General features: G+C 41.9%; 1 protein-coding gene across 2 annotated transcripts; it reads right to left on the bottom strand.

Moving 5' to 3' along the window:
* Nucleotides 1–22,739: 22,739 nt before the first annotated feature.
* On the bottom strand, nucleotides 22,740–67,676 carry UGT8 (UDP glycosyltransferase 8). 2 transcript variants are annotated; one of them, XM_065633934.1, is made up of 6 exons: nucleotides 67,249–67,676; nucleotides 48,709–49,532; nucleotides 31,034–31,176; nucleotides 28,455–28,531; nucleotides 26,653–26,872; nucleotides 22,740–25,001 (listed from the first exon to the last, which is right to left on the bottom strand). In XM_065633934.1, the coding sequence occupies exons 2-6, from the start codon at nucleotides 49,528–49,530 to the stop codon at nucleotides 24,638–24,640; spliced, it is 1,626 nt and encodes a 541-aa protein (XP_065490006.1). In that variant the 5' UTR covers nucleotides 49,531–49,532; nucleotides 67,249–67,676; the 3' UTR covers nucleotides 22,740–24,637. The 2 variants fall into 2 exon arrangements, with proteins under 2 accessions (XP_065490006.1, XP_065490005.1); XM_065633933.1 differs by having other exon boundaries at nucleotides 67,262–67,676.
* Between the last annotated feature and the right edge of the window lie 4,413 nt (nucleotides 67,677–72,089).

Below are 72,089 nucleotides of genomic sequence, written 5' to 3'. Positions count from 1 at the left end.
TTGACCTTCTTTCCAAGGAGAAGCGCATCATCCTTTGCCACCTTTGCTTTCATAGCTTTTGTTTTCCATTGCCATTAAGATGATTCGTAGCAAGGGATCAACTGGAACTGAACCAAGGCTACCTGTAGGCTCACCGAAGGCTTGAGAAAGCTGCGAAATCCCAAGGGAAGGAGAGTCATGTGCTCAGAGTTACAGGCTGGCAGATGTAACACGTTTTGCTCCTTCACTACGTTTATAGAGAAATTGCCTGCTGGCTGCTGCTGCGGTACGATACTCATGGCCTTGCCAGGTCCCCACCACCCTGAGGATGATACCCATGGCCTTGCCAGGTCCCCACCACCCTGAGGATCGTATGAGCTTCAGCCAGAAAAGAGTCCCCCAAGCAGAAAAACACGCTGCTCTGCTTCAGCCATTAGTACAGAGGCAATTTTGATCCTATTGTCTCTAAAAGATAAGACTTCTCCTGTGTCCGACTAAGCACACCTATTGTCTGTTGATGGTGAGTTCCCTGCAGACATTCACACATGCTGCTCACACCGCGCCATCGCTCCTCCCTGGCTCTGTAGTTTTCTAGGCAGCGATCCAAAGATTAACCAAACTAATGTAACTTCATAGTTACAGGGATAAGTTAAGTACTGTATAGCTACCGGTGCAATTTATTATATAGCCCTCTGTCATGACAATGTGCTTTGGACAACAAATAAAGTTATTAATTCTTTTCACCAGTAAAGTTAGACAATTTGTTCAAAATGTGTGGTTTCAAGCATATTCTGTAGCACAGATCTAAGCCTACTCAGTATTATTCTTCTTTGGGATTGTATTCAAATGTAAAGATTGATTCCAATTTAATCCTTATAGCACACAGGCAAAGTAAAGGGAAATAAAGTGACTTATGTTAAGCTCTTATTATATAGAGAACTTATTCAAATCTAGTGATATTTAATGAGCAACGAAAGAACATTTTAAGAAATTTTCGCATGTGCCACACTGGGAACAAACAGGAATTAATTTTACAAGTGTTTATACATTTTATTTTGCAATTACTATGTGTTTTGTAACTATTTGTAAATGAATAATTTCTCTAAACATTTATTTGTAGAGATAGTGATTTGGCTATCCATTAGGGGGAAAAAAAAAGTTACTTACTTTATTTGTGCAGCCACACTTATTAAAAAATAATTTTCTCTCTCTTCATCTCTCATCAGAGCTGGAATAGAGGCAGCTGCTTCCCCTTTTCTGTTGGTAGTCTTGGCCCACATGGTCAGACCATGTCCTATACGCTCAGGTCAACTGAGACAGCACCATCCAGTTGGTAATTTCATAGGTTCACCACACCGTTCCCACTTATCTCAAAAATATGCATGAAGAGAAAAGGCAACATTTGCTTTTCAGACCTATTTGTTTTCTTTCCTGTTAGCTCCAAGCAAGATGTCAAGAATTTGTACCATGAGCTTGTGGTGAGTGTCCCTAGACAGCTCAGATGGAAGACCCCTGGTTAATAAACATATCATAGAATCACTTAGGTTGGAAAAGACCTTTAAGATCATCAAGTCCAACCATTAACCTAACACTGCCATGTCCTTAAGTGCCACATCTACACCTCTTTTAAACACCTCCAGGGATGGTGACTCAACTGCTTCCTGGGCAGCCTGTTCCAATGCCTGACAACCCCTTCAGTGAATAATTTTTTTCTAATACCCAATATGAGCCCCCCCATTGTAACTTCAGGCAGTTTTCTCTCACCCTATCGCATATCTGTAAGTAAAGGAACATTTGCTTACTCTAAGTTATTGTCAAGGATTCCCTCCAGTAGACATGGTAGCCCTGTGGGTGCTTGGTATTTATCGAGCTGCTCTGATCACGTTTGCAGGTATTAGGCAGGATTTTACCATGTGAAGTGATTTTTGCAATTAGGGCAGCATTGCTTACATGTCCCCAGTTTATTACAGAACAACAATTTGACAGGGTTTCGTTACACCACCTGTGGGGCTCTTGACAAGTAAATATACTATGAAGTGGAAACAGTAGGACATGTCCTGCAGACTGTAGCTCTTGCTCATTTTGCGTTTTCATTTTCCTGGCATGCTGCATAGTGGTAGCCCTTTGCAATAACAAAGACTGTTGTCTTTCTATCACTATTCTTGATTCCCCAGAGGCAGCTGACAGAATCAGACAAAAAATACAGCTTTCAGTACCCAGTATTGGCATTGCCCTCCTTCCAGCTGACAGAAAATCCCCAGATCTTCCATATAGGTTTATTATCCACACCACAACTGTCTCCAATTTGCATGCAACGATTCAAGGAAGCAGGACTTTTGCAGTGGCACTCCAGAAGACAGCGGCAGGCTGGGGAATGAACCGTGAAGGGCAGGTCAATGCACTTAGCATGTTTATCCTCATTTAAATATAAATTTTGACTCATGGTTTTGTATATTTTATTTCCCTACATATAAGCCACTGACTGAACTCAGCCATCAGATGTCAATCCCTACTGTCAATCAGCTATACTGTTTAATTCCCAGCAGTGACCAACGCTACAGGCTTTTGAGAAAAAAATTAAGGACTAACATAGACCTTAGTCTTAAGGAAGCTTCTCCCTGCCCTGCCCTGCTTAAGTTTACTCTTCACCACCACATTCAACTCCCTGACTACTTCCATCCTGTCTTCCCTCACCCTTCAACCCCAAGGTGCCCAATAGGCCCACCAAAACACATAACTTTTGTGCTTTCCTCACGTTTTCCTCCAACCTAACTGAAGACGGGATTATTAAGGAGGTACCACTAGAGGAGAGCAAAATAGAGTTTCTATTAATTTTGTGACTGACTGAAAGCAAAAATACACCTTAAATGCCATCCAGCTGATCCCTTTCCAGAGTCCATCACCAAGAATGGGATTAACACTAACGTATATCTGGTGACCCTCACAACGGAAACATGCTGGGCATTTTCTCATCAACGGAACAGTTTAAATACACTAGGTTAGCTACAGTGGTACAGCTTCCTTAAATTAGGGCTTGATCCTACAAGAATTTCCTATTATAGGAAGAAGAAATACAAACATGAGCTCAGGCATGTAAATACTCCCCATAAAGGCTGTGGGACCACTAGTATGCTAAAGGGCGAGCATGCAATGGATTGATACTCCCTACTTTGGGAGGCTGAACAACTTCAGCTAAGGTTTTAAAAGCACAGAAGCCTGTGGTAGAGTTGAAAACACATTTTCTAGCCTCTTTTCTAACTGGTCCTGAGCTCTGTTATCCTTAGCTGGTGGTGCCAGGAATGTGGAGGAGGAGATGGTAGAGGAGAGCAATACGCGCCTTCCCATGTTTTTAATCAATCCTGACTAATAACATCAGGCAATAGCCAATCACCACCAGCACTTTGGCAGAGACCTTCAATGACCTCCGCTCACAAGTTTGAGCTTCGAGCCCCTGCTGGTCCCTCTCAGCTGGCCAGGGTGGCCAGTGAGACCTGTTCTCCCTGCTCTCCTGGGAATGGAAATAAAGGCTGGTGGTGGAGCCAAATGTCACTGCCACCCTCCATCAGGGTGCACGTTTAGACCTATAGCCAAGGGCTGTACAAAGCTCTTCTCCTGGCCAAGGCACAGCAAAAGGCCGTGCACTTGTAGCAGGGACAGCAATGCAACAACTCAGCTGACCGAGGCTCCAGGAGGAGCATTATCGAGACCTTCACACAGCCTGCAAGTGCCTGTTTCTAGCATTAAGTCTGTAAGAACCCACCTCCTTCAGCAAACTGCCCCAAACAGACTGTGAGGCCATCAGACCCCTGGCGCACACTCATGTTGCACACATACTCATGTAGAGGCTGTAGAATATACTAAAGCCCTGAGAAAATAGCTGCAATATGTGAAACTCAGGTCATCTTGGGAGACCTGCCAAATTGCTGAAGCTCAGATCTCCAAATTCATTCATTGAGAACACCTTGTCTACAAGGTAGCTTCTGTGTCTGATAAAATCTACCTGATGACATTTTATTTTAGAAAGTGTCATCCATCCAGAGTAAATGAACCTTCTCTTTATAATCTATTTGGTCCATGTCCAAGATGTGGCAGCACACTTCGTAAATGGGGATGTAACCAAAAACATCTTCCCTGTCAAAACTTTCATATTCCCTTGTGTGCCTCAGCTGCAAACACCATAGCCTCCCATTCCACAAGCAACATGACATCTCTGGTTTATATTTGGATTTAGTTATATGTCAGCTGTCTTCCTGGGTACTTCTTTTGAAAGAAAAGAGGGATTGAAATTACTACTGTAATTGAGAAGTGCAGTCTATTCTACTTCTTCGTCATAATCAGGAATTTAACAAAATCTTTTTCTCAAAGCCTTTGGCCAGTAAAATTATTTAAGCCATCAAGATTTCAGTCAAGCAGTGTAAGAAAGCCTATTTTCCTAGCTTAGAGTAATGACCAGAAAAGCCTCTATGCATTGCTGTTTATTATACACCTCATTTACTTCGATATAATGCTAATACTAAACCAAAGTTCAAAGCCTGTGAATGTCACATTTTCCTACACAGGGAAAGCACATTTTCCTCTGAAGCAGCTAAGAAGGTACAATATAACTCTGGAAGGGACAGACAGTGCCTGGACAAGCTTGAGGTGTTCCTCGCCCCAGGACAGCTTCTGTCCTCCCACATCTGCTTAGGTGCCCCCACAGACGTACTTGTGTCTCCTTCTGAGAATCATCCAAACAGGTATGGAGCTCTTGCAGAAAGTCCCAAAAAGCAGTACAGAGAACAAGAAAATGCAAAGAAAAAAAGTACCAGAAACATGATCATGTGGTTTCCATTCAAAGAGAGACACAGCAAAGCAGGACTCTGGTTCAGAAGAAAGAGCCCTGAGTTAACTCTTCAGTGGCCAGTCAAGCCTTCCACAGTTTGGAGAAGATGGCAAAGGAACAAATACCCGGCCATGACACAGGGATTGGCGGGGGAACGTGTGGAAAGAGACATTAGCAGGTTACAAATCACAGGGAGCATTTATCTGGAAAAAATATCAGTAGATGGGAGCACATACCACACAACTGTAAGGGGGACCACCAGCTGGCTGCAAATGCACTGGGGCATACACAGTTTGACATCTAGGAAGATGTAAAAGGACTGATTGATGGGCATGGCATGACCAGGATTATCTATAAAATTTCCAATACATTTTTCCAAATCTTTGGCTACAGACCACAGCTGCTAGGCAGAAATTTTGCCAGGCCCAGGTTTAGGTTTCCATGTGCACCAAGAGCATAGGAAAACAACAGTTACATTATTTTAGCATATGTGACCAATTTCTCCAAACTGTGATCTATCTTAATTATCCCTATCTTCATTCTGCCCAGGCTGTCCCCTTGCCTTCCTTCTTTTAAAACTTTGGGTCCTGATTTATCTGTTATCCAGCCTGTAGATGGTGAGCTCTCTAGAGAAGGACTATTTTTGTCTTAATTTGTAGAATAATTTTTAAAATAGAATAGATTATTTTAACATTAACATAATAAGATAATAATGAAAATACTTGAAACTCACCTGTGCAGAAGCGAGCTACAGACACACAGCCCCTCACAGACAAAAGCTCAGTGACATTATTTGATATTGGAATGCGCAATAGCCTCTAGCAGAAAACCCAAGAAAGCATAGTCCCTCCTCACCCTTAAAGAACTGGAGAAAAAGAGAAGTTTAATGAGAAGTCACTTAACCCATTCTTTAGCCCCAAATCAAGCTCAGGTGTACCTATAGCATTGCAGGAAGGTGCCTGGCTCACCTGTCTTGAATAATCAAAAACAATTACTGACACCAGAGCACCCCCTGCAAGCTCTCGCAAAGCCTCGCTGGCCTTGACATTACACGGCTTTCCTCACGCCTAGCCAGGACATTTCATGCTGCAAATTAAACCCGTTATTTCTTGTCTGACATCCACAGTTCTTCCTGGAGGGTACCCCCAATACAGCCCCCGTGGGGAGGGGCGAGGAGGACACCGGTGTGCCCGGGCAGGGAGGGCAGGTGGGCAAAGCCCAGGCCCCACGCATCCCCGCGGTGGGGCTGGAAAGCCAGAGGCTCCCTTAGACACAGCACGGCCATATTTCCAGCTCCTCCACCTTTCGCAGAGCGCCGTAAAGCCACCTGCTTCTTCTCCTGTGTGGAAAGTTTTGTCGGATCTTACCTCAGGCAAAAGCAAAAAGCTAAGGCCAGGAACAGAGACGAAGAGCTCCACCATGAGCCCAGAAACTGATCTTAAAGCTGAGCTACGAAAAAAACTTGGGAAAATGGGGCACGGCTCAATCTAACATAGCGCATGTAGGATTACGCTCAGCTATGAGATTTGACATGTGTTGAGGAATGTTTTCTGCCTTGTATTTAAGAGCAGGATATTTCATATATTTATCCTTCCTGAAGATGAAAAAGATGTAGAATTCTACATGTCATTTGGATAACATCTGGATTTCTCGAGGGCTCTTCTAAAGCCCTACCAGACTTCTGCACTCTTTAACCTCCTTCCTATAGCTTTTTCGTTTGTTTGTTTGTTTTTTGTTTTTGTCACAGGGGATTTCTTATCTCTTTGGGTGTCTTCATAAATTGGATACGTCTGCAGCAATGGAACTCCAGGAAGCAAAAGGCAAAATAACAAGGTTGCAAAACCGTATGCTTAATCTCACAGTCCAGTTCCTCAATGTGGAAGACAGAAATGTCTCTCTCCTGCATCCTCCAGCCTCACAGGCCTACATTATTCAGCAATTTATACTCATCAACCACTTGACACATTTTTTTATGGATTAAACTTGCAGCCCAGAGCCTATTAAAATACCAACTGACAACACAAAATTTATTACAAGTTTTAAAAAATTGTATCACCAATTACCTGCCCCCCTGCAGTTTCACTGCAGGTGACAAACACTTAGTAAACCAGGCTTAATACCCATAGATAGCACCTGCACCTAAAAATTTCTGAAGTTCGAATTAACTTCAGAAGGGCCAGGATTTCACTTTTTTTCACTCAGGAATACCTCCACCAAGGTCAGCAGAACAGCTCTGTGGCAGGAGAATTAGACCTTGTGTTTTGGCAAACCTTTCTACCCTCTCCTAAATGCAGCAGTGATCCTGCATCTTTGCAGCTTTTGTCTTTGCACTGCAGCTTTTCTAATACACCGATTTTTTTTTTTTTTTAGTAGAAGCTAACCCCTGGAACTTCAGGCTATACCCAACATGTATTTTAATCTTCTTTGCAATAATTTTTCCTATGTAAGCAGTCAAATAGCATGATCTGGTATGGGTAAATATCCCACTGTATTAATGAAGCTTGAAGCAAAAAGCATTGCTGGAACAAAACTACACATTAACAAAAAAAATCAGGAGGAAACATGTCCTGGAGGGAATCATATGTGCCACACGAATCATCTCACGATAAACGATATTGATATAGCAGTATGGTTTGTATACAGGTTAAATTGAAATAAGAAGCTGGAATTAAAACCCTTCACTTCTGTGATGGTCTGATTCATCTCTGCTGACAAAAGGCCTGAGGTGCTGCTTAAGCTGTAAAACCCGGAGTACTTCCCCTCTCTTTGCGGATTTAAATGCCTCTCGAATCTCAGAAGAACGGTCAATCACGGAAGATATTCCCCGTTCTGTCTCAAAAAGAAGATCTGACAAAACCCGTGTGTGGAGGCCCAGGCCTGGGGCGCAGGCCGCTGTGCCGCACTGCCTGAGGAGCGGCCGGCCCACCTCGTTCAGGATACGGCTTCTAGACAATGAGCAAACTCTGATTGTATTTTACCAGTTTAATTTGGTTTTACAATAAACTGACAGAACTATTGCGGGCGTTTTGTCTTGGTGTGAAATAATAGTTCTTGAAGAGCACATCTCTAAGAAACGAAACGTTCCCCGGTATTTTGAGCAAGATCCAGCCAAGCAGATTTCCTCTTGAGTCTTTAAAGTATTAACTCTTTTTTTCTTTTCTAAACTACTGCAGTTTGGGTGGAAGATGAATGTCACAGAAAAGCAATTCAACAATGCCACTGATGCTTTGAACAACCTTCAGAGTTGCCTTGAGAAAGTTACTGTGTTAATTTATCAGGAACAAAATATTATTTGCAATATACAGTGACTTCCACTCTGTGGCTCATTTGCATCTTTCCTGAGTAAGGACAGAGGGAAGGAATACACTAAAGTCTCCAAACGGCAACCATCCTTCAGTATTTAGTACCTGATTATGCTATGTACTCCATACAATCTACTCTATTTTTGCATCTGACAGCAAGGGAAAATACATTGAGAAAATGTGTTCATTCCTCATCAAAGAAGTTGGGGAAGTTGCCCAAATAAAGAGGGTGGCAATACAGTTTAAAAACATCTTTGAGACTGAGGACCCAGCATAATTAAGGGGTAAAACACAACCTTGCATATGTTAAAACTGACCTTGCCAAAGGAGACAGCACTGCACCTAGCCATGATTTCTTAAGGCTGACTTCCCTGGTAGATTAGAGAAACTGGTAACTTGTGTTTGCACTTGCATGCATGGACGTGGTTTCTCTGTCCAAAATAAATCCCTGTCTGCACATCCTGGCTATATTTCCATATCACATTTCTTCATCATCAGTAACCCCTTTCACAACTGCATTTTCCTCCAGATTTTATTTTCTTCAGATTTAAAACTGAAAATGGTGCAGAGCTGCAGCAGATTAGCAAAACAAGGCCCCATCCTTGGCATAACACAAGGCCTGCAATTTCATCCCTGAAATTCGGCTGCTCCACTTGAATTGTGCTTTTGTGTTTTACGGCATCAACAGAAACATCTCACTGAATCACTGCCTTGTATTCGGTTACAGACAGCACTCAGTATTATCCGGCTTTTTGCGAAATGGCATCTCTGAACATATCCCCAGTGCACTGGGAAGAAAAGCTTGGACAGGGCTGGAGGAGGGAGCAACGTTTCCTTTTTATTTTTGCGGAGCTGAGGTCAGGGTTATTTAGGCCCCAAACTTCCACTTCAGCAGTCACATCACTCATCAGAACCACAGTGGGGCAAATCGCAGGTCAGCGGTGCCTGTCACAAGGTGCTGTGGGCTGATGCAGACTCATTATTTAGGATGAAGCAGTCTAGAGACAGGAGCGATACTGTTGGTTTATGCTTCAGAAAGACGGTTGTGATCCATCCCTCTATCCTGGGAGTTCACCCTGAGCAGTGATTACTCAGGAGCGAGGCTCTGCCAGGATTTCTTCCAAGGGAAAAGGCTGGTTCTCACTCTTTGGAGACACGGCACCATCCCAGAAACAAGCGAGAGCTGGAAACGCCAGCTAGCATTTGCAAGGCAAATTTCTTGTAAAAAAGGGTCATTTCATATTATGCTGAGGGAAAACAAATATTACCCTTATCTTTCACTGGCCGTCAACTCCTAAGTCAGGCATATTAATGGTTATGACTTTTGCCTCATAGGAAAGGCCTAATCCTGCACTCAGGGACTTGCACGACCCAGTTGGTTTCAATATGTGAAATCTCCTGTATCACAGTGATCCTTTAGTAGGAAGATAATATGTGAACATGGAAGGCTCCACTGTACCAATTATAAGTATCTTTTACGTTATCCGTATTTAATTTTATGTAAATTTCACAAGCTTATCAACTATATAGAAAACATTACTGGCCCAAAGTAGGACAATGAAGCACTGCCCCTTATACTGGCCCCAGGGGCATTTCGTCTGCCAGCAGCAGAACCAAAGCAGACGGCTGTCTCTGTAACCACCAGACAGACCCCAAGTTTGGAGCCCCCTAACACTGCAGTGCAGGGGTCTGCATCAGGGGTGGCACCAGCAGGGGGGACACAGGGAGGCAGCTGGGATCACAGAATCACAGAATGTTAGGGATTGGAAGGGACCTCAAAAGCTCATCCAGTCCAATCCCCCCGCCGGAGCAGGAATACCCAGATGAGGTTACACAGGAAGGCGTCCAGGTGGGTTTGAATGTCTGCAGAGAAGGAGACTCCACAGCCTCCCTGGGCAGCCTGTTCCAGGCTCTGTCACCCTCACCGTGAAGAAGTTTCTTAAATTTAAATGGAACCTCCTGTGTTCCAGTTTATATCCATCGCCTCTATGGATCCCTATATGGATGTTTGCAAAGAGGCAAACAGCGGGGATAGGGAAAGGGACAGCACACTGCAGCAGGGCTCAAAGCCCAGCTGAATTATAATAATAATAGACAGTAAAGAATATATAATAACATCTAACAAAAACCTCCTCCAAATGAGAAAGCTCCAGCTTTTCCAGAGCTGCTAATAATTTCGGTCTGCTTCAATTTTTTGTGGGGTTTTTTAATTTGTTTGTTTGTTTGGGGTTTTTTTATTTTGGCGGGGGGTGTGGAGTTGGTTGGTTGGTTTTGGAGTTTCTGTTGGGGTTTTTTTGGAAGATACGGCCCCGAGAGGCAAAAGAAAAGCACTTTTTCCTACGGAGCGCCCGGCCGCCCGGTGCCGCCTCCGTCCCTCCCTCCCGCCGCCGCGTCGCCAGGTGGCAGCGCAGCCCCGGCCAAGGCCGGCGGCACCGGGCGGGGGCGGTTTGCAAAAGAGATGGGGGAAAGAGAGAAGGGAGGAAAAAAGCAGCAGGTTCGTAACAGGCTGCCTGCGAGGAATGCACCCGTCCGGCGCGAAAAGCGCCCGTGGGCTGCTGGTGTTTCCAGCACCTGAAAAGAGCAGCTCCAGTGCCCGCGCACACGGACGCATGGACACAGATGTATATACATTGCGGGGGGGGCGGGGAGGAAAGGAGCGTGTGTGTCCCTCCAATCAACGTGTTTGGTTTAGGTTTAGGCTTTTTAAAATACCTTTTCAAAGAAAAAATAGCATGCATTTCTAAGGGAAGCAATATGTTGAGACAGATAACTGAGAGAAGCAAAGGTCCTCAGAGGAAACACTGAAGTGGGCTGTTTTGGCACTGACAACTTTTTGCCACCTTATTTCCAAGCCCAGAAATGCCTAGAAATTGAGAAGGGGAAAGGCCCCCCCCGGCTTTTCCAATCCATCTGTGTGGCATGAGGGGCAGGTTGCACATTTATCAAGCTCCAGGGTGAAACCGAGAAGCGTTTCCCTCCCATAACTCTGTTTAAAAGACTGTTCTGGACCTGCATGCTAAAATCAGAAAGTTACCAACCTAAATATTCTCCTGGGCAACTTCTACCCATCTGGTTTTGCCTCAGGACCATTCTTTGGCTAAAACACTTTCCCAAGTTCTTTTTTTCTGTTGTGCTGCTGTACAATCAAAGCTCCTCCACACCTTTGTCTTTTAGCTAGGCTGAACGAGCCAAATGCTTTGTTTCATCCTGAGAATTAGCTTGTCCTTTCCTGAAATTGATACCTTCAGTGTCAACAAATTCACAATTTTCCATGCTCTGCAGCCCAGGCAGGGCAGGAGTGAGGGCCTCATGCTGTCCTTAGAAACAGGTCTCGGGGTCAGTGTGCTAAAGCCTTTTGGATGCAGACAGCTCACAGGGCAACCACAGGGCACTTTCCATACTGGAAAATGCCTAACCTCTACAGTGGTAATAAAGCAGCCGCACCACTAAGTCCCCAAAATCACGTGCTCCAAGGCCACTCGTTCCCAGGCAGCCCGTGCCACTGGGGTTAAGCTGGGAGGAGAATTGGGACGAGGGAGATGCCCCGATAGCGCAACTTCTCCTGTGGCTTATCCTGGCTGTGCCTGAGCTGTGCAGAGGGACAGGACAGATCCTCAGTCATCACTGCCCCCAGATCAGGAGTTTTGCCAGCACCCAGAGCAAAAAGCAGCATTCAAATGCCGTGCAGGTGACATGCAGCAGCTGCGTGAAACAAGGCAACCATGACCTCAAATGGCCAGTCAGGCTCAATCCGTCCAGCTTTAAGAGTGACTATCCTGCAGTCCATCAGATCTCTTCTGCAGCAGAGATTTCTTGAGACCTCAGCAACCTCAACTACCATAAACACCTTAGATATCACAACTCCCCAGCCATTGCCCCTGGGCCCTGTGCCCCCGTCCACCTTTGGTCGCTGAGGATTTCAGGGCTTGTTTTCTGATGTCTCCTACCTCCTGTGATTTCAGCAAATCTGATGATTTTATCTCATGTATCTCTGTTATGAGCTCTTCTTGCGGAGCTGGATATTTGCCAAGCACTTCCTCAGCTGCTGATCTGAAGTTTGTTAAGCAGAGCGCCAAGCATACACTGTAGCAATCTAACCACAAAACCCAAGCAGCACAAAAGGCATACCCATTATTCAACACTCATTTCACAACATAACAGATAAAGGCAGCACCCTGTCCTCCCTTTCCCACACGTGTAACCTGTGTGTTTTTTGGTTTTTTTTTTAAACATCAGCATTCCACAACATTGGTGCTGGGGAGGTAGAGAGAAACTCCTGCTTAGGACGGACTTTTCTGGGAGGTCATTGTTTCTCCAGATTTCTCATGGAGACCAGGGTGAGGCCAAGCATGAGCAGGAAAACACAAAGGCAATGAGGAGGAGATGGCAACAATGCTTCTGTATTTGTAGGAATATTGATATTCAGCTCAACTGAACTGAATAGGGTTGACACAGAAAAAAAAAAAAACATGATTAAGAAGCAAACTGGTTTGATTTGCATGACCGGTATCTTGAAATTGATGATAATCTCACTAACGCAACATGATGTGCCTGCTTGTGGTCCGGTATTTGGCAGGGACTGGACACAGTGTTCTGGCAGATCTCGCAGCCTGAGAACTACTTGTACTGTATCAAATTTCTGAACCGCACAAATATAGGAGGCTAAAAGACCTCTCTCTTTATACCCAGATCTCCACTGGACACTGAAGATGGACCTACAATTTTGCCTTCATTTTACAAAGATCATGGGGATCAAAGTAACTCGGTCCCGAATATAGTTCAAATTGACAGTTTACAGTCAGAGGGCTGAAGGCTTGGGAAATGAAACTGCAAAGAGAGTGGCAGAAGTGATACGTTGCTTAAATAAGTACTCTCCTGAAGCCCTTCAGCCTGAACAACGATATTTTCCTTTTAATTTGACCTGAACATCTGAGCAGTCTCTAATTATGCTCACACGCCATCCATGCTCACAAGTCCTTTATTCCCCACTCCTGTACTGCGAGGTCGCCAATGCTCCCAACCATCGCTATGAGACAAGGGGTGTCTCCTGCCACAGCACTGGGTTTTTGGCAGAGCTGGCCAAACCCCTCCAATTCCTCTCCGTGAAAAGGGCGGTAAGCAGCCCCACACAGCTCTGCAGGCACGGGCAGCACAGCCACCCCACAAGAAACAGGACATCTGCCTTCTCCTGCCTCACCATCGATGGAGACCTGGCTGCTAACGACACTTGGGGAAAGATGGAGAAACATGGTGGTAATCGTTAGTGTATTTCATTGTAACATAAGGAAATGAGTAAGCTAGTTCCTAGAAATGGTGTATCTGGCAAGACATTGCACAGAAAGATCATATTTTAATAGGGGTGGGACAGCAAGCTGGGAAGTTGCAGGTACATAAACAGATGTTGCACAGAATGGTACAGGTCTAAAACCTGCTAAATAGCTCAAGAACGGCAGTCAGGAACATCTGCGGCAATATTTGATCACAGCCAACAGCACAAGGGAGTGATGTGGGTGAGAGAGGGGAGGACATGAGGGGGTTCTATGATGACACCCTACACAGACCAGAACATTGCCGAAGATCAACCAGTGCGTGGTGGAAAAAGCCCCTTCTGCCCTGCAACAGAAGGGGAATAATTCTGCGCACTGCTGAAGATTGCATCCTGAAATAGCTTGGCCAGAGAAGGCCCTTTTTCAAGAGGACAAAGATCTGAAAAAGGGTTCAAGGGCATAGAGGGAACATGAGGCAGACAGTAGAAGACACCCAGTGCCATGGTGGGACAGGCCTAGAGTTGAAGTCCTGTGAGCTTTCATAAACATGCTCCTCACCATAAGATGGAAAAACAGAAAAAGGAGGCGGCCACATGCTTGCTCTTCGTCCCCCACCCCTCAAGAATAATCTCTGGTTTTCTCTTACAGCAACAGCAGCATTGCACATATACCAAGGTGTGCCCTCAGCCTGAGACGCCATGCAGCTGGACGTGTGTTGGCTTATATTACACAATTAGAAGCTTCACACTTTACTTCCACACCCAGGAACGCAGGACTGCCCAAAAGCTATCCATAAGAGCAGCCTTGCTGAGGTTGTTTGAGTCCATATCCAAAGGAGAGAGACTGGTTTCGCTCCAGAAGAAGATCTAGTAATAAGTCTCTGCCTCTCCCTTTACTCTTGAGAGGTCATATGCTTGCTCAGGAGCCTCACTTGACTCCTACCACCCACATGCCCCTGTGCCAGCTTCCCCACCTCTGAAACCCCTTCAAAGTAACTTGCAGGATAGAAAGTCCAGCCAAAAGAATTTCCTGATGGGCAAAGGTGGAGAGGTGGAACTATGATCAGGATCCAGGTGGATCATTCTCCCCCCTGAATTACAACCCTTGCATCCATTTCCAACATGACGGCCCTTTGGTCTCCAGGCTGACGAAGGAGCAGTATTTCTGAAGAGCTCTTAGCCAAGCCCACTGTGGTAGGACTGGACCGTCTCCCTGGAGCTGGTTTCCAGCAACTGTGGCTGATGTTACCAGCACAGGAATGGCCCTGGGTTGTCTGTTCTTACCCTTTGCCCCATAAAACAACAGCTGGAAGAAGCCAGAAAGAAGGTTGATCAACAATCTGAGAAAAACAAGTGCTCACTTGACCTACATACAAGATGCTGACATGTGGCCATCCTGGCCTGACTGGCCACTATGAAAGGCAAGCAGGAAAGCAGCACCAGACATGGCTAAATAGCTGCTTCTTGCCCTGGAGTCACCCAGAGGTCACCGGTGGGCTGTCAACTCTGCTAAAATGCACCCTGAAAAAGCAGAAGACACTGACTCCTTTGGTGTGATCTGAGCAGATGCCTGCAAGAGGCCAGGAGATCCCAAGGCCTGCCGGCATGTCCACCCAAAGGACCCCCAGCACGCAGTGAAAGAAGAGTAGTCTTGGCCTCCCATCTGCACAGGGACTTTAAAAATTTTGTCAGGACCCTATAAGCCAAGAATGAAATGTTTCTTTAGGATTAGGGAATTATGGAAGAAGTTGGTCACAGGTCTGAGAATTACCTGTCCTAAAGGAAGTTGCTTTTATACCATCTGATCAGTGATGACAATTTATGACAAAGAAAGTAGTCTTACCCATATTGTTACTTTAACCTTATTAACTAAAAGCTTTTTTTCTTCACGCACTTAAATTCCTACAGCAATCCCATCAGTGGTCCCACATATGGGCTGGAATGTTTCCCGTTGTGGTTTGACGTGGTCTTTATGTCCACTAAATACATACTTTAAAAAATCAAAGAAAAAAAATGAGGAAGCTGATGAGTCTGTCAGAAACCCTATGTGCCACACACAGGCTGTGGATTCATTTGCCTTTTCGGCAAAAGCATGGAGTCATATGGTCCCTGCCCCTCATTATATGTCCTTCCTCACCCATTGCTTTCTTCACTGCTCAATCTGTTGTGCTGATACAGCTTTTGTAAGGCTGCTCTGAAAAAGAAACAAACAAACAGCAAATGACCTAGGTTTTATTCCTGCAGGATTATTTTTAACCTGGATTTTTTCACTGTTTTTACGTGCAGCTCCACAAGAAAAAAATAGTGTCTGCACAAATGAGGATGCAGGGAGCTGCGTCATGGCAGAATCAGTGGCCAGCAGCAAGGAGTCCTTAAAAAGAACATAAAATGCTCTTTCACCTGAGTAATGAGTGTTGGGCTGCAGGTAAAAAAAAAGTGATGTCTTTGCTGTGCCCTGTGATCAATCACGTTATAAATACTATGAAATGCTATATGATTTTATCAAAAAAAAAAGAAAAAGAAATATCTGTTGTCGTGCGTTCTTCGGTGTCACCGAAAGACCCAACATCGCACCTTCTTCTGAACTGTAAGACAGAAGCTGCAGAGCCAGAAGAAACAGAAAGGAAAAGCAAGATAAGCATTCCTCCCGTGGGGAAGGTTACAGGCAAGGCTCACCGCATTGGAAGGAATTACCTGCAATGAAAGCAAACTCACAGTCTCAGATCTGAGCTTGGAAACATTCCCTGGAGCAACAGAGCCCAGCGAGGACATAAGGATCTACCTAGGCTTTTTATACAGGTAGAATTGGGATGGAGCTATTGGGACAGCTTCTGGTAGTTACTTTACCACGAGGAGTGTTAACCAGGAAAGCAGTTACCAGAAGGACTGGTAAACACCAAGGGGCTTTGGTAAAGTGGAAAATCAATGCCTAATATGCACAAAACCCATATACACTAAAACTCTTGTGAGAAAGGTAACTGCACTAAAAAGGTGATACACGTGGAAAAAGAGGCATAAAGGTTAAGACTAGAAAAGCACATCACAGAGAAGAATTGCTTGTAAATATAGGCAAATGCTTTAGTTCCTTTGAAGCTCTATTTTTTCCTAGATAAATTTGCTGTCTTTTATAAAAGAGTTTTCTCAGTGTCTTTTCCTTGCTGTAAATCTCACAGGAGTTAAAAGAAAGGAATTTATTCACAGCCAGTATCTGAGATTATCACGTATCTGCTGCTTAGTTTCAGTAAGTAAACAAGTTGGTTGTGTTTTGAGTTAGAACATTTTCTTCCTATGAAGCTGCAACAGGAATTCAGCGTATCTTTCCACAATGAGTTTTGAAAATTATCATACAAGCTTTAGCCACCCTATAAGTACAGATAACAGAAAAAAAAAATTACAGAAGCATCCAAAGCAGAGATCTATCACATCTGTCTTCACTTCATATGGGTTTAATATTTAGTCCAAACTTGCCAAGCCAAATCTGATTAATGATCTTTAAAGTCCAATATGATGCCACTGCAGATGTAGCCCATCACTGAAACTTAAATACCAAGCCCAACAATTTGTTCCCAAACAAGCCATATTTGAGATACCAGGGAAAAGGGCAAAGCTTTTCAACAACAAAAGGGGAAACTTTCTTCCCAATTCTGGTTAGCTATTTCTTATGTCTTGAACAGATAAGGGAAGTCTACAACCTTTTAACCTCAGCAAGAATAGCATCTGGCATATGCACCACATATCTAGAACAACAAAGGGTTTTTCCTTCCAACTCGAACCATTCCACAAGTGTTCAAGGCCAGGCTGGGCAGGGCTTTGAGCAACCTGTTCTAGGGAAAGGTGTCCCTGCCCATGGCAGGGGGGCTGGAACTAGATGACCTTTAAAGGTCCTTTTCAACCCAAACAATTCCGTCATTCTTGATTATTGCTGAAGCCTTCTATTAAATGGCAACACGGCAATAGCTCAGATTAATTACATATTATGCAATACAGTATTTTGTTTTCATGATTCATTTTTTAATGTGCTGCTCCTTAATTTTCTTAAGAGTTTATTAGGAAAGGCAGGCATGTGAGTTCAATTTTGCTTTTGTGTCCTATTATTTCAGAGCCTTTCATTACATGAAGTTGATCACACAACAGTTCTGTTGAAGCAGTGGTTACTTCAGCCTCGTGCAATACAAACCATTTTTCTCTGCCTCTTATTTCTCCTCAGGCCAAACAATTTCCCTTCCTGTCCTCGTTCATTTCTGGAACAATCTTTTGTCTATTTTATCTGTTGAGAGAAACTTAGTGGTTTATCCCTGAGCACTGGGCTGATACATGCAAGAAGACGTCCAAGAGGATGCTGAACATTTTTATACACGATGCTTGCAGCTCATCTCAAACCAGCCACTTGTTTAAAGTTTCCTCTCTTACACTTCACCTTCGTGTCCAGATTACTGAGCCCGGTCAGCAGTTCCTACATGACCCTTGCCCTTCCTGCTTTTGAACAACCAATGTAATTCTGCATCTGTTTTCAACACCAGCACAGATAAACACATAAAACGCTACTTATATCTCTCCCAAGTTAACTATTACACTGCACAGCCCAGTCAGTGCTAGGCTGTGCCAGGCGATGTGGGACAAGGAATTCTTTCTTGATTTGAAAAGAAACATTTAGTTTTCACTGCCACCCTTTCACGGTTTCCTACTCTCATCTTCACCAATTTGTTTCCCATGGTGAAAGATTTATCTAAAAAGGATGAATATGTACTTATGTATTTAGCTACATTATATCACTGTCCTCATAAGTAACCTCCCAGTTTTGAGAGATCTGGCAAGATATTTTCGTAACAGAGACTAGAAACAATGATAATAATTTAAAATTGTTTGTCCTAGGTGAATCTTAAACACACAGGAATGTAGCAAGCTATTTATTTCCATGGAACTCAGATAACGAATTATATAAAACTCTAGTGAAATTTGGTTTTGTCATGCAGTAATTAAGCACAAGCAAAACAAGACGAATAGCCACACACTGGAGTAACTCCCTCTCCAGCTCCCATGTAGCCACTACTGGTACAGAGATGTACCAATTGTGAGATATATTCCAGTCTCTTAGTCTGGAATAAAAATGTCTATATGCATATTTATTTTGAGATCTTAATTTATAATGGATTTTGACAAAGTTCTCTCTCTCCATCCACAAAAGAAAGAAGGCGACAAGAATCCCACACCTGCGACTATGGCTGCAGTGTAGCTGGGACATTCGCTCTTGAGGGTTTGCCAGTATCTTGGCATTTAAAAGTGTTTTACTAACATTCATGGAAAACTACAAGAAGCAACATAATAAAGCCAGTTTAAACTGTGTATCTGCAAGAGAATCTAAGCTTGGTAAAGCTGACGATCAAGCATCTGCATATGTCAATGGATGTGAATATCCTTATGCAAGAACCTTCTTATAGACAAACATAACAAAATTATTTCTTCGCTGTCAAGCACTGTACCAGTGAAAGGTCTCCAAATCTGCTCTGGAAAAATGCCCTGAAGAAGGCAGAACTTTGGCAAGAGCTATTTCTACTTGCTTTTGCAATACAAGGAGATGGGGCAGTACTGGGAACAAGTCGACACATTGGGCTGCTGGATTTTGACCATATCCTGTAAATATAAGAGATATCCAATGCAAGAGAAAAAGGTCAGCAATGGAGTTTGAGGTGAATCATAAAAACTAAGGTGGTAGCAAATGCAACAGATGGCAGGACATCATCACTGGGAGAATCAGATAAATCTTACAGCGAGACGAAGACACTACAAGAATGTTTATTTTATGAATTGATGATGGTATCATAAACTGAATCTTGCAGAAAAGAAGGCACTGAGCACCTGGATAGAAGGGTGATAGAAATCTGGTTTCAAAATACCACCAAGCATGAATTAGACTATTTGATTGCCAAAAATCTTCATGCTCGGTTGCAAAAAGTTACAGTTTATGTTGCTGCTTGCTTTAGCAATCACTCCTCACCAGCCTCAGTTCTTACACCTACACATACAATTATTTCATTAACACATAATCATACGAACATTAAAAAGCCAATTAATGCTCCACGCAGGGCAATTATGGTCTGTTTGTAAGATGATGCTTTTGTCTGTAATTTTCATAGACCAGTACTTTTATGACAGTACTTCTAATCTAATTGAAGGCTGCTGTTTGTGGTTCAAACATCAATTTGATGCACTTTAATTGAGAGATCCTTCAATCCAGATTTCCCCAATTCATGCTGAAATGTACAGTGTTGTTCTTGTAAGGAACAATTCCTGAACTGGCTCACAATAACATCCTCAGGAAGCTTTGGTATGCCTCATCTCTCCATTTGTCTAGCTCCCATATAATACTTAAATAATATGAACCTCCTCTTAGCCATGACGAACATGTGAAGACAACAGTAACTTACAGCGAATACTTTCAGAGGTTTCCCTAACTATTTTTCAAGCTTCTGTCCCGCTCCATGTATGTGAAACACAGTATTTTCTAGCCAATTTTTGTTATTTGACAACAAAGCAAATAAAATTAAACACGGTTTGTGTTTAAAAGAGCAAACACACCCACAGCCCTAGATGAATCAGATACAGCTGAAGGGTATAATTTTCATTAGGATAAAATACACCTCAACTGGTCTGGGGTACTTACCAAGCAAAAATAACAGAAGGCTGTCTCAGAAGAGTAATTCTCTTTTGAGACCATCTTCTCTGCTCAATGCAAAATAAATGATATTGATCAAATAGTTAAAACCTCAGGCTTAGTATCGCAATTTAGTATGCAGTCTGCAGTTACACATTATTTTTAAACACACCTTTTTAACATGCCTTCAACAATCTGGCTGATGTCAATGCTGCCTAAGCACCAACACCAATCACCCAGGAGTCCCTTGCCTTGAAATACAGGAAATTTTGCTCGCTATGGCAGAGTGACATTTTCCCATCATTGTTCACAGTGCGGATTTGGAACCAAGATGGGGCATTTTGTTGTTAGTGGTTTTGCTTGGGGCCTTTTTCTGCATTTCCTGAATAAAATAATTACGCGAATAAAAGGAAGGAGTTATGGCCTCCTTGAATATAGCTCTCTTTTCAACCAGTGCTGCTGGACCAGAATTGGGAAAAAAAACAAACCAAACCAAACCACAAGCACCAGACTCACAGAAGACAAACACGAAACTTCTCTCAGGAAAATTCTTCCTCCCTCCTCCTTCCCCTCACAAGCATCTTCATCCTAATCCTTCATCCTGTTTGTGAACTGTTAAAAAAACCCTGAACATTTTTCTTCAAAACTCAAGTGCAACAGGGTAGGTTTCATGTTTGCTCTGTCACACAGGAATACCTGGAATAAAAAAGAGCAGCAACACAACTTCAGAGATCCTTCTCTCACATTTATGTAATTGAACATTCTCATAAAAGGTATTGCCTTCTTTCTTGGAAATTGCAGAATATTACTACTCCAGGCAACCCCAAATGCAAGTATTTGATAGTACAACCACCCACTTCTTTTTGCGAGCATGTGCACTGTTTATGCCTATGCATAAGCCAATACAGATAATTTCTTGTCTAGTACTGGATTTGTTGTATCCATCTTTAAACATGCATCCCACCCCCGTGCCCCCCAAAAATCGCATTTCTTAAAAAAAAAAAAAAAAAAAAAAAGTTACGTGATCTTATTGCAGGAAAAATTACAGCATCTTTATGTCAAAAATTAAGTCTCACAAAAGAAGAATGACACACCATATTTGTTGGCCACTATCCATCTGTACTGCTGCACAGCAAAGGAGATAGGAGCCATCTGTCAAGACACCAAAAAACCACTAAGATTTATTAAAGGTGCTCATCTCTTCTGAGTATCACCAAAGCAAATGAGGCACAGCTCAGATTCTGAAAGAAGCTGGCGACATTCTATTTGTTACTAGTACCGATGTGAACATGTATTACATTTCACACATCAACTTACAGGTACCCAAACAAATTATGGGGAAAAATTTAGCACCCTAGAAATAACAGGGCTAATAATTTGCTCAAATGTATGAACGCATGTACTTGTATTTTAATTGTGTCTCTTTGCTGCAGGTGTACAGATCAGACCAACTGCTGAAATATAAAATACTTATCCTATGGCATGGTAAAATAAGAATGTAATCAACTTCATGCTAAGTGGCATCTTTCAAGAACATCAAACAGATTAACACAGAATAGTATTAAAAAGCCTAACTTCGCAAGAGATCTGGGAAGAAAAAAAATGCTAGCACATTTACTGATTTCCTTAAACTATGAATACTTGATAACCATCTCCAGAACGTACTTCTGTAGGTGATAATTAAACTGTCTTCCTTTTATGGCTTTTTTCTTGAACCATTGAGCTATTCATAGGAAAGAAGAAAGCAGGATACCAAAACCTACGGTGAATGCTCAAGTCTCAAGCGTCTTTGAAAATCTTCAATGCAAGCGGCACGTCTTCTATACCTCTTATTGTGGCTATTTCTTGGCTGCTAGTTTTGCCCAGAGATGATGATTATTATTATCAGTTGATCCAATTACCGTTCTTTAAATACACAGATATTTGGGAGAGCAGTGAAGCCTGTTCAGACAGCTGCCGGTTCCACAACCGTGCTGCGCTGCCTGTCCAGGAACAGACAAGTTTTACACTTCTCCTGTCAAACACGTTTTGTCAAAATGTTTCCCCCCAAACCAGTGGCATTATCCACCCATTTTTGTCTAGTACAGGTTCCTGTACTGCTGCAGAGGAGGGAAATTAAAAATAGCTACAATATCAGATCATATGTGAACATACAAGACAGTACCTGTGAACAAAACAGGTATTTCTATAGTTTAGGTGAATCACATCCATCTAGAAGTTTGGTTAAAAAAAAAAAAAAAAAAACACACACACAACAACGCATCAATTTCCTCTTTAAGCAACTGAAATGAGATCATGTTTATATTCTGAAAAGACTACTCATAAATCAATAATCTCATCCAACAGATCACTGTGAAAAATCTTTTTGTTTTGCTTTCTAAGAAATGGGTATAACTTAACACGTACAGAAAAATACTTACATTTTACCAGGAATGTTTACATAAACTTAAAATAAAAAAAAAAGTCTGGTTAGGCATTCAGTCTTTCAATTGATTCAACACATCTATAGGCAATAGATCTACATTCACGAAATATAATTGTTGATTTCAGGTACGTATCATGCATCATGATACATACTGAGAACAAAGAATTTGTGTATCCTAACAGGCACGCACATTTATACACGCACACACATATACTGGGTAATTCGAAATAAACAGCATTCGTTTGAATAAAAATATACTTCCAACAACAGAATTTCTCTATTAAATCCATGTTTATTGCTTAAGTTTTATCACAGTGGAGATTAAATTATGCTTAATCATCCGGTCAGTGCTTTTGTACCTCCTTCAATGCCAAAAAAAAACCATTTAAACCAAGTCATTCATACACTCGAAGTCTTATTAGCATCCCACCATTCATCGCCTCTGTGTGCTCCTTTAGTTGCCACAAACTGCAAGATTGTAAAAAGGTATAGCTAATAGGCTTATTTATAATACCATTTTCTTCAAGTATTCAGAAAGCAGTACACGTAGCTGTACTGTATATTATAAACATATCTGTACTGTTATTTATTGCTATAGGATAGAGGCTCCTGATGGAATGATAGTGAAATATTACATCACCGTGTATGAAGATGATCTCAGCATCCTGTAATCATCACAACTCTTCCTATGTTAGTGAACATCACCAGGTAAATGGGTTTCTTTCCTTTCTCTTCCAGGCATGGGATTTTCAAACTACATATAAATAAAGCATACACTCACAACATGTGTAGTGCAAATCCCAAGTAAACAGAATGACATGGAAATAAACTCATAGTTGCCAACTTTGGTTCAGCGGGGCCGTTATGATTTTTCACGCCCTGGGCGCACGCTCTGCGCCCGTGGCCCGTGTCGGCGACATTGATTGACAGCGGTTGTCGCGGGGAGGGGCTGCGGGAGGGGCTGGGGGCAGCCGAGCCCCCCTGCAAACCTTGAGCCCCGCCCTGCAAACCCTGTGCCTGGGCAGGGGCGGCTGGGCACCCCCCAACCCCAGAGCAGCCTCCCCATCCGCATCCGGGGAGTCCCATTGGCAACTATGTGGAACATGGATTGCGTGGCCCAGATTAATAGAAGGTAATATTTTTTTTTCCAGATACAACCATTGAAAGAGAACATCTACAACACTGCGATTCAGAAAGAACTAAATGAGAATTAATAGGAAAGACATTCAACTGGGGAGGTTGTGGGGGGCATATGTTGTTTGTTTGCTTTTAAAAACAAATGCCAATTAATGGTTTGATTCTGGGCTGTTACAAAACCTCCTCCATTAAGCACAGGGCCAGATTCTCTTTTTTGTTGTTGTTGTTGGTTTCATTTATTTTTCTTAATTATGCAAATCTACTTCCCACACAGCCATAATTTAAACTGAAATAAAACTCCCTAATATTTTCATGGCATAAATTATGTATGCAGAGAAAGGCATCAAATAAGATTTTGTATAAATTAAAAATTAAGACATATTGTAGACTTGCTCAATACCCTTTTCTCCAAAGTATTGGTAGTGAGCAGAAGAGTCATGCAGCTTATCAGTAAAAGGAGTACATATTTTTGCCATTTTTCTTCAGTGCTCATTTTAAGATACTCTTTTTGTGTCTGTGTTCTCAGTCTGCAACTTGCTATTTCTTGCGCAAAGATTGGGATTTTTTTTTTAAGCGGCATTCTTATGCAACACGTTGAACCTTCAACAAAGGAAATAGAGCTAGCACTAAAGTTCTCTCAGCTAAAAGACAGACATCTTAAAATAATAAAAAAATAAAAGGAAAAAACCTCTGCAAATAAAACGAAACCTCTCGTTTGGGACACAAACACTTAGCTTTTAAAAACTGAAAATTCATAAATATGGTCATTGTACAACTTTAGAGAATGAAGGCTTCTAAAAACTTCAGTGCCAAAATAACCTCTCTGCATCAGTATTAAGAATAACATATTTTCCCTTTTAGGTTGTGCTTGCCTTTTTTTTTTTTTTTTTTAAAGGCCTCTCTTAGTTCTGTAGAATTTTGTCACATAATATTACATACTGTAGGGGAGTGTTAGAACTGCTTATTGAGGTTTTAAGTAGTTGTTAGACTAAGTTACAGCAATAAAATTCAATTACTCATCTGATTCATTATTACTTTACATGGGGCTGTTGGCTCATTTCACCTTTTTTTCATGCTTAATATGGCCATTTCTTCTATACTTGCCATTTGGTATCCCATTCTGGTAATGTCCATTAACAGCGCTATGTTCGTCATTGGACCAAAGATGTTTGCTTTGCTTGCGGATAAATTTTGTTATCCTGGCCAAAATATAACAAAGTAAGGCAGCACCTACTAGTACAACAAAGGCAATATCCAGTAAGAAATACTGATAAAAAGAGATGCCGTAAACGGCGGCACGTAGATGTTGCGCTCCGTTGTGACGGAGGATGTAATTAATCCAGTAGACAGTTCGGTTAACGGGATGACCAGGTTGGTCTTTGTGAATCTCAGACAGCTGCTGGGCCCGCTGCCGGTAGCTGACAGAAAAGGGAAGAAAGGAGAAAAATCATCGTCAGGGCTCTGAGCAATGCAAGCTGCAAACGCATAAATATGCTTAAGCCTCTACAGATCAAGCCGCATATTACTGCAGGGCTCTTGCAAACACCAGCATATAGAGGAACAGACATGGCGGATCATCTGTCTTCCAGTCAGTCCTTACAGCTCCTTGATGAAGAATGACTAGAAAAGCAGATTGATTGGTGCGTGATGAAAGGCAGAAATTCACCCTCCAGCGAAGCCATTAAGAGCCAAGCTGACCTGCTGCCAGAGAACAATCTTATCTAATCCAAAATGAATCCTATCAAAGTGAGATGCGTTTGCCCTTCCCACTGTAAAGTGGCAACGTACCCCGTCTAACACAGCGCTCGTTTGTGCTGTTGTGCAACTGAATTACTAGAGAAACACCGAACAAAGCAAGCAACTCGGTTTTGATTGTGCAAGAGACTATCTTCACCGGGGTCCAGAGTTCAGCCTAAAACTTTTTATTTTTTACCACAGGCTGTCCCCAGGTGCCGACCATTGTCAAATTCCTTCTCCCTCTCTGCAGCAGCTGCAAGGTCGGCAGGTTATTTATGCAGGACTTGCCTTTACGCTTACGCTAAGGATAATTGCACAAGGCAAAGGTGATGCAACTGATGTTATCGAGATCACTTTAGTAACATTCCCCATCCCTGCAGTTCTGCTGCTGGCTCCGTACAGGTTTCTCCTTTCCCAAGGCAAGTGGCACTTGCAGAGTTTGCTCCCATGAAAGCAAGAAGCATCGTCATCGCCGTGCTCCACAATTATGGTTAGCCCAGTGCAATAAGACACCGGCTAAAACACCATTCTTTTGAATCTGGAGATTGTCTGAACAACACAGATGTCTAAAAATTATCCAGCGCAAACTTGTGAAGTGACTCTCCTAGCACTTTAATATCTCTGAGCAAATTCATTTGGCTAGAAAGAGTTACAAAACCCAGTTCATGGTCTTTTACTTATTCTATCTGAATGACCAAAAAAATTACAAAAAACAGACTGGAGTCCTTATATTCATAATAATTTGTTAGAATATTGTCATTGCAACAAACACAAATGACCTTTTTGATCTTAAAAGAGGTATTACTGGCCAGAACAGGAAAATATTCTCCTTTTTTCTAAAGTTCCGTGATTTTATTTTAAAAATAAAAAAGTCACTATTTTTGAATATCTCCATATTTTCAGCTGTAACCCAAACCTGTCACCCGACAATCGTATAGGTGTATTGTGCTCCAGGGCCCTTAGGCAGCACAACGGACAGACTGCTAAATATGGAGTAATCAAGACACATAAACAGAAACATTGGTCTGCAACAAGGAATAAGGACAGGTTTGGTTCTATAATATAACCTTGCTGTCCTCCACATGGCAACTGTCACAAAAAATGAATGAGATCACTGAGTTTTGGTAGGCTGAGCAACAAGCTCAGCACCTACACAGAAACCCGATCAATTGTGTAATCTTGTGAAATGGGACAACCACCCTTTCCCCCACTGTACACGCAAATAAAGCCCAATCTGCATTTCTTTTCCCTTGCACAAAGGTTCTGTACGTGCTTATTTAACCCGTAACAAAAACTTGAAATAAAAGCAAGAAACGATTGCTCATTCCATACCTGGGGTCATTAATAACTTTTACTAGGGCTTCATACAGTTCATTCTCAGTGACCGTCTTCCAGTTCAGCAATATTCCCATGCCCTTGGCCTGCACGCGAGTCATGGTGTCGTAATGGTCTCCAAACAGGGGAATCCCCACCACTGGGACCCCATGGTACATGGTTTCAAAAATGCTGTTCAAACCTCCATGACTAAGAAAAGCCTTAATGTTAGAGTGCCCTGAAAACAGAATAAGCATAAAGATTTAAAAAAAACAAAACAAAAAAACCAACCAACAAAAAAACCCCACAAAACAAAAAAACCAAAAGAAACCAACCAACCACAAAAAAACACCCCAACATATTTACAATTCCTTAATGTAAAGTTATTGCGGCAAGTGGGTACAACACATTTGCTGCCACGTTTCTATGGCTGAGATTCAGGAAGGTAAAATGAGGGCAACTTGTTCTGATGTTCTCCCCCTTAAACCCGCAATGCTGAAACTTCCCGTGTATTACATTATTTCCTTATACACTAAGAGAGAGGGAATGGCAAAATGGCAAAGAAAATTCTTACGTATACAAGTTGTGTAAAAATTATTAATAGATTAATTAATACACTCTTTACTCTTGAGCAACTGCAGGTAGTGACTACAACTAGTTTAGCAGTACAAATGAATCAGGGAGAGTGTGTTTTTCCTTATTATTCATCTGAAACACAAGGGGTATTTAATGGCAAGACAAATGATGTTGCATTTAGAGTTTCACATGCCTTACACTTCAGGCTAGCAACATTTGACAATAACGAGAATAATGCAATGGGAAAATGAGACTGCCTCAGAGCAATTCAGTAACCAAAACAAATCCACCTGGTTTAGAAGTCATCTGCCTCATTACGGTAAATACTCCAGCAGACACGCACACACTGACACACACACTTCACGCGTTCGTCAGCACACATCGTAGCACTGGAGCCATTTTGTGAACACACAAACATCCCGGTATCCCAGAGACAACCAGAAATACTCTGCGGTCCCTCAGATCTGCAATGTATTCAGCAACACTTTGACAGGGAAGGAAGGGGGAAAAAAATAAAAATACAAAGACTCTTAACATAATCTTTACCAAAAGATGGAAGAATATCAAGTTTCACCTCTGCACCTGAGAACCCAGAGTACCTCAGGTTAATTAAACAGAAAGGTTATTATCAGCTCACAACAGATGCCCAGTTTCTGCTGGAGCTTTCCAGCAGAAAGCTCCATATATAAATAAATATGTATACATACAGGTGTATGTACACACCCCTAAAACCTGTTTGGATGCAATGTGAATAAATTTTGCATGCTCAGTTTCATGCCTTTTCCATGAAGAGACTAGTGAACATCATACCATGCTTTTTCATAACAGAAATTAACAGTTACAGTCACCAGCTCCCTAAAATGGCATACTTTAGAAAATTCCTACTTATTTATCTTCCATCTTTAATAATGACATTTTCTTGAACTGCATAGGTTCTATGGGATACAAGACTTTAAAGACATTTTCCCATTTATTAAGTCAAATAGTCTTTAGAATAACTATGTCCTTACACCCAATTAACTCAAGGAAAAAAAATGAGTTAGTACCAGGGAAAGACAATTATAAAGATGTTTTGATTTCATCATCTTGAAATTCTGACAAATTCTATACTCCTGCTCTATGACCTCCATTACAGAAATTATCCTAGATTCATGATGACTGCTAATTCAGCAGAATATTGTTGGAAGAGCAACCCTTCTCACTCAAGTGAGAATAAGCAATATGTCATCAAAATAGATACTCACCAAGCAGGTCGTTTTGTGGTAACCATTCTATAAGCTTTGTGTTGTTGCCTAAATTCCTCGGTTTGTTTCCTGAAAACCTAAAAAAAATGAAATCAAATTGATGTATAAACTCAAAACAGAGAATTAACCCAAACAATTCATGAGGCCTAAGCAGATTTCCAGTTACGTGGGGATAGCGTTTACTCACCATTACAGGACAACAAAATAGGCTCAACCAAAATGTTATAAATAGCTAATAATTTCAAAATTTTTTTTTCATCATTCAGTTTCCTTGCAGTCTGGACTGAAATGCAATGTTTTCTATTAATGTTATGGCAACATGGTTACTTCTCAAGCCCAACTGTGAGGGCAGGGGGTTTTATAACCTCTCTAGGGCTGAGAGTCCACCACTTTACTGAAAAATTTGCCTGGTACTAGATAAATAACTCTACCAACACATGAAAAATAAGCCCTACCATCAACGCGAGGCATTTCCTTTCAGTTGGCCAGTTCCCTGTACCTCTTGATAAATGACACCATCTTATTTTAAAAGGAGTTACTAATACCAGGAAGGGAAAGGGTGACATCTCAGCTTATGAGGCAAGGGGCTACCTCTGAAAAGGCTGCAACCAGCCTGGGAGACGGGTCTATTTTTCTTACTTGCTCAACTGCCTGAAATCCAAGGGCAACGCCTTGTTCACCTGAGCTTGATGGAAAAGTCTAGCCCATAAAAGACTGGCTCGAAGTACAAACTGATTTACATATTAATGTTACATGCATTTAATATAAAAATATATTCTAAACAGAAAAGAACGACAGAAAAAATGAACAGTGACTACTAGCAGATAGAGCTGGTTTGTGACAGCTCCATCGGACAACTTAAAAATATTCTGGTTATTAGAGAGCATTAGAACTATAGTGTCATAAAGATTCACCTACATATTCTCAATTAAGCAAGCCATACATCTTTAACAACTGGCTTATACATTCTATATGTTGAAAAAAGTCTATGTTACTTATGCTAGCTTACAAAAACACAAATAAAGTATGTTACTAGTCTGGGCTCTAACTAGTACTGCATAATCGGAAGCATATGAAGAACTACAAAGGTTTCCTTGATTTGGCATTGTGACATAAGACAGACAAGCAGTACTATCTTTCCCATTTTCAGACATGTCTAGTATAAAAACCACCTGCATCCAACACAGACCATAGGTCAATGATCTGATGAAGAATTAAAAAAAAAAAAAAAAAAAAAAAGAAAAAAAGAAAAATATCAAAGTGAAGTTGGGTTCATAGTTTCATATTTAGGTATTTAAATAAGGAACTCAAATTCCCACTAGGGTGACTGAAAGCCACTTGCTCAGCTCTTCCAAAGACGATGTCTTACACCTGGTCTCAGGGACATCTCCCTGTTCCACAAATCATGACTGAAAAAACCAGCAGGAGGGTTCCCTTATCCCAAAAGTCATAGATAATAGATTGCAGATAACAAAACCAGAACGAAACAAAAAACATAGCACACAAAACAAAAAAAAAAAAAACAAAAAAACACCAAAAAAAATAAACACCACAAACCCAAAACCCACACATGCTGGTAAGGAAATACTAGTGAGGAAAATTAGAAAACATGACAAAAAGATAAAACAAAAGTAGTAAGATCAATTGGGACTAATAATTGCAAGTCAAGCAGCACTGCAGGTTTCATAAGAAACAAACATAGCGGCTCTACCCCAAACAAAAACTGATGAGCACTTTACTACAACTACTAAAGATTCTGTGCTATGGCCTGAAGAATTTCCATTTTCCTGTTCGTTAGTGGGGTTCACTATCTCAATTACACACAGCGGCGAAAACGGCCTCTAAGAGATGGCAGGGAATGAGACGCTAAATAGACAGCTACTAACAGCTCCAGAAGGGCAGCAAGGACACCGGGTATAAATCATAAGACACTGATTATTTGGAAACCAATGGTTCACAGAAACTGCTCCAGAGCGACGCTCCACGTGAGGCAGAGCTGACTAAACAGTTCTTGGACTTTTACAGTAAGTGTAGAGAGCCACTCAAGAATGTTTTAAGAGCCAAGAAAGCTTATTACTGATTTTTACTTTTGCAGATTTTTCTTCCTCCAATTTCTCAAAGATAAAGACAAGAAAGAAGAGCAATTATTAAAGTCTATGTTCACAGATAAAAGAGGAGAAAGGGCCTGAGAAAGAGCAAAAGGAGAAGAAAGAGAAAGAAGAAAGAAAATCTATGATTAAATCAGCAGGATGTCATTCTTGCTCCCTGCAGTGGCTTCTTTATCAGAAACGATGACAGCATGTCATAACCTCAGCCTCTATTTTCACTGTCCACAGTCCTTCTAGGATATAAACTCAGTAAAGGAGTATAACCTATGCCTTATTCTGCCACAAAATCATCACTCCTCCTTATTACCAGGGGACTGCAACATTTCCACAAAGAGCATCTTTCAAAAGAGTCAGGTCCTCAGTGCCACTCAGGCTGTCACCGTCTCAGCTCCAGCAGCTCTTGATCAAGAGAGCACGAAAGGAAATGAGCGTGCTTGAAATCACCCCGAGTACATCTATCATTGCACTTACCTCCAAATAACTCTCTGAGGCAGTCTTGCCAGAGCATGTGCTAACTTATTTGCTATATCTTCTGACAGGTATTTCACTCCAGCTCCAAACGAGACAAGGACAAAGCCATTTTCGTCAGCACCATTCACCCACGTTTGGAGATCCTGTTAAAGTGAAAATTTATACTGAGCACTGTAGAAGCATAGGTAAACCACAGAAACAGATTAAATAAACGTTGATTAGGAGAAACAGTTGTTGGTGCCTGTTACTTCACAAGCCAAGTTCAAAAGTCAAACATTTTAGAAATTATTGATACAATGACTCAATGATTCGAAATCCGTGGTACAGGCTGTAAACAGCAAAATTCTTCCTGGTTCATTTTAGCTTCTGCATTAACAACCAGTTTCGTAAGAGAATTTGTCCCTTCCTAACTGATAGGCTGACACATATTCACATGTTAACACACTACATTTTAACTCAGCAAAACAGAAAAAGATGCATCTCATCAGCCTGGAAGTGCAGCACAGGGAATACAGGAATGAAGGCTGGGACCCAACTATGTCTCTGCTAGCCTTAAAGGAAGTGAGAGGACTTCAAATGGGTTGTTTTTATTTCATCTATATAAACATAACAAACACGAACTGAAAGAAGCCAGAGCTTCAAAAAACACCTCCAGTTTCCACTGCTCCAGTATTTCAAGGAGCAAGGAACGACACTGCATCTGTACGGCAAGTTCATTAGGGGTGAATGCCCCTCCTTCTTGGACCTACATACTTTATCTAACTTAGGCAACTGTGTGCCTCTTCCATGGCAAGTTACCAATATTACATTAAATACATGCAAGTGTAACAAAGGCCAAAGCCCTTTAACATCCTCAAGCTCATCCTTCTTTTGTAATTGCTCTGAAACGGAGTCTCCCACAATACCAATTCTTGCCAACTCTCTTGATTCAAGGGCTGCCTCAACTTAGGCAAGAAAGGTAACACCAAAAGCAGACGTGTGCAGTACTGCACTGCTCGCGAGTACTCCAAAAGCAGAAAAAAAAAGTCAGCCTGCTGGGGGTAACTTGACAGTCACCCAAAACCACAGGTCAGAAAGCCTCTATCGGCACAGCAGAACCCAAAGCAGCTTTGGGGGTGGCACCCGGACACGCTTTTCAGGATGCAGCTAGCACAGGCCAGGCCTGATGGAGGAGCACAGCGAGGACTGCAGGACCTGCACCTGGGTCCCAAAAAAATCCCAGCAAGTCTTGTCAGGGAGCTCTTTGGGTCCAGGTTTCATTGCATTGAACACCTTCAGCACAGTGGGTCCGGCCACATGTAATTCCTTCACAGCTGATGCTTCAAGCAAGTCACAGGTTGCAAAGGGGACAGCAACACCCAAAACCTGAGGCTGACTTTGTGGAAAGGGGGTTTGTGTCACTGATGACAAGCAAGCCAGCAGATGTGACTACCAACCACCACGGGACAGCAGGGAAGCCATCCTAGGACATGAGACACAGCAGGGCTGCCGGCTAATCAAGTCTCAGACACAAAAACAATGTCATTTAGCTTCAGGGCTGAGGGGAAAAAAAAAAAAAAAAAAAAAAAAAAAAAAAAAAAGGCACCTCAGTGTATCCTTTGCTTTTGGAAATGCACATTTAAATGCTATTTTTTTCCAATGAAACTATTGGCAGCAGAAACTAAAAAAATGATGCCACTGACATACAGATATGTCAGTCTGCCAAAGAGCATCTTTTATTTCCTAGGATATGATTTAATTCTGGTCTCACCAAATTTAAGCATAAGCCTGCTCAACTCCAGTACAGCAATAGGAAATGAGTAAAAGGAAAATTAAGAGCCCTGTTCACAATGCATCTTTTGTCCTGGTAATAAATAGCAGGCCAGACAGGAATAGAGTAATGCTGTGCTATCGTATCTGAGCACAAAACCACAAAAGCTGCCACAAAAACCAGCAGGCGAAACAAAGACCTGCACATTAGACTGGGAACTGTACACTAGTCTCTGCTATGCACTGAAGAAGGGACTTCTATTTTCTGTAGAATTCACACTTCTTCATTTTTCCTCATCTATTCCAGTGCACTTTCTTTTCCATTTTTTCTCTATGGCAGTGGAGAGAGGGGGAAGAAGGAAAAGGAGTAGTGTCTGAAACCTGCCTTGAAGCTGAATCATTTATTATGAGCTAAACTTCTGACATGAAAGTTTCCAACTGATTTTGTGATTTATACAGAGTTTGTCCTTGAATTTTACCTAAGGACCTAAAGCATTCTGCATATGTAATTATATTATAGTCACTTTTGCTTAGTGGTCCAACTAGTTAAATCTTGAACTACTTCCTATCTGTTGTTTAAAGGTAAATAGAAAATAACCTTTTGCGGGCTCTAAGACAACCTGTTCTAAAAAGCAATCAAGACAGCTCTGTGCCCATTTGTGACATTTGATCTAGTTATATTCTGAGAGCTGAAGCTACCTGTTACAGGTGGTTTTCCTCCGACACCTCAAAGCGGCCCCGTATTCACGGGCCCTCATCTTCATGGAGAACTGACCCACCCAAACACCTGCCGGAGTGGCAGAAACCTGGCAGGTTCTGGAGCCCCTGCTCGGTGACAACTCCATGACACAGGTGCTCAAGAAGCCAATGAGGGGAGACACTCTGCTGGACCTCGTCCAAACAAGCAAGGAAGAGCCGGTCTGGGATGCAAAGATTGGCAAGCAAGGGGAGAGCAGTGGGTGTTTTTTACCTTGACCTGTGTAAGGCTTTCAGCATTGCCTCCCCCCACAGCCTCAGACAGATAGAGGAGCTACTGGTGACACAAATGGACAGTGAGGTGGGACTGAAAACTGGCGGGGCCCAGGCGGTTGAGATCAGTGGCACAAAGTCCAGCTGGAGGCATGTTTGCTTTTTAATAAGGACAAAACCAGGACAGCTGGTGCTCTTTATCGCTCAGGTATTTCCCATTCAGCATCAGGAAGCCCTTACCTATGACTGCTTAGGCTGGGTGAGACACATGGCTTCTGAAGCTAGAAATCAGTCTGCTCCAGCTGAGGAATGGCTCCCAAGGCTACTGCTACTGTTCCTCTATGCTTAATTAGAAATTCTGTACAACTGCACAACTCCGATGTATTCACATAATAAAAATGATACATCATTATATACACATAGAGGAAGTATAAAATATTTCCTTGTAAAGGAATTTCTAAAAGACCATTCAAAAATCCCCACATATAACAACAAATACCTATTAAGTACTTAGATTTTTATGTAGGGGAAAAAAAGAAAGGTACCATGGCATTAGAGCCACCCTACACCACGCTTAGGCATTTTATTGTTGTGCAATAGCAAAGCAGTCTGATTTGTGTTATTATGGTTGATTTCATAGCCAATCCTTTGTAATCCTTTGCTTTGAAGGTAATCCAACTGGTTCAGTGGAACATAACAAGTACTAATGGAAATTTAAAATCTTGACAGGCAAGACAAAATCCTGCCATCAGGCTCAAAAGATGGAATTTGTTTGCAATCTTAAACGGGATTATACCTATATTACAAAGTCATGAGAATACAAACGGTTTCACTTTTGAGAAACTGAAACTTATGATGCGAGTGCTCCCTGTCCTGACCCATTTCCTAAGCGTGGCAACACACAAATGTGCACTTGCAAGTTTTCAAAGTGTGTTCTAAGCAACATAAACGTCCACGGAAGGTTTTTCATTAACTTCAGGGGAAGCACGCCTGACTACTCCAGATGGGGTCTACACAAGGAAGAGAAGTGAAACCAAGCTTCCCATGCTCCAAGTTGGACAGGTGCAAACCAAGTCTGATCTTACAGGTACATAACTGGATTAACAGGAGTGCAGCAGGTGGGGACTTAAGACAGAACAACAGCCCCCATGGCTACCATGGGCTTGCCAGACTGTAGCTGGCCAACCAAAATCAGAAGCAAAGGAACTTGGATCTGTCCTCGGGTTTTCTTTTAGGATGCTAAACTAGAAAGAATAAAATTTTAATTCCTCACACAGAGTCAAAGTTGTTCTGTGCCAACCTTGAAAGGATCTAAAAGAGTTTTAACTCAACTTGTTATATTTTGACATCAGCTGAAAGACTCTTTTTTCCACACAAATTTGTCCTAATTTTACTTAAGCTTTATGTTGTGCTGGTAGTAAGAGGGATCAGAGCTGTACATGGGCTACAAGAAATTAACCATAGACTTGTCAGGACAAGGGTTCTCCTTGCAAACATCCATGTAACTCCTGGTGTAACACAGCTTTAATTAAATGGGAACACCAAGCATTGCTAAAAATGCAAGAGTGGGATAAAAATGATGAAATTAAGAACGGGGGACTTAACACTGCCTCCTTGTAGAGCCATCTGAGTTTGTGACCTGAAGAAGACTATTAGTCTCAGGTTCCTTTAATTTTATAATTATTTATTTTGACAGCTTTTTAGTACAGATTTTCTAAACTGAAGATGTAGCGAAACCGAATCCGAGTGGTGTTCATAGGTCTTTGGTCGCAAAACAGATTTGAACATCCTGATACAACTACCTGCGTCACAGGCAAAGGCTCAGCATTTCCTTGTACTTTCCCTGTTCTCTATGTGGCCCGTGAGGTACAGGAGAGACGCAGCAGATAAAAAGCAGGCTATGATCTTGGCACATGAAAGACTGAATACTTCACTAGCATTATTACTATGACCATGTAGGTCACTTAATTCACACATCTACATTCTTCATGTTTACTTCAGGAAGCACACGACAATGACTGCTGCAGGATGAGCAGCGCAACGCACAAACTTTGAGCTATTCTTGCAAAACCTGAATTGAAGAGAACACACTGATGCTACAGGACAGTTTTGCCTACAGTTTCAGCATACCTAGCCAGTATAGCCTTTAGTCACCTTCCAACCTTTTTATTAATTTAGACCATATTAGCCTTACCACCACAGTATTAGTCTCAAGGGATTTTCTGCAACAGAAGAGGAACCAAAGAAATCAGGTTTGAGTTCTGCAGGAGAGAGAAAGAAGGGACACGCCAAGTTATTGGTTATTGAGCTCTTAAGACTGGTAGCCACAGAAAACAAAACAAAACAAAAAGCCTCATGACTTTCACTGAGAATCAAGCAAAATCACCACTCCAACACTGTACTAAAAAGTACAGACACATAAGCTCAGCCCCTATGAATTCACCCCTTTCTTGTTCCTAACTCCAGTTACACTTTTAACCTCCAGCGTGTTTTGTCCTCCCAATATCATAACACACCGTATGAAAACACACCGTGTCAGGGTGAGTCGTCACGAGCTGCCTTTGTTAAAAACCCTGTTCTCTGTGCAGGCAGCAGTTTACGGCTCCTCCCTTGCAGCAGGAAAACAACTTCCTTTTGCCCAGTTTAAATGATGTTCAGGTTGACTGTAAATTAAGTGTGATTTTTCTTTTAGTCTACGGAAAGGATACTTCATATTTGAAATTATAACTTTTGAGGTCTAAACCTACAGTGAAGATTTGGAGAAGTGGTCTTTTACATGAAGAGCTGCATTACTGAGCCTTCCTCAAACTCTTCGAGCTTCAACTGAACACAAAAGTGAGAAGGGAGCACCTTTGACTTTTGCAGTTAATTCAAACCTTAGACATGTGGTAAAGCCAGGCACATCTTTGAACGGTTATCTCTTTCAATGACTATTAACAGAGCATTTATTATTTATTATTATCAGATTTATTATTTTTTTCCCAAATAGAAGCATTTTCAATTTTTGCTATGCAGAAAGAAAAAATCTTGCCTCAACGACTTGAAGTCCTAGCACAGCCAGTGGACAATATTCGCTTTGCTGAGGCTGCCCTGAAAACTTGACAAACTGGACCAGAAGCTTAGAAACAAAGACCTGGCTTTCCCTTTCCAAACCAGGAATCGAACCCCAAACGATTACGACCCCTGAGCCTTGATGAACTTGAGAGCAAAATTTTCAGTAAGATTTCTGAAAAAAACTTAAGACCAGGCACACATATAACTTCTACTTGAAGAAGCATTAAAAAATGTAATTATTATTCTTTGTAAGGTCACAGTGAAAACAAGATGACACCAATGAAGTATTAAGTTGGATACACAGGTGCATATCAGGATTTTCCAGAAAATTTAAGATCCTTAAACATAGCTAAGTCATCCTGGGACCAGAGAGGTATTCACAAAAATGACAGGAGGGAAGAAGGCTGTTTTCTCTGGGCTATCTCAACAGTCAGTGGAGAGGCTGATGCGAAGGATAGATCTGAGCACCTACAGCTGGACACATTACACCGATTCCTACCCATCCCCACCTCCTCACCAGCCACAGCACAACCTCAGGTGAGGTTAGACCATGCGAAAGACAGAAAACCTGTCAAAGTCATCGACTATAGCAGATGCTGGGTTTCTGAACTAAATAGTGGAACAAATTTTCTATCTGAATTCTGGTTTCTATCCAATTGGCATTAATTACTCAACACTTTCACTTGAGTTAAGTGATTAAAAAAAAATAAAATCAATGCATGCTAGGTTATGAAAACCTTAAGTGAGTCCCAGTTATAATACTGTGCCAAACTCTGTCAGGTGTCTGCCCGTTTTCTTGTTACCTTCCAAGCAAATGCACATTCTTTGGGCAAAATAGAAGAGTAAGAGACTGAAACTATAAACTTCCTTTTGAAGGTCCCAACCTGCTCGTTCAAATCTCTAGTTTTGCTTACATTGACTGACTGATCCTGGGACACCAAGTCCCAAAGGAGGTACCGATTCATCTTCAACTGTATTTCACATCAGAGGCACTTTCTAAACCCTTTTAATAACTGACAATTAAACAGCTTAGGGGTTTCTCAAAGAGGCACAGCACTTGCACAGACCACCAAAGGCAGTCGGCAGGACACTGTTTTTCCTTCCTTCTCCAAGAAGGGAGCTCCCATGCAGCAACAGACTGGCCTCGTGGCCATTTCATCCCTTTCAGAAGTTGCACATTTGCTTTTAAAGCTCTTCCTTGAGCTTATCAGATAGGCTGTTCACAGGCTGCCTCAGCAGGCTTCACCTTCTTCAACGTAATAGTTATTGTGGTCAGAGCTTTGCATATGAGCAGACACTGTGACCTTGCCTTGTTCTCTTTTCCAAGTCCAGTTGCCTGTGATTTCTGCGTGACACTACGCTGCCGAAGAGTGAAGGTTTTTGACTATGTACTGGTCTTTTACTGAGCTTCTCCCTGTGCTTGTATAGGGAGAATACGCACTTACTGATCTATGCTGTACTATAGACACGAAGCAGGGAGGAATAAAAAAAATAAAATAAAAATAAATAAATATTTTTACCATTCTCAGACAGCAATGCTATTGTGCCAACCCCACTATGTGAGCTTTGTTCTGTTTGATTTTCTAATTAGCTATTCTTAGCAGGCTTAGATGCTAAATGCACAGCTGTGACTATAGAGTGAGGGCCCAGCTGGCAGTAACCAGTGGTGCCTAATACTGAGCTTTGTTTCAGATAAACAAAGTACACAAATACAAACATAACCGGGTTTAATATCCGAAGCTTTCCCTGTTCAGCTGCTCAATTCAAATGTGTAATAGCACAAGTGGCTCTTCTTTGAATATGGTTGCAAACCACCATTCCCCAATGGAGAGCACAGGCATACTATGCAATTTCTACTACAAAATGCCGCTAAGAGTACACAAAACCAGATCTATTTCAAAATAAATAAATAAGAAGCCACGTGAAGTGATCTTTAGAGACACTCACTGATAAATAAACAGAAAGGTACACAGACCAGTTTTACTAGTGTCCTAACTTTTCTGAAATATTCTACATAGTACTTCTCTTATGTGAAGTATTTAAATGCTATCGTAACACATTTTTAACCTCACTTCAAATTTTATTTAAAAACAATGTTTCAGCATGAGCAGTTAAAGGTCATACACATGCCATTATATGACCTTTATTATCACTGAACAAATGGGGTCCTATCATATAACCTGACAGTTACAAAATCATGTGTCAGTTTACAGCAAACCCAGAGGAACGCCATCACTTTATGGCAAAGTACACTGCTTGTATTTACTAGCCGCAAATTCCTAAATCAGTTTATAACCAAAAATAGGGTTTGGGATTTTTTTTTTTTTTTCAATTTTCTGTAGCGAGCAAAGGACACAGGATGGCCGAGGGAACACGTGGCCGTCCCAAGCAGAGGACGCTCACACGTCCCTGACTCGACACCTCCAGCCGCTGCTGCTGGCTCAGCCCGACCGCCCCACATGGACCAGCGCCCTGCGCTGCTCCCAAGGTTATTTTTCCGCTGACCGAACCCCTGCCTTCTGAAAGCAATGGTCGCAAGGCAAATGGGCTCATTCCATTTTATTTGTTTGTTGCTTTTCGTATCACCAGGCTCAGGCAGTTCAATCAGCAGCAGCCAGGCTGCTCCCAACCAGGACAAGATCCTTCCCCCCCTTCATTTCCCTCGGATTAACTGCAAGTTAATTGTTCTGTTTCCTCAGGTACAGGTCACTGTCAGTCTTTGTAACTATACATATTTTTCCTGGTCTCTTCCCTCTCCTCTCCCTTCATTTATTCTCCTGTCTGAAGTCAAACTGAAACTGAAAATGAAACAGAAAAGGTAGTGTTTCTGAAGTGTCTCAACATGCTTTACATCTTGTCTTCCCTTAATATATTGGTGTTGGCTGACCTGTGCCACATACTATTAAAATGCTGATAAATCTCATTCTATTAGTGACATCTAGAATACACAAAAAGTCCATGCAGTTAATATTCACATTATTTTGTAGTTCATATTAGCACAGAGTAATACAATTCCCAAACCAATACTTTTAATGACATAAAAAAAAAAAAAAAACCAACCAAAACCACCCTCAGACTATGGAATTAGACTAAATTCCTCTATTTTCTTGCTGGCTAAAGCCATGCTAAAACTCTCAGTTGTGAAACACACTGTAAGGTCTGAACTGTTTCCTATTGGGACCCCAAGCACTACTTGGTGCACTGTCATCACATATTAATCTAACAGTGCTGTTGATAAAGTGCTTCCTCAATAATACGAGACACAGATTGAGCCCTGTTGAAATACAGACTGTTTCCCTACCATGTTTCTCACTAATTATTTGGTATATACAGTGCATATTTGGCTTATCAAAATGCATTGGGGAAAAGGAAAAAAAACCAAACAAACAAAAACCAACAACCAAAAACAACAACAAAAAAATCCCACAAAACAAAAAGTCTTTAAAGTCTTATGAAGCTTTTTAATGCCTAAAATGTTGCATTTTCTTGTCCCTGACCTCTACTACCTTTTCCTATTTAACTTCCAATACTAACAGTGCATTTAAGTCCATTTAACTTTAAAGAGGAATGAAATTCAGCCTCAAAACGCAGGCAAGAAATACAGTATCGCAAGCCTCTGTCTTTTCTCCTGTAGCTCAGCTCTCTCTAGAGTTACAGGCATATCCAATGAAGCCTCCAATAACACAGTCTGCCTAAAACTAGAGGTCAACCAGAAAACTGCTGCGCAAGTACTTCCCTGATGCAACACTCTTCATCAAAAATCCATTACTCACTGCACCTTTGGCAAGCACTCTGGGAAAGCAACCTTGCCTTTCAAATGAATGGAAGGTAGTAGAAAATAAGAAGCTTGCCCTTCAAGAGAGGTCATTAAAATGACTGCATAGAGTAGCAGGTGCAGTAGATGTCTCCTCAAATCCAGGATTCAAATAAAAAACTTGTTACCACAGGGGCAATGTTCTGTTAAAAAAATACCAAAACCACCTAACTTTCCTAAGTGTGAAGCCCCAATATGTAACTTGTAAGCATACACAGAAAGGTTTATGATTCTTAAGTGTAAATGCAAACCAAGGTTTTGCCAATCCTCCTACAATTTCAGTAGCTGCATATGCAGTAGCAAAGCTGTACAAGTAACAGCTAAGACAGTTTTTAAGTATGGAGCCTGTTTTTATCTACTCTGTCTATGGAACATCGGGTCAAATTACATTACAGTGAATACAGTAAAAAGAAAATTGAAAAGAAGCTGAATTTTAAATCTGGACTTCTACATTACGAATACTGACACACAGCCCCATCCATAAATCCACATTATAAACTAATCCAGGGGTGAAATTCTGTCTTTCATTGTTCCAGTATGACACCTGTGCTCCGTGGATGGCAGGAGATAAAACTTCCACCTGCAGCTTTGATTTAATAACCGCAAGTCGTTGTTCTTTTCTTCTGCAGATGGAACAGCTTTTCCTTCTCCCGGGACGCAGCCCCGCAGTGGTGGGTTGGTGGGCACGGTCTGAGCAGGGAGCACAAGCACGGGGCTGTCAGCGTGTGAAGGCTGATACGCAATTAGATGTGCGTTCCTGTGTTAAAAATTAATTCTACTCACAAATTTAAAGCAAACAAAACAAAACCAAAACAAACACAAACTTCTGTTCAACACGCTCTTGTGACCTACAACAAATTCGCTGTCAGGGTTGCTCAGTAAGGATAATAAAAGGAGGACACCCATAAAGTACAATAAATCCACCAAACCTGGGCACTAAAAAAAATTACCATACACCAGCTTTCTGCAAAATGTGAGTTGATTCCCCAAACTCTGCTTTCCTTTAAGGCAAGTTTTAAATGAGAATGGTGTTATTTGGAAGCCAGATGCTTTTTAAGGTGCAGAAGCTGAAGGTGCATTACTGATGTTCCCAACGGCAGAAGAGGACACAAACCACCTGCTCGCAGCTGCTAATGCTGGGGCAGGGAGCCAAGCCTCGAACCGACCCATTTCTCCTCCCCATCCACCCTGTTCGGTTCTTCCTCAGAAAATCGCTGGTCTCTCCCAGAGGCGCCCACCTTGGACATGGACACCTCACCATCCCAGACAATGGGCGCTGCCTCACGCTGACCCAAACACAGGATGTATAAGCACCTAAGCAGACTATTAGCAGAACACGAGTTATCCGCATCACCTAAATAACCTTTAAGTAGCTCGGACATCCAAGAAGTTGGCTTCATTGCAAAGATCATTTCTTTTTTTAATCAATAATATTACTAGCTAGGCTTGCCGCTCTTAAATGTCAGCTTTGAACATATCCCAATGTCCCAAACTATACAAACACCGTGTTCAAACTCAAGCACATCCCAAATACAACAGAAAAAAAGTATGCCTTTGGAAATATGTTCCTATATTTTGTTTCTCTACATGTTAGAAATTGTCCTACAGTATGCTAGAGAAGTAGACCATGGAAAGAAAACCAGCTCATTATTTGTCCTACAAACAACTGTCTTAAAAATTCAAAAGTAACACTCACAGCTAAAGCACTGTGCATTACCAAAGTGAACAAATTTTGTTGATTTGTGTGTTTCAATATGACAATGAAAAATTAGAATGTTTAAACCCAAACTTGTTTGTAATATTAGTTTACATTAAACTGGGGTTTTTTTGTAGATAAAGAAATAGGGTAAAATAACTTCCGTTGCTTTTAACTTTCAGAATTTGACCCGCAACGCTCAAGGCGTGAACCTTGCATTTTCCATTCCCAATACACACAACCATCTTATTGCTATCTGTGAACCAAGTAAACTTGCTTTTTGATGGACAGCACAGGCTTGCTGAAGGCTTGTTGTTTGCTCACCAAGAGCTGGAAGCCATCTTACAGTCAGCATGGGAGGACCTGCCTTCCCAACCAAGTTTTCCTGGAGATACTTCACTTCTGAAATCTCCTTGGCATCCCCTCCCTGTGCCTTACACTACCAAGACGGATGCTGAGTCACGTATCTTCCCAAATTTAAAATGCGGCAGTGTGGCTGTTACAGACACAGTTCACCAGCCTCACTATATTGAAGCATCCCAGACTACAGCAGCTCTGTCACTGCGCATCTGAAGAGCTCAGGCAATGCTTACTTGTGTAGCAAAAAATCAATTGTTGGGGGGGTTGGTGAAGAAGGTGTACCTGGAAATGTATTTCACAGCCAAAATACACGATAACGTGGTTCAGCACAGAACATAGCGCCCCATCATCTGTAAAAAACTTTTTGCCTTCCAAGCTGACAATCACATGCATTTTAAAACAGCTCTAGAATTGCTTCACATCACCAGAAATTTATTGTCAAAAGTAGCTGTATAAGAACTGTATCCCAGACTTTAAAAAAAAAAAAAAAGATGGTGCTATGCCATGCACAAAAATCTATTGCTATAGTCTGCAAGAGCTTATAGACTGTGTCCTTGAATTTGAGTGAAGGAGAAAAATCTAAGGAATAAAATGTCTCTTTATTCTTCCACCTAATTCTAAAGATAAACACCAGTATCAGTTAACACTAGCCTAGTAAACACAAAACTGTCAGCAAGACTCAGGAAAAAAAAAAAAAAAAATTAGAGAAGATATTTCAAAGCCACCAATTTGTTACATAGATCTAGATCTATATAATAACAAGATTAGATAAGAGATCTACAGGGAAACGAGTAAGTTACTGCAATAACTCTTTGTTGACAGCTATGCCTGGAAGGACAGCTTCTTCTTCTGAAAAATGAACCCCGTCCTTTGTAGTGTAAGTTTAGTTTACTCAGGTACAGAAGAATTAGAAAAAAAGACAAAACAAAAAACTGCCATTTGTTTCTCTTTTCCTATGAGCAACAACAGTCCAAAAGAAGTACCTCAGTAACAGCACTGAAGAAAAGTATAGTGTTACACAGAGGTAGTTATGAAACTTCTGAACTTTTAAAAACTATGCTGATGTGAAAAAGGAGAAGCGCCACTCGCAAATTGCATGGTATGTGTCATTTTAGTTTCAGTGATTTTTTTTTTTCTGTAAACACTGACACAGCTTATCTCAAGTTCAACTGTATCCAAACCAGCGGGATCCAACCTACCTCCAAACACACTTACATAATCAACTGATGATGGAAATTACTCCTTCTGAAAGACCGTTCAACTGCTTTTCTTGTGGCAAAGACACCTCCCCATTTCTAGTGCCCTCTGCCCCCTTCTCACCAGGTATTTCCCAAGGCAGCTGCTTGTAGTGCCCATTGGGTTTCTGCCCTAATTCAAGGACGTATCTGATCAGGCTGATTAATGCCTAACTACATTATCAACCTAGTCACAAAATGTAAGTGCCATAGCAGAGGTTTCCCCATTGTTTAAGATGTGTGTTACTTTAAAAAGCCAGTTTCATTCAGCTTCATAAAATCCCTCTGGAGAAGTGTAATAAGAAAGAGACAGAAGAGACTTTTACTTTCCTAATGGCCACTGCCAGTTATCTGGAAAATACTACCAGCTAACACCGCACACTGAATAATTTAAGTCAACTATGACCTTAAAGATTTGGTATTCAGTCTGTCTCTTGCTTTTGATCTTTTAAGGCTAATTCTGCTCACATTGTCCTATACGCAGTTCAAAGAACACTCTTTTTGAAGTTAACTACACAAACTCTGGGCCCTTTCCCATGTACATAGAAGATTTTATTCCCTTACTGGTAACAGGTGCAGCCACATTAACCATCTCCTTGCTTTTAGAGGGGACACAGTATTTATGCATGAAGCACAGTCTAAATCTATGTACTTTAACCAGGGAAAATAGCATGCTAGCTACCACAGAAGATGGGGTGGGGTGTCTATTGCCTATTGTGGGGTGTCTATTGCCTAACACTGAGCTTTGTGAAGTGACGATCAGTCCTCTTGCCACGACGAAACAGAGCGACACAAGCTGAGCTCAGCTTCATCAACCAGCAGCAGGGATCGGAAGAGCACAGGCCGGAATGCACCATCGCTGTGAATTTTAGCCAGCCACCAGCACACCTCCTCTCTGCAAAGGGCAGGGCTAACCCTGCTACACCAAGGAGAGAGGTCCCACCGCCGCGGGGAGCCGGGCAGAGCGGCGCTGGGTGCGGGGGGCTGACCTCCAAAAGGACCTGCCGCTCTCCCCGCTGCCTCCTGCTCCTTGGCGTGCTGAGGACTGCAACTGCCCCGAGGGATGCTGCGCCAAGCGCAGACCCACATCAGGGCACTGCCTCAGAGGGAGAGCAAAAAGCAGGATCAGAGCCCAGCAAGGGCTTCCCGAGGCATCCGGGCAGGCTGCCACCCAAAGATACATTTGCAGTTTGCATACCACAGGCGGGTGCTGCACACTGCAGCTGTTAATTGCGATAAGAGCTCAGCAGCAGCTAAAAATCATGCCCATCGCACGAACTAACAGCATGATCAGCTACTGCCGGTTCCTGGCCTGTGCGAGGCAGTAAGGATACGTCCCGGTAAGGCCAGCTCCCTTCACAGGTGATGCACGAGATGCACAGCGAACATACGGTCCCTGCGAGGGACCGCAGCCTGTGCCAGCACGGCAGCATGGACGTGGCTCTGGCTGCATTTATTCTGGTCCCCAATCTGAGCGTCCCCCTATGAACCGCGTCACTTAAAGCCACCGACAAGGCCAAACGCTGCTACAGACCCTTATGTCTCCTATCGGATGCCAGCACATGTTTCGTTGGCAGGTGAAATAAAGCTTGCAGCTTAACACCTTCCAAAATAGATGTAGCTTACCTGCACCAAAAAATATTCTGCAAAGAGAACCCACATACAGTTAAGTGGGGATAACCAGGGGATTTACAAAGCCCTTCCACTGCCCAGAACCAAAATACTAATGTCGATCTGACAGGTACAGAACAAAGCAAGAGTCAGGTTGATATCTCCACACACGCACACACTATTACATGTCTCTGTGCCTTTTCAAGACTTTACTTAGTTACAGAAAATCAGGGCTTTTCAGCTATCTGTAGGAATTTTCATTTGGTTAAACAAACTACATTTTGTTTACATTTAAAAATGTAAGAGACCTGAATGGCTTGTAATAGCAGATTAAATTAGACTGCTAAAACTTATCTCCAGCCACATACCCCTCTTTTCTGATGACCATGTCTGGGCAGGAACATGACTTTTGTTTACGAGACGGCTCCTAGAGCATCACCATTTCCAGCCCAGTACAGAAATGTGAACCAGCTCCACTTGTGGCTTACCTTAAGACACCAGGCTAAAAGCTGCAGAAAATAAATTAGCAAAGGCTCTTCCTTTAGAGATACAGCAATAGCTGAAAACAGGCACAGAGCTAGCTATTCAATTCTAATCCGTCACAGTAAAGCAACAGTTATGAATTTTATCTAACTGTTCAGTAAAAACAAACTGATTGACCAATAATTTAACTATAAAACACACCACAGTGGAATTATGTGTAACAGTTTAGGCATGGACAAATTATATGATAAAACATGAACACACTCACTTTGTGTTTCTTGCATTCAATCGAATCCTGTGCTTAGAACACCATGAGAATGAATATCCCAATAAAACTGAATAGAAGGTAAATAATGTCTCCATTCGCAAATAATTAAGTGAGGGGTGTGCGGTTCTCCCCACTGCAATAAGTATTTGCCAGCATGTAGCCTACCTACACGTATATTTCAAGGTCACTGTCAGTCTGGTTATATTGAACATTTTAATTACTATTCCACTTCCTTGCATCTTAAGATTTTGTAACAGGTTAACATCCGTGGTTCCAGAGTAAATTTAGAAAGTACACGGAAATATAATCTCAAAGGCTCAAAATATTTATACATGTGTGTACAAATATGCATCTCTCTATCTATACATGCACAACACTGTAGCAAAATATTGAAAGAAAACTGCTCCTTCATTTTCTTCCACCCCATTTTAAAGGAAAAAAAACCAAAAACAAAAAACAAACACACAACACAAACCAAACAAACAAAACCACACAAACAAAAAACAACAACAAGCCCCTATCTACTTTTGGGGACAGTTAATTTTTCACCCTAAAGACCAATCCACAGAGACAAAAACCAGACAATGTTGACGTAGTGCCCAAATTTATCATGCAGCAAAGATATTTTTCTTCTTACAGAACAAGAAAACATCAGTTTGGAAAATTAAGAGCTGAAACTCAATCAATCCAGCAATGTTTTTCTGGAGATAACACAGCTCAACTTCAGACAGCACAGGGCTACCTTTAGTCCACCTTCTCGGTCTGTGAGGCCTGTCACTTTCTAAACACAAACACATTAAAATACCACAGGAAGAATTAGGTAGGAGCAGCGCTGTTATGGTCATCTCTGATGACACCTCAGAGAACAGTAAGAGCTTCTGCAAAAAAAATAAAAAACAAGTAACTAACAGACTTGCATCCTCTGTCCATCACTACCCACATTTCCTTATATTGTTACAGTGCCCTAAATGAGGCTCAAAATTATCCTAAAATGCCAGACACACCTTGCAAAAAAGGGCTCCAAGGAAGAAACTTGCATGCTCCTCACTCCCAAATTGCCATTAGAAGGCTCACCCTCCTGAGCGAGTTAGGCGACCCACACAAGGTCTGAACCAGTGCTGAGCCTGGACCAAGCCAGTCCACTGACAAGTTGATCAGGAGATACACCAAACAGCATATGTTGAGATATTAATGTAACCACTAGTGCTTCCAGAGTTCGATGCACAGTGCTTGCTCTCATTCAGCTGAGATGCATTTGAAGTTGGGCAAGGGGGAAGAAAAGATGAGGGAACTGGCACAGCACTCCAGATCCTGCAGCCCAAAGCCGAGAATTGCCCAGTGTTTCTTGAGTTTGTGGACAAAAAGGCACTGTTAAGTCAATATACTACTGACAGAGTAAAAAAAAAAAAAAAAACAAACAACCAAAAACCAAAACCAACTCCGCACAGCCTTCCACACCAATTTTCAGACTAAAACAGATGAACAGCAGGCCTGACATTTTTCATGCAAAAGGCAAAGGCTGAACAAGGCATTTTTAGAAGCAAATTGTTGAGCATTGCAGGTCTACCTACCTATTTATCACCCAGACAGAAGCATCTGTTATTAATCACCTCCAACGCAAGATCCATTTGTTCATGTACACATAAATAGAAGTGTAAATGAGATGGTTCTCTGTTAAATTTTGTTCTGCCTGTCACTCACCATTGTGTTGCTGAACAGAGGCATTCTTGTGTATCAGGTATGAAGGACCACATGGTGCACTGAAGTAAATCAAACTTAATTATTAATTTGTGCAGCCAGGATTTCTGGAATCAATCCAGTCACTATCACTATTTCAGTCTGAAGTTCAGTACCTGATGGCCAGTAAATGTACTGAAAAAATTCACATCCAAGTACCATACTGGTACCAGTTATGTCAGCTCACATCACCGCCATTTGATGGCCTATATGCAGTTTCTTCTTCATACATACAGCTAGTTTTAAAGACATTTTTACTTATCAAATCAAGGAAAACAAACTCTCCATAAAACACTAATAAGACAGTATAACCTATTAGTGGACTTCTTTAAGCATAAGCAGTTTGTTCATTATCCCTTCTGTCCATTTTAACCCACACTTGGTTAGAAGCTACAGATGTAATTTCCAAGATAGTGTGCACTGCTTTTTCTCTACTGTACCATTAAGTACCTAATTTGAATAGTTCCTGCAACCACAAAAGATTCATTTTGATGAGTTCGTGTTTAGTAGTTCCCCTCACCACCACCCCAAGATACTTCCAGTGACTTCAAGAGCATATTTCATCAAGTAACAACAAAAGACCCTTTGAAGTGTCAAGACATTACACCCCATTTGAAATTCACTACTTAAAAACTGCCACTCATCATACGAGGTCAACCAGATACCACAGAAATTACTGTAAAGCTCAGCAAACCTTACTTCTGGCAGAGGGCTGGCCGGTTTGGTTAGGATTCCTCCCACATAAACAACATTGGGTAGCGTGGGTCTTGGAAACTCCAGTGCTACATCAGTACAAAGCATCCACAGGCTGGATCCATGAACCAAGTCATACATGGACCGTTCTGGAAGAACCTTGTGTTTCTGCATTATCCTTTCGTATTTTGGCAGAACCAAAAAACTGACTCCAAATCTTGAAATAAGATAAACAACAGTATTTTTAATCCTCTCAAATAGGTTCATGTGATCTGTAAGCAGCGAGTTAAATTCTGGAACATAAGACAGGGGAGCGGGAGCACCCACTTCTGCTGGGTACCAGAGGCCAGTGGAAAAGACGGCATATTTGACCCCTAAAAGGTGAGCTATAACAAATCCACACATCTCATTGGGATCTACCAGGAGCAGGTCAAATTTTTCCTGTTTCAGGGCACGCATGAGGTTTTGGTTGCCAACGATCATGTCGCAGTTCTTGGAATAGTGGTCCAGGATATCAAACAGTTCGAGGGCTGTCAGTCTCCCAGAGAAGATACTCCTCATCTTGGACTGGAGAAAATCATCTGAGGTGCTGCTGTTAAAGATCCCTGGGTAGCGCTGAAGTCTATAGTGATTAGACGGAGGAATCTCTCTGCCCTCAGAGAGGAGAAACACTGTCTGGTGACCTTGGTCATGCAAGGCTGAGGCCAGAGTCTTGAAAATATAAAGATGGCTTTCAAACATAATTGGCGGCACAACAACAATTTTGGCAGCCCTTGCTATCCCAATAGCACTCCATAGGAGAATGAAAGCTGGAGCGTACGGCTTCATAGCTGAAATGAGAAATAAAAGCATTACATCAACAGAAAACAGGTTTGTATGCTACCTGGAAACTTGAAAAAAAGAGTTACTATGTGGCATCACCAAGTACGTCCCAACAAAGCTGATCACATCTCCCTATTTCAAAGACGCCTTTGCAGTGGTCACGAGTAACAAGACAGCCACTCAGCTTCAGAGCGCATTTGGCAGTGCTTGGTTTCCAATGAGTTTGCCTTTTCTCCTCCCCTCCCATCTGGCATTAAGAGTAGACAAGAGATTTCCTCCAACACGGATACAATACGGCACCTCCATATTTCTTACAAGCGCAAGTCTGATGAGGAGCGGCCGAGGGAACTGGGGCTATTCAACCTGGAGAAAAGGAGGCTGAGGGGAGACTTTATCGCTGTCTGCAACTACCTGAAAGGAGGTTGTAACATGGAGGATGTTGGCCTCTTCTCCCAAGTAGCAAGTGATAGGACAAGAGGAAATGGCCTCAAGTTGCACCAGGGGAGGTTTAGATTGGATATTAGGAAAAAATTCTTCATGGAAAAGGTTGTCAGGCATTGGAACAGGCTGCCCAGGGCAGTGGTGGAGTCACCATCCCTGGAGGTGTTTAAAAGGTGTTTAGACAAGGTTCTTAGGGACATGGTTTAGTGCTAGAGTTAGGTTAGGTTAAGGTCGGACTCAAAGATCCTGAGGGTCTCTTCCAACCGAAATGATTCTATGTTCTATTCTATTTTTTAACGTTACATGGGTTACCAGCTCACCAGCAGAGCATCTCATATTTGTATAGCTATGATATAACATTGGGCTTTCTGAAAGATGCCCCGATTTTCTCCTACTCCAGTTTCCAGAAGTGATTTGACTGTGTAACATTTATAAGGTACACTGACTACTTAAATCATGTTTCTCACGTAGAAATTTTTCTTATAGCGTTTGAAAGCTCTTCCACACTTGTCTTCAAGAAGGTGTTAGCCACAGCCTAGGAGATTACCAATCACCACTTAAAGAACTCTATGAATTGTAAATGAATTATCACCAACAGTAGGGTGTGCAAACAGACATGCTTGCACAAATGAGTTCATTCAGACAGAGACGTGTTTTTTGTGTGTGTATTTCTTTTCCTGCGACAAAGCCACAGCACGAAGATGCACAGCAAAACCTTATGGTACCCATGTGCAGGGAGTGGGGAACTGATCCATGGAGAATCGATTGAGATCTTACCACCACCACCACATTCACAGGCTGAAGGAATGTTTGGGGAAGTACTCAGAGCTTCACTGTTTCCAGCCAGAAAGCTCAATTTTACAGAGATGAACACTTCAGGGGAAGAGAGAGGAAATTACTTGTTGCAAATATTACCAGTAGCATATGAAATCTTCACTATACTGCACCATCACCTGACATCCAGAGAGATTAATTTGTTTTTTAAACTGTCTCAATTAGGGCGTTGGATCTCACCCTACAACATCTCCTCCCTGGCAAACAGAAGTAGTTATAGTGAACTAAAAGCAACCCTTTTCACTCTCCAATGAAGTTGGAAAAAGCATTTTTACTGCACTAGAAACCGCTTACCTCCCAGCATGAAGGCTTGACCTGCCAGAGAGTTTAAGGTAATAAATTGCCATTTTAGTTTAAGCCTTTCTAGAAAACTGCCGCACCCCAGAGAGCTCAGCTGCCCTCCCAGGAGCTCCAGTTCAAAGGATGTGCCAGCGCTGAGTCCCGCTCACCATCCCACTCTGCTCCTGCCCATAAAACCCGCAGGTTCCAAGCTGCAGCAGAGGGTTGTGCAAGTGCAGAAGTACATGGATTTGGCACAGCGCTCAATACTGGTACCAATAGGCCATACACAGATGTCTTCAATGGGGCCCCACCGACCAGCACCACTGGAAGATAACACTCACTAGGTGAGGTTTTAACAAGTAAGTAAATACGGGTTTCTCAATGTAATATCTAAGAAAAACTATTAACCAAACTTTGAAAAAATCCATTACTGATTACCCCTCCTCATGCTATAAGCATTCCCATGGTATTAAGTTACAACAGCGATATTACAAAACCATGAATGGGGGTGTAGGATTGGGAAACTCAGTTAACGTTTCTATTGGCGGTATAAATCAAAGGTCCTGGGAGCCTAAGGGCTAGTCACGATCCAAGAGGTTGCCAGATGCAGGCACGCCCGGCTGTATTTTAATTTGCCGACCTGATGCAGGCCCAGAGCACAGTGCCGGCAGGGAGATACAATCCTTAGCTCCGAGGTGTATTCTCCAGAGACGAGGTCACACACCCGCCACCAAAAGCCACGGGGAACTACAGCTGCACTTCCCGGGGAGGACAACAGCATCGCCGCACCACCTCCTATCCCCGTCCTCACCCAACAGCAGCGTTTCACACGGGATTCACACTGGGTATTTTACTCTTTATGAAGGTACTATAAAGCGCTACCTACCTAACATAAAAATCTGACAATATAGCTACAGGCAATTTACAAAACATGAGCTTTTCTCCTCTTGCGGTGTATCAGCATCAAGAGATGACACAACACGCTTCCAAAGAAGTCTGTAACTTGCGGTATCTTAAGAACTTATTAAAAAAAAAAGAAATCAGTTCTCAGAAATATATTATGCAACTCCTCTCTTCAATGTAAGCATCTTCCATAGGGACAGGAAAATAGATGTACAGGACCTACCAAGCCACAGAAATATTCAACACATGATGCTATTAGAGAAATGCTGATTTCGTGACATTTTTTTCTGGGAAAAAGAGTGTTGACCTTATATTGAACTTTTGGCAGGAACCTCCAGGATGAAGCCTCAATTTCATCCCCTGGCCAGGCAGAAGCAGGGAGCTTGGAAGGTCTGTATTTAGCAGGAATGAGGGCAAAACACAAAACATCTAATCACAGGCCTAACTCCTATTTGGCAGACTGGGGAGGAGTAAGAGGAAGGTGCTTGGTGTGATCGGCAGGACAGCAACGTGCAACTACGTGAGCTCAGCTCCAGCCTCAGTCCCAGCAATGGACGGTCCTTCGACCATCCTCAGCAATGAAGTCTTCCAGCATGCCAGGTATTTCTGTCAAGACAGGGAGAACTGCAGAGGTTTCCCTGTTTTAATAGGAATTTCTGAACCTTCTCATCTCCAAAAGCAGTTGGCAGCTCCCAGGCAGAGCGGGCTTTGAAGGGGTGGGGAAAATTAAGGGGTGATGCTAAGCTGGAAGCCAGCCCATCAATGCCAGACCACAGGGACTCTTCCCACTAACTTCCAGTCATACTCCAGCAGTCAACTCCCAGAATATATCACCTGCCAAAATAAATAAAAAGGATCAACACCCAATGCAACAGCTTCCTGTTGTTGAATACCAGGCATAAAGAAAGCAAGCCCAATGACAGAGAATGACGTGTTTCTCCCAAGTTCACAACGTAAAACCATTTTCTACCTCTATCTTAAGTCTTTCTGCTTAGGATATGCCTCCATTAAATAAGATGGTTTAGTCTGAGCTGGTATATATCCTTTTATAATAGATGGTACAAAAATGAAAAGAAAAATCCAAATTTTCTGAAGTTTTTACAAAACCCAACCAACTAAACAAAAAACACCCCACAAAATTATTACTGAATTGAAGCCGTTACTACTTTCAGCCAAAAAGCCCTAAAAGCAAAAACAGATACAGAGGGGGAAAAACAAAACAAAAACAACAACAAAAAACCCCACACAAACAAAACAAACAAAACAAAAACAAAAACCCACAAAACAAACCAAACTGAAACAAAAAGGCAGAGCAGATTTATATGAGTGAACCCAATCGCTGCTGTAAAGAGTTCACCTACTGGAGTGCAGCAGAAAAAGTTAAATATTAAAGAAACACCATGAGGTTAAACATTAAACCTATTCCAAAGGCTTCTCATAAAGTTAATGACCTACATGTGGCTTTTCAAATGAAAAAGGAAGTTTTAGAGTGTGTTACAGAAAACCAAGCACATCCACAGAAGGCTGCTGGAGGGGCATTTTCAGCTGACCAAAAGCATTCTAAATCACGCCTTTTTTTTTTTTAATAAATATTTTTTCCATTCACCCAGAAAGGCCAAGCAGGATCTAGTACAAGAAGTGTGAGTACACAGAAATCGGTGACTTTCAGAGGAAAAAATAAGAGGATCCTTCCCCTGCATTGTTCAAAGACCTGACACTTGAAAATGGGGCAATGTGGAAAGCAACTGAATGACACTGACATTTATATAAATTATATGAAAAAGTCTTAATGTTTAAATTGATATTATACAAGTGAACCACAGCTATATTTCAAACTTTAAAATGTTTTTAAAATAATTCCAATTAATAATTTATGTAACAGTCAATTACAGTATTTGAATACATACCAAAGATTACATTTACTGCCAATCCTTAATAAGCTGTTAATCACTCTGTAATTAAAACTTACAAGCATGTTTGAGGGGGTTCTTTACGCTTTATATCCCTGGCTGCCTACCTACTATTTCTGAAATCTCACAAAAATAATCATTTTCAAGCCAGCAATACCATTTTCAGTGTTTTTCTCCATTGCAGTGAGATCTAGAAGCAAAAGAGGCTCTCAAACAGCTCTGTATGCAGCACAACTTGAATTCAAACTGCACAAATATTTATCACTACTCAAAAAAGTAAATTGTTTTTATACATTTACACATACCGTAATGATACAAAAAGAGTCCTTTTTATTTACTAGCAATACGTAACGCTCCTGACCTTTGAAGAAGGAAATTAAGTTTTACAGAGACTGTGTTCAGTGATGCAAGTAGGTTTTTCAAGGTACTCCCTTCCTTTCAGATTTTCTTCAGATTTGCTAAAGTTTGTTGAGTTTGCCTGGGCAGCTTGGTCAGAAGACCAGGACCTATGCCCAGGAAGGCGCCCTTCAAACTAAACAGCATCGCTGCGCTGACAGCAAAGGAGCAATCCTTCCAGCTGCTGATCACTCCCACCTCACCCCAAGGTCTCCAGTTACTCACTACAATTTAAAAGGTGTGAGTACACATTAAAATGAGCAGGCTTACTAACTAGATTTGCATTTGTGCAGTGTCACCTCTGCAGCCAGCCCCACCCTACCCTGCTCAACAACAGCATCTGCCACAGATAAACATCTACTCTGTGTTTACTTCTTTTAAGACAGTACATGCTGTAGCTGTAGAAAGGACACAGTCAAAAGGATGTTAAGTAAAATCCTGAGCTAGGTTATGAGTGAAATACAACTGGTTACTGACAGCACTACGAACTCCCTCTAAAAAGAACTGTAGCAGCTCCTGGCTTTGGTTTACTACTGCTCTTAACAAAACAGAGGAGAGAGAAATGAGCACAGATCTATTTTACACAGTGGAGCATGAGACAGTTCAAAAAGCAGATTGTTACCTGGTGTGTTACCTGTGTTACTTGATTTATTGAAGCCCCAGTCCTACTCTGCCTACTCAAAATCCCATTGGCATTACCTTATTTTATGTGCAAATCTGTTTGCTTTAGCTGTTATTAAACATAGTTTTACAGATAAAACATGGTATCCAACCTTCACAGGCTTGTAAACATTTCAGTTAAGCAAATACAGAACCAAGCCCTACAATACTAGTTGCATGACCAAAGGACCTGTAACGAAAGCATTTTATCAAGCCTAAGATAGCAAAGAATGACTAACAAAAAGCACTTACAGTTAAGTATAAAGCTGAAAGAGGAAGAAAATATTCCAAGACAAATAAAAGGTTTTCTAACAATGCTTGCAGGATGATTCCGTGATAAAAATACATGCACTCAACCCAAATTTTAGCTGGACCAGCCACATGCAAGCAGCTGATATTCAAGACAAAAAATATATATATATACCTACACACAAGCATGAATGCAGTGAATTTATGCAAAACTGGGGAAGAGTGAACAGAGAAGAGGTCACACTTTATAGTTGTGATGTCTTCCTAGACATCTCTTGAAACAATAAAATACTTTTTCAAGTCCCCGTCAAAACACTTTCTTTAAGATTTAATACCAGTCCACATTAATATTTTTTGCCAAGCACCAGAGTGAGGAAATGCTACCAATGTGAAGAAATGCACTAACCAAATTACATATAACAACAAATCTCAGGTCATCGAATTATCGTAGACACAGGAAGACTTTAATTAGTGGCATAACAGACAAGAATAAGACAGACCACATTCTTCAAGCTAAAAGTACAACTTGACACCTAAACCCTTTAATCTAGCCATTGTAAAATGTGTTCTTAGCATATAATACTGCCTGCTGTACTGTACGTATTCTGTAGGTAATAGGAAATACTCCTCCATAATCCTTTAGGAGCATTAAAGTAAATCAGGCCCATAAACTGACTTCAGGGAGCAAATTGCAGTTTAAGATTAGGAAGCAGTTGCTACTCAGCAACCCATGTGCTGTAAAACAGACGAAAGCATCAGAAATGAGTGAATCAATACACAGAGCCTTGGAGCAGCAAGCCATTATATCATCCACAAAGAGGCTCTGATAACAGGTATTGCAAAACCTTTGGATTTCTCTTCTTTAGTTTTTCCTACCACACATCTTGTTACTGATTTCTACAATAGTTATTTTGTGTTGCAATGTTTTAGATAACTTTTAAGATTCGGCTTGTAACTACAGGCTCTTACTTCAACCAAGTAAATTAAGAAATTAGTGGAAATGATTAGTAAGAAATCATGTGTGCATGAAGAAGAGGTGGCTTTTGCATTAACTTCATATAGTTTCTTCAATTCTTCTATCCAATGACTGAGGCATTTCAATGAGCACAAGAATGCCACACACACAAAGTGAGAGGGGGATTTATAGGCACTACAATGTCACTGTCACCATCCATCAGAGACGTACTGTGTCAGTTATGCAAGCAGCTAATGAGTTATTAAGGGGGAGTCAAAGCACATGCAATTTATGAAACCCTTTTTAGTAAAAACTTATTTGTGTAACAGGTTTTATCAAGAACTGAAGGATTTTACCTAAGCTTTTGTACTCCAGAGTTGTGGGAAAACGATTACAGAAATCCTCACACAAAAGGTAGTGAGGTAGAAGAGGCATTTCTCTCTCATAACACGTTTTACAGTTAGTACACACAAATATTTTTTCAATAGAGGTGCTAGCAAAGAAATCTGTTTTAAAAAATTACATGAGTATAGAGCTGTTATGCAAGGCATAATGTCCTATTAAGACAAATTTATAGGAAGTGACCGATCTACGACATCCTTGCTAGCACTTTGCCACTGGCTTCCCAAAATAATGGCTTTAAGTGAGTCTTCATGGTTATGGAAAACAATCCTAAACTTCTGAAGAGATTGATTATATCTAAAAAGGTTATGGATTTACAAGGATTACCTTTATTATTCTGTGAATATATTCTAAATTTATATAAGATTTGTAAAGTTATTAACAGTAATACATTCAAGCTTTTAAATGAAGTCACTTGTAAACCATAGCAAGGCCAGCATATTTTGGGATGATAATACTGCAGTATTGACAGCAACAGTCAAGAAGAGATTTACCTGAGGATAAACGATTAAAGCCTAATTCAATGTTTTCATACAGGGCAAAGGCACATTCCCCTTCACACAACTTGCATCTCTTAACACCCTATGCACTAGAACTGAGCAAAGAGTATTCAGTTAAAAATCTATACTTTACTGAATATCATAATTGTACCAGTATCCATTTTCAAGACTCAGTTTAACTAATTGCATTAAAGTCAGTTTCATAAAGATTTTGCACCCTATGAAATGCTGGTGTTTGCAGACCTACCACATAAGCTAGTTAAAACAATTCAAAATACCTCAAGGATATATATTAACCCAAGTGAAAGTTAAAAAGGCAAGAAGAGCCAAGTTCTCTTTTGTCCTGCTGTGCACTGGGCAACTCAAATGGGGTATTCTAAAGTCCTTATAATCTATACATCTTTCACCTTACATACTAGAGATTGGCATTTGCGAATACTAGGCTACCAGTCAACATTTTGGTAAAACTGAGTGCTACTGTAAATTCTTCTGTAAGGCTTAGCCAGGCCTAGAAGTGCTGCATGAACAAAAACCTTTCTGCTGCTGGCCTAGGTCCAAAGCAGCACAGCAAGCCCAGAACAGGCCACTGGCCCCAGCACCCCGGTACCCGCGCTGTGTCCCCAGAACCAGGAGCAGCGGGGAGGGTGACGCAGAAGACACATCAGTGGGACAGTTCAGGTGCCACTGTGCTTATTGCTCCAGGCCCTGCGCCAGAGCAAAGTTGATCACGCACGTGGTGTTGCAATGGAGCTGATGTGCCATCCTGGACCTTAGGACAGAAAGGAAGCACGGTGCAGAAACCCGAGATAACGAAAAGCCTGCTCCAAAACCTATGCACCTTCAACCAAATGCAACCTGAGTCAGCGGGCAAGCAACTTGGATTTCTCTGCATTGGCTCTCCCTATTATGCAGGTCTTCCCCCTGCTGCCCATGGCAACTCCACCTCCAGCACCTTGGAAAGATAAATGCTGACTACATACAGTGAAAAAGCCATTTGAAAGCGAGACATCTGAAGTCCTTGTGAGGGGACTTGTCTAGTTCATCCAAAACGATGTGACAATGTTTTCTGGCAAATTATACATCATCCTCACAGGTACTGCAAATTCAAAGATGACACAATATTTTGGCACCAACATACAAGTCGCTTGACATAGTTCCCTCAACTTCTAGAGACTTTTCCTCCACATAGTGAGATGCGAGAGCAGCGTTTCTCAACCTTCTCCAGCCGTTTTGCACCACAAAGCAAGCAACCAGAAATAATGTTGTGACATTAGGGGGGAAGGATATTAACACAGAAGTCAACAGGTTACTTGACATTTCCTAGAGACACCAGTGCTGCTTAAGATGGTATTTACTGGCTCACAGACTGCTGGCCCTGCTCCTGCCACGCGACACCGCGCTGCCCAAAAGAATCCAGTAACAGAATAACTCATCACAATCTGCTTCACGCTGCACAGTCAAGAGCTACAGGAGTAAGTGCAGGAAGAAAAAGAAGAAAATCTTTTATGTGGAGAGAGCAGGGGGCATGAGTATCACAGCAGCAAATGTAGAGAAAGAGGCTTCTCCGGAGCGGTTGGAGCTGCCCAGGAAGCGTTCCCTTTCACGCTGGCATCAAAAGACTGGTTGAAATAGTGGCTGAACAAAGTACTAAAAAAGAAAAAGTAAAAAAGAAAAAAAAACCAACTGATTCTTCCTGACTTTAAACACTTTCATCAGCGGCAGATTCTCTTTTGATAAAATGACTCTCTGAAGAACAGGTTGGAAGAAACTGCAAAGCACAACTTTGTAGTTGTTGGTGTGAAAAACACAGCCTATCGTTATAGGCTACCATCATTCGGGCATGAATTTCACCTCCTAAGTGAGCCTCAGGATCTGAAATATTAGTTTTAAACTTAAACACATTTTACTGGGATCTTATTTTAACCATAATAATTGTTTGGGAGGATGCTTCATTTTTCACTACAGCTAGCTTCAGCTTGGTACAAGCTCTCCCTGGTCACACCATCACATGACACTTAGAACCTCTGAATGAATTTCTTTGTTCAGTTTCTGACTTCATCTTACAGCAAATTACATTTTAATAAGTCACACAAACAGAATCAGGAGAGAAAGTATAGCAGGTCCTTTCTTCAATGGGAAATACAACTTTATTCAAAGTTAAAATACATGATTTAATAATGTTTTACTCTTATTCAGCTCAATTAAAATAATTGAATTGCTCAAGACTATGCAGCAACAACACATTCCATCAACGTTCAGCTTGTTCAGTCTGTTCATCATTAGGTTCTGTTTTGAAATTTACAGGTAGGTTTTTTAACTACAAGTTAAAGCAAATGCTCTCAGATTTGTGTTTTCATAGTGTCTGCTTTGAACTACTTCCTACTATAATTCAGTAGTTAGAATAAAGATAAAAGTACCGTATGCAATGGCTTTTCTCTCTACATAATTTAATCCCCAGACTCTGATTTTAAGAGCAATACCACATAATTTACCAGCATGAGAAAGGACAGAAATCAACTCAGGAACCTTCTTGGAAGGTGCTGACTACACTCCAGTAAGGGTTAAAACAAGACTCAGGGGTGGTTTTGCAGTAGATGTATAAGCATTTTTAAATACGCAAACTTCCTGCCAATTTCCAGTATCAGTAGTTGACTAAGACCGGATTATAATTTCAGAAAGGAAAGGATCTAAAGATAGGGTTTGTGGGGTTTTTGGTAATAAAAGTGAGATTTTCAGAAACAACCTGAGAAGTACAATCTGTTAATTTTCAAATATTGGGGAAAAAAAAAAATAGATCCAAAGGTTGCAGAGGATCAGGATACAGATGACTCACAGCTCTAAGACTATGATTCATAGAGGATGACCGGGGTGTAAAACCAAAACAAATCAACAATAAACCACATAGAGGCGCATCAAGTGCTTGTACATGCACACATGTGTGTGCTCTTACCGAGTGAAACTGCGCCTTCTGGGACATGGGAAGATCCTCCTCCACTTCTGGAAAGAAACTATAACTTTTTGAACACTGTCACTACAGCATAACAAACACTGGAACTACAGCCCTGCTGTGGACTGTCGAGTTATTTCACTAGTGAACAGTTGAAAAATTACGGTAACAATGTAGGATCAACCAACAGCTCACATTTACAGACTTTCAGGCCCTACAAGCAAAGGATGCCCCAAACACTAGATTTGCCTATATAGTCATGTTACTAAAAAACACCTTAAATTTTCCACTTTACAGTGGTGTAAAGAAAAACTTCAGTAAACAAAACTTCCCACAAGCACTTCATGCTTGATTTCTTATGAGAGACTTCTGTGCTCATACACCTCTTGAAATTTAGTTTGAGTCCACTGAAATCTCCCAGGCACAGGAAATACCATTCTTCCAAGGACCAGCAAGGCTTAATCAAGGGTCTAATTCTGCAAACCTTTCTCAGTATTTACCGTACACTGATGTACAAGTTTTAGACTACTGTGACAGTCTCCTCCAAGCTCATCCAGGCATAAGAGGCTTAGTGGAAGAGAACCCTAGAAAAAGCAGAAGACATTTGAGATCTTTTTCGCCAGCAAGGTGTAGAGCAGCAGCATGATTTGCACGACCAGCAGCCTGCTTCATGGAGTACCAGCATGGCAGGCTTCCTCTATGAAAAGATGATGCACCTCTTACACTACAATAACATTTGCAGCCAGCACTACCTATGGCCCACAAGCTATAACCACAACTTCAGCTGGTGCCCTGAGGACCATCAGTCACATACAAAAGCCTGACTTGGCAACCAGGCAGTAACCCATTAGAAACAAGAGTTTTCAAAAAAATTGCAGAGATTGGAGTTGTTGTTGCTGCCATCTTAGACAAGCCACCTTGCAGGTCTTCCCATTTAGCTCCATAGCCAAACTCCTTGGCTATCAGTTTGCCATTAGTGGAGAGAACAGTAACTGCAGCTTAAAAACTTCAGACTGACACTAGAAAAATCTTTTCCATTGGAAGAGTGGTACAGCACCATAAACTACCACCACAGCTCAGTAACAGCTGTTGAAAGGAGAAAGAGAAGCCAAACTAAGTGCTCGCTTGAAATAATATTTCATTAAAGAATTTTCCAGCAGTATGAAATGTTTATGTATTTGGCACATCTCCCGTGTTTGCATTGCTATTCCTATGCCTATTTCCCACGCTTCAACTTAGACAAAAACATTTAATCGAACAATGGTGGGGCAAGGGAGAACATTATTTTCCAGACTCCAATTAACAACTAAATCTGCATTCACAATCGGTTCAGAAACAGGTGTAGCCAAGAGGAGACACACATAACTGCAGTGAGAAGAGCGGATTCCCCCTCCAGGCACTGCACGCTGCAGAAAGCACATCCAGCTGTGCTGCTGGGTTTGACAGCTGCACTGGGCCCGTCCAATGTACTTCCCACTTCACCTCAAAAGCGACCTGTGCATCTACTTGCTGTTCAAATTATTCCGTTTAAAGCAGTATTCTGGCCAGAATGCCTGTTCCTAACCCTAACTTCATTCAGAGAGATATGCCTCTCTGATCCCGTTCACAGTGCAAACTCGGCAATGCCCAACTTTCCTCGGAATTTGAAAATTTCTCATTTGAAACATTAAATTTGGAGGACAACGATGATATCCTGAAAAGAAAGGTAAAGGCAAGTAACAACACATGAGTACCGGCCACGTTTTTTTTAATGATAGTACTTTTGTTGAAAGTTTATACAGCTAATTTTTAAATATAATACCTTTATTTTATGAATTGGTGTTCTTGGCATTAAATTACAAAGCCTTACTCATTTGACTTAAGGCATATAACTTCCAAGCTGGGTAGGGGGGAGAAAAAAAAAAAAAAAAAAAAAAAATCAAATTCAGCAGACTTAACTGCATTTTAACCAATATCTTCACAATTGAGGTCCTGAATTTCAGAATTTAATGTTTTGTGCTAGAGCTATGCTCTCAATCCTCATGAATGTATAAAGTAACTTTTTTAAAACTAGTGTTGATGTATGGGTGAAAAAATGTCTCTAATGGAATATAGCATCTTAAGTTAAGGAACTCAGAAGGTCCTCTACCTTTTTTACTTCACACCGCTACCTCCCCTTCAATACACTAAAAGACAACCTTCATAATTTTTTGTTTTGATTTTTGAAAAGTTCATTGTCTCACCAGGGCATCAAGGCTCATTTCCAACTCAGTTCAGAACCTGAAGCTGACCCAAGATTTCCCATTAATTTCCCCTTCGGTTATTGAGTGGGAAAACAGTCTTAAGTCACTTATTTCTATATTTGTTTGTCCCCCTACACAAATAAAATTATGTGCATAACAACTGTGCTACGTAAGAGAAATTGTCAAACAAATCAGGTTATCACTACTATTTGCAACTCTGAACTGTAGAATTTAGAAAACAGTTATCTACATTGTCTTTCAACTCCCTCTTCCACACCTTAAACTGAACTGTAGAATTTAGAAAACAGTTATCTACATTGTCTTTCAACTCCCTCTTCCACACCTTAAATCATAGCTGGTATAGTTAGTTGTAAAAATGCAAAGTTTGGTGGTATTCTTTCCATTTGCCATCACTTCTTCCCCATAAAAACCCCACATTTTTTGACTGGTTTGGTAGCTATTCATATTCTAAAAGAAACCAATCTACTGCGTCAAAGAGTTCAAGACTTAACAAGGACACTGAAAGTGCTCCTTAGTTGCAGATATAATTATTTAGGTGTACTGTTTCTAACAGCTAAACAATTATGTTATTTCATTAAACAAAAGGTAACATCGTCAACTCTTCCTATACTTAGGAATTAAGAACACACATAAAACTCTGTTAAAAACTAAAAGTCTCAAAAGCTTCCAAAGAAAGAACTCACTAATATTCCAATTCACTGGCTCCCAGTCAAGAACTGTAGCACGAAATCCGTCATGTAATTATCAAAATAAAAATAAAAAATAATTTCAAAACAGCATGGTGTGATTATGTAACAGCAAAAAGGAGTTTTTAGTAACTGAAAATTATTTTCCTATTAGATGATAAAACATTATGAAGAAAAAAATTTTAATGGACTTGTGATGAAAAATACTGGTGATCAATCTCCAAGAGGTTGTCTTTACAAATTTACAGACAAGTTTGAAGACTTCGTCCCTACAAGGGAGTATTAACAGCACCTCGTACACTGAATATTTAAGATATATACATCCTAAATACTTTAAATATTTTGTCAAAGGGTTCAAGAAACCTTATAGCACAATTCATGGAAATTCACTCCAAGCATAGTTGTCCTGGTGGAGAAATGGAAAAAACATCACACAATTTAGGACAGGGAATTTTATTAAATGGTTCTAGTGTATTTTACTTCCTGGAAAACAGGGCAAAGAGCCCTCTACAATGTCTACTCACAAATACTTTGACCTGTATTAGAATGTCAGTTTTCAGCCCAGACAGTTTCTAAAATTTAAAAAAAAAAAAATCCATGCTGAAAATTTTTCAAATAAAAATCCCAACAAAAGAAGGTGAATGATTACAAACACTTCTAACGTATCAGTATTTCTCAAACACAATCCTTTTCTTAAATATCACTCTAATACTGAAACAGCAATAAAAGCATCTCTGTTAAGAGTTAGGATCTGGAGAGAAAAGGTATTTCATTTAGTAAGCATCTCTCGAATATGATCTTACAACAAATATCTCAATAGTTTTTCATACCATAGTGTGATTTTCTAGTAAGTAACTGACAAGGGACTCACTCAAGATGGAGTAAACTGACATGAATTCTTGGTACTATTCTAAAGAAAGCAACCTGACTAAAACAATGACGTGGAAAGGAGCACTTTAAAGAGCCTGAATTAGAAAACAAAGGAAAATAAGTGCTGCTAATAAAATACTCTGCAGTTCAAGTCAGAAATAATGTAGTTGATTCTCAGAAACATCAATTAGAAAATAATCAAGTCAGGATAGGCAATGGTTGCTACGCTCATAATTATTTGCAGAACATTTTTGAAGCGACAGGAGGAGTGTTCCAGCAAAACGCATCATCTGTACAACTCTCAACAGATACAGAAAAGGCCATACACAAAACGATGCTCAGTGGTATTGTTTTATGGATGACAAGGCTTACCACAGCACCTTCTCACCCAATGACGGCACGTGTAGTAATACAGCTACCGCACAGAGAAGACTTTGATAAAGGTGGGTTTTTTCCATTCCTGGAAGTAAAACATATTGCTAGAAATCAACCAAGTCAATCTGTAGCAAATTATAAATGGCAGAGAATTAGGGGAGGTTCTCTCACTTTTTCTTTACAAACTAATCAGACCATGTCATGAGCCACAGCACCCCCGGCATTTGTTTACTAACCCAGTAGAATTCCTCCAGGTAAACTGACTAACACAGTTATCATTCCAAAGGGTCAGTTTGGATAACATGACCTGTAAAGTGTTTTAGATCTGATAAATGTGGCATTAACATTTCATTAACATGGTAGTTCTGACTACCTTCCATTTCTCTAAACAATAACTAAAAGAGGTAAGTTTATCATAGGGTACCGATCTGAGTTATGACAGAGTCCTGCTTCGATCCCAGGCCAAGCCTAATCTGTAGCTGCAATGACTGTCAATGAACTACAACATCCAGTAGCCATACACTAAGCTGGAGTTGCCACTAGCATATAAAACCAACCCACTGCTTAGTTAGCATCTCCTTGGTGAGTCTGCTGCCCTCCACTCCATTTGACCAGGCAAGGAGAGGACATTTACAGAGCTGAGGTGACACAACCCTGCATTGTCTCAGATGCCCTCTCCATAAGCCCTGGTTAGTCCCATAGGTTTCTCCATCCAAATCCTACTTCAGAACAACCCAATTGCTTAGAGCGCTCTAAGAATATAAAATGTAAGGGGCATTTATGAAGCACTCCAACGTGATTCTCACCTTACAGAGATGTCTACTTAATAGACATCCATGACAAAGTAAATCATTTTCTTTCCTGGCTTCCTATGAGGGGCTTCTGTTGATGGCAAACGTTGTGCAAAAGACAAGAATAAAATGCAAGCATTTCAGGCCAATTAGTCAATTCCTAGTATTTCAACAAAAATATTTTCACAACAGCAAAAAGGCCATCTGAAATAAGGCTCTAGCAGGAACTGGTTAGTAGTTTTGAAAAAACAGCCACTGCAGTACCCAGTGTTCAGCCTGGATCAATGACCAAAACAAAAGACCAAAAACCAGGAAACGTGAAGTAAAGGTAAATTACATACCATGTTGTGTCAAGGCTATAAAACTAAATATTTAAGTGACCTTGTGTGACAACTGCCTGGAGAACCAGGCAGGGAGCTTCAGACTGGAAGTGTAACCAAGACAATTCTTAGAATAAATGTCTAGGAACAAGTGATACTACATAAATTATTCCCAAAACTAAGTCACCTAGTCACAACATGAAAAACAAAATTACTAGTTTGAAGGTGTGTGTTTGTTTGGGGGTGGGGGGAAGGAAGACCTTCATGGATCTCTACTATTAAAGTTACGCACTGCTGTTCATTCCCAGGCAACTCCGGTGAGCATGCAGAACGCTCTGCGTATTTTTTAATGATTTCCTGTTGTTCCACAGTCACTATTAAAGTACGTAAAACAAATAATAAAAATCAAGATACTATTTCATAGCTGTTTAAATACCACAACTTTATTGACATATTCCCTTAAAAGTTTATGCTAAACTCTTTTTCTCCTTTTTAAACCCACGGGGGAGGCAGAGCAGCAGTTATGCAATGTTCTTCCTTCAAAGGCAAGGCGGTTCTGATTGAAACTCGGTTAACGTTCACAGAGAGCACAGCACGACCCAGGCCAGATACTCATATATAGGTCCCTCACGTTTACAAGTTTGCAGACAGGTAATAAAACATTTATTTGTCATCCACAAGCAAACGTGGCTGCCCGACTTACGTAACTTCAGGATGGCTGTGACAGCGACAGCCCCTCATGGCAGTACCAAGGGCCGAGTTGCGGCTGCGATTAGTTAGCAAAGAGGGTCGAAGCGAAACGCGGGGCTGAACTAAGGCAAAGCCGGTGCCTGACAGGAACCGCCCCCCGTCCGGGCCTGCGGCAGCGCCGGCCCGAGCGCCCCGGCTGCGGAGCGCCAGGTACCGCGCGCGCCGGCCGCGCCAACGGCCGCGCCAACGGCCGCGCCAACGGCCGCGCCAACGGTCGCCGCCAACGGCCGCGCCAACGGTCGCCGCCAACGGCCGCCGCGCAGGCCCCGGGCACCCCCCTCCCGGCACGTACTGTCACCGCTCGCTTCATCCCCCGAACTGCTCCGAAACGCCGGGCGCTCCGAACACGAGTAAGTGTTCGCCTCGGCGGCCACGGCCCCGTCCTCCTCCTCACACGGGCTCAGGGGGCTCAACTTGTTCAAGGCGCAGCACGGGCACCGGCACCTGGCCGGGCCTCCAGAGCGGGCGGGGGGCGCCCCGGCACCCCCCTGCGCCTCCGGCCGCACTCACCGCTGCGGCACCGGAGCTGGAAGGCGGCCGGCGGGACAGACCGCCCGCCCCGAGAGGCCGTGCCACACAGGTGCCGTGCCCCACGCGCAGGAACCCCCTCCTGGGGACGGTAGGGCTCCTGCCGTGCCGCCCCTCCAAAAACCCTCCTCTCCCTGTGGCAGCAGCCCGAGCTCACCTCCGGGTGAGGGCGGGGGAGTGTCCTTTTTTCGCCCAGAAATGACGCCCCTCAGCACCTCTGCAAGGGCACGGCGCTCCCCGCCCTCCCCAACTCCCGGGTCACACCGTCCCCTCCGCGCCGCTCCCCTTGCTCAGGGACACCGCATCGCCACGGCCTCCCGGTCCCCTGCGGCTCCCTCACCCCCACCGCCTCCCTCCTCCTGCCCCACCGCACCCTCTGGCCCCTCCGCCGGCGGTGATGCAAGGCGCCCGCGGCTTCCTCTTGCGTTAAGGGAGGGAGGAAGGAAAGCAAGCAGGGGCAGAGGGGTGACTGAAAAAAGCAGCAAGGTGAAACAGAGCCTCCCTCCTCCTCGCCCACCTCCCCACCGCCGGTGCCCGGGCAGGGACCGGGTGCCCGGGCAGGGACCCTTCGCCCCGCCCGGGGGCCGAGCGGGCCGCCCCCGCCTCTCAGAAGGGGGACCCCGGAGCCGGGACCGCCTCACTCTGTCCCCCGACCCCCTCCCGCCGCCCCCGGGGGTATTACCGAGCTCCCTCACCGCTCTCCCTTCAGGGCCGTTTCTCTGCGTCGCTGCCTCTGGTAACGAGCCGAAGCCTGGAGCGAACCGCTGTTCGGGGCTCCACTTGCCGCTCTTTTCCTTCAGCTGAGCGGGCGCGGGGGCTGCGCGGCTCCGTCCGGCCCGGCCTGAGGCCTTTGCTCCCGCCGGAGCCCCTCCGCTGCGGCGCCGGGCCCGCCTGTCCCCTCCGCCCGGGCTCTGCTGCACCTGCTGGGAGGCTGGGCTGCTCCTGCGGTGCGGCCCGAGGAGAGGAGTGGGCAGCCTCGCTCCGTCCTCCCTCAACTTTTCATCACTTTCCTCTGCCCCTGCTCCGCTCCGCCGCGCTGCCGCCCCGGCACCCCACCGCCCGCCGGCCGCATGCACCAGTGCTGCCGTCGACCCCCGCGGAGGTGCTGCCGCCGGGCCCCTCGGCCAGATGAGGAAAGGCTCCCCTCAGCCCTTCCCCCTCGCTGGCACGGAGAGCTGCCGTGCGGCTCCCCCAACACCCTCCCGCCCCATGCACTGCCCCGGCTCCTAGGACAACGGGGAGTTCCCGGCGGGGCAGGTCCCCTATGCCCGCCTCTGGCGGGTGGGACCGGGGCCGCCCTCCGCCAATCAGTCCGGGTGCGGCGGCGAGGCCGCGGGAGGTACCGCCGGGCCCGCCCGCGGGAGCGGCCGAGGTGCTCGCTATCGCCGCTCCCCAGTGCCGCCCTGTTTCCTCGGGGCTTCGCGGCTTCTCGTGTCTGCGGGCAGCCCAGCACGCTGCCGTGTATGCGCTGAAGCACATGCTGTGAGGCGTGGGGGATCTGCAGGGCACAAGCCGGCACCCCTGCGGGAATCTTAATCTCCGCCTGTCGTAACCGTGAGGAGTCGTGCCTTAACATCGGTTGTCCTTTTCTGGCTTTGTTTAAAAAAGAAAACACACAAATGCTCAAAAACTGCTAAGCCTTTGGTTTCCCACCGCTTCATTGGAGCTAAACACAGTTGCCCGATTGATCTTGGCTACTGAACTGATACACGGTCCTTTATTTCCTCCTTCCACAGGGAAAGGTGTTCAGCTCCCTGCCGCTCCTTGCCTCCTCAGGTCCCTGCTTGAGGAAAGCTGAATAAAGGGATGTAATATTCCTATGTCTCCTGTGCTTCATCATCCTGGTAAAGACCTACCAGTGTCCTTCCAAGCCATCACCTGAGAAAGTTTAAATAGAAACGGTAATTCTTCAATTAGTTTTGCGGGTGTGGTGGTTTTGTTTTGATTTGGGGTCATAGCTAACAAAGTTCTCTGGAAAAACAAGATTTGTCCCCTGCCTGCCACACGTTTTAAAACCCGTACTTTCCTCCTGCTTGCTTTAAGTTCAAAACATGTTTTATGGACCCACTGAGGTAAATGCTTCTTTCTATAATGGACCTTAAGGGAAAAGATGTTCCAGAGAGTCTTTCTGATTTCACAGAATATCAAGTTACTCCTTTAATAAAAGTGAAGGTTTAAGTTTCATCAGACAAAACAAGAAAGTTAATGAAAATCGAATGATAAGTTAATGAGATGCATGATAAGAAAACTGAACATAAGCTTTACATTGATCTCCATTCTAGTAAAGGTGGCGTGCAATAGAAAATGAAACTTAAGTTTCATTCAAATTAATTCATTTATTTGGGACAAAGAACTTCTTATGATATTCATTATAGAGCCTTTGAAAAGCTCTGCTGTTTCTTACATATAGAATAAATCATTAAAGTTTCTCAAATCTCATGCTCAATTTGACATCTAATTAACAGTAAATTAGCTGTTAGGCTTTAGCAGGTGATACTCAAATCCTACAAGCCAATAGTGGCCTTTGCCTTTGAGGTGCGTATTGAGCTTCTAAAAATGAGGTTCTGAAGTTGAACGTTCCAGAATCAAGCATACAGAACCACTAATGTGTTGATAGTTTTAGTTACTTCCAGGCAAAATAAATTTCAAACTCTAATGCCAATTGAAGGCAATAGGTAATAGTTGAATAAATTCAGCTCCTCTGCATATCTAAACTAGCTGCTTATTCCAGTGGTAACTGATTTAGTAAAATCCAAATAGGACAGAACCATTCTTAGGTTAACAGTAGGCTTAAGTCTAGATTTGAACCAAGTGTACGTGTTGTTCAGACTTCTCTGAGATATGTTGGTATCTCCTGCATGTTTACGAGTCTTGTTTTTGTTTCTTTGGTAGCAGCTTTAATAAAGCTGTTCTTGCTGTGGATGTAGCAATGCCGAAAAGTACCAATTGGTGCAATTACCTGGGGAATTTTATTAAAATTACTTATTAGACCTTGGTAAAAAATTAAGAGCCATTTCATAGAATGTTGTACTGGAAATGTCTCACAGCGGTGGTAGCATTTTGAATTTAATTACTGTATACTATTTAATACCAACTCAGGAAAGAATCTTACTTCTAGGAGCTTTTTTTATTCATCCCACGCCTTCTACCTTTCCTGCCATTAAGTCAGAGTTGCTTGATTTTATCAATGTTCTGCCTTCTTATTTTCCTATCTTCAGCAGACTGGCCTAGGTCTGATAAAACATTGTCTTGAAAATTAATGTGTTCAGAGTTAATGATTTCCTCATAACATTGTAGATTTATTTGAACATGATGTACTGATCTTTCTTCAGTGGAAGTATTTCAACTCAAAGTACATGGTATTGTCCTGTCTTTGCCTGTTCTGGTTACATACGATTGCAAAATTGTTTTTATTTCAAACTCCAGAAGTGCATATAACTTCATATTTAACAGTTTTGCATTTCTTTCAAACATGATCTTTTTTTTTTTCATTTGAGAGAAGCACTGAAATACAGGGCGTTTTAGAAAGATGGACCCAGTGTGAGAGACTGTTGTCTCAATGTTGTCCATACAGCAGGTGGAGAGAACATAGAGCATTTATTAAAAGGCTACTAAAACTTAATAAGTCATTAAACCATTTGTGATTTTGTTATGTAATTGTAACATGTTGCCATCATGAAATATACTGCTTTGAAATTGGGTCCATCTTTTTGAAACACCCTGTATATGGTACCTAATGTTACAATAGCACCTGATGTCAGAGAGGCTGTCTTTGAGTCGGAGGAGTATCAAGCTTGAACACTCAATATAATCTCAGTTTACAGAATGTAACACAGAAATTCTGTGCTGCAAAAATTTTGGCATCTTGGATTTCCAAGTTGTGATAAGGAAATAGGATTAAAATTTTTAAAAAAAAGTCACAAAAGGCTATAAATATGAAGCATTTTTAATCTTCATCAAAGTTTTGCAAAGCTAATAAACAGTTCAAAAATGTTTTTGAATAACCGCCTATTGTTGTCCAAAGGGGCACTTTCATATTATTTTTCAAGAGCAGAATTTATTTCATTTGCTTTTAAGTTGGACACCGATGTCAGTAAAGTTATTTTTACTAACTGAGGAACAAGAAATGCATCTTGACCTGAAACGTTTCTCAGAGAGATTTAGAACTTGACTCTATTGGATGAAGGCAAGAGTGCAGCAGCTGGAGAGCACTGTTTCCCATTATGTTTTCTTCCCACTCGAGTTTTCTATCATAGTCATAACAATACAGAAATATTACACTGTTAATTCCAGATTTATGTCTCTTTGAATGTTTGACTGGACAATGTATGGAAGTTAAATTGGAGATTATTTACTTGTGCTTATTTGCGCTGGTCTGTTGGCAAAAGTGAGAACAATTTCCGCAGTGGATTTCTGGATCATGATGATTCATGTACAGTTTTTCAAGTGTACAGTTCTTTCCTAGTGCCGTGATTGTTTTGATTATAAATGCCCATACTTTAAGAGTTTCTACTGAGCAAAGTAGAAGTACAACTTCTGTTGTAACTCATCTAAGATACAGCGTTAGCTAACTTTGCTTGTTAATTGGTATGCAATAATAAGCAGCCAAGCTGATTTATTTAAATAAGGTTTTTTGTTCTATTGTCTTTGCAGTTTTGCAGATGGAACTAATCATCTGAAATGTATATTACCTAATTTAACTGCAGCACTACCAGACAACCATCTCTTCCAGATGTGCTTGCTGTGTCTTGTGACCTTGTTTGCAGATGCCTATAAACACAACAGAGGTGCCTTTGCTGTAGGCAGCTGTTAGCCTTATCTCATATAATTGACACTTACACAAAAGTGACATTTATTCTACCTATATAGGTGACTCTCATAACTGTATATTACAGCTATGAATGGTGGTTCCCAACTGTATGATCACGCTATGTTTTGTGGATCTTTTAAGTGTGAAATAGTAATTTCTAGTTAACTGATGTATATCTGGGTAGCAGTAGGATGTGGGGCTTCTCCATCACTCTTTCACCTAGAGGAGAAACCCATTACGTGCCTGCAGTTGTTCTCTCAGTGCAGCCTGTGTGTTTACAAAACATAACGTTCCATATCCTTGAAAAGAAATTTTAACAAAGGAAGAAGGAATAATTTATAAACAAACTTAACCGAGATCTCATCTCTTACTATTCTTCATCTGGCAGTACAATAACTTTCTGTGGAGATTTTTGTTCTGAGTGGTTTTTGACCACAGACTCAGAAAACTTTAATGTAGGAAAGTGTTAAAACTATTAATGCCATTTCACTGTACCTTATTATGAAGGACATACTGTGCTTAGAGAAGGTACAGAGAAGAGCGCTTGCACTGTTTAAGGGGATTGAGTAGCTGCCTTAAAAGTAAAGGCTGAAGAAGCTGGAACTCTTCAGAGTGGAAAGGAAACAGCTGATGGTTGATATGGGCAAGGTTTGCAAAACCATGAAGGGAGAAGAGAAGGTAGATACACAGCTGTTACTAGATCCTGTAATTCA

The sequence above is a fragment of the Caloenas nicobarica genome, chromosome 4 (genome assembly GCF_036013445.1).
Source record: "Caloenas nicobarica isolate bCalNic1 chromosome 4, bCalNic1.hap1, whole genome shotgun sequence".
NCBI lineage: Eukaryota > Metazoa > Chordata > Aves > Columbiformes > Columbidae > Caloenas > Caloenas nicobarica.
The sequence above is the reverse complement of the archived record's forward strand: the minus strand, read 5'-3'. Positions and strand labels throughout refer to the sequence as shown.

What these genes read in the sequence shown, in the direction of transcription:
- UGT8 (XM_065633934.1), bottom strand. Translation starts at nt 49,530, where the DNA reads ATGAAGCCGTACGCTCCAGCTTTCATTCTCCTATGGAGTGCTATTGGG. An exon ending in CGGCCAGCCCTCTGCCAGAA is followed by an intron (nt 31,177 to 48,708) that starts GTAAGGTTTGCT and finishes TCACTTTAACAG; the next exon opens with GATCTCCAAACGTGGGTGAA. An exon ending in CCTCAGAGAGTTATTTGGAG is followed by an intron (nt 28,532 to 31,033) that starts GTAAGTGCAATG and finishes CATTTTTTTTAG; the next exon opens with GTTTTCAGGAAACAAACCGA.